This window comes from Pelophylax lessonae (assembly GCF_965119305.1).
Source record: "Pelophylax lessonae genome assembly, chromosome: 4".
NCBI classification, from domain to species: Eukaryota; Metazoa; Chordata; class Amphibia; order Anura; family Ranidae; genus Pelophylax; species Pelophylax lessonae.
Genome location: NC_138771.1, coordinates 337,310,414 through 337,382,502, shown reverse-complemented (window position 1 = coordinate 337,382,502; position 72,089 = coordinate 337,310,414).

Here is a 72,089-nt window from a genome sequence, read left to right as displayed (position 1 = left end):
AAAAAGGAACGGCTGCACTCCAGATGAGGTCAAAATCCAGGTTTATTGACTGGACATCCCAATTTGACAAATAGTGGCAAGGTAGATGCGTTTTACACACTACAATGTGTGCTTAATCATTACATCATGTTAGACCTCTGTATGTGGTCAGGCTGTGGAAAAGTCCCACACATGTGGTATCGCCATACTCAGGAGGAGTAGAAGAATGTATTTTGGGGTGTTGTTGCAAGTATGCCTATACAGTGTGTGGGAAATATCTTTGTAATAGGATCATTTTGTGGAAATAAATAAATAAATAAAAATCTTCATTTTGCAATTAATTATGGAAAAAAAATACAGCTTCAAAAAACTCACCATGCCTCTTACTAAATACTTTGGAATGTCTACTTTCCAAAAATGGGTCATTTGGGGGGTATTTGTACTTTATTGGCTTTTTAGGGTCTCAAGAAATGAGAGTACACCAGGTGTGATCAATTTTCAATGATTGGCGCCATAGCTTGAAGACTCTATAACCTTCACAAAGACCAAATAATATATACTTATTTGGGTTATTTTTACCAAAGATATGTAGCAGTATAAATTTTGGCCAAAATTTATGAAGAAAAATTACTACTAAGTTTGCAAAATGTTAAAACCGAAACAAAGAAAAATGTATTTTTTACAAAAGGTTTGGTCTTTTTACATCTATAGCGCAAAAAATAAAAAACCCATTGATGATTAAATACCACCAAAATAAAGCTCTGTTGGTGTTAAAAAAAAAGGATGAAAATTTCATATGGGTACAATGTTTCATGTCTGAGTAATTATCATTCAAAATGTGAGAGCACTGAAAACTGAAAATTGGTCTGGTTAGGAAGGGGGTTTAAGTGCCAAGTGGGTAAGTGGTTAAATGATATATTGCTCACACATGCCATGGGTACACATGAAATGACACCCAAAAATACATTCTGCTGCTTCTCCTGAGTATGGGGATACGACATGTGTAAGACTTTTTGGCAGTCTAGCCGCGTGCAGGACCCTGAAAACCAATCACTGCCTTCAGGCTTTCTAAGGACGTAAATTGTTGCTTTTTCTTCTCACTACCTATCACAGTTTTGGAGACCATGAAATGCCAAGATTGCACGAACACCTCCCCTAAATGACCCCTTTTCGGAAAGCACACCCTAAGCTATTTGCTGAGAGTCATTTTTAGTATTTTGCGGATCTCGCTTTTTGTCACAAAGTTTTGAAATTTGAAAAAAGACAAAAAAAAAAAAATTCCTTTTCTTTCTTCATTTTCCAAAACAAATGAGAGCTGCAGAATACTTTGCATTTCCACTCCACTTCCATTCCACATTGCATTTCCATTGAAGAGGAGCGGACCAACATTCCACAGGCCACAATCAACAACCTGATCAACTCTATGTGAAGGAGTTGTGTTGCACTGCATGAGGCAAATGGTGGTCACAACAGATACTGACTGGTTTTCGGACCCCTCCCCCCAATATAGTAAAGCTGCACATTTTAGAGTGGCCTTTTATTTTGGCCAGCCTAAGGCACACCTGTACAATATTCATGCTGTCTAATCAGCATCTTGATATGCCACACCTGTAAGGTGGATGGATAATCTCGGCAAAGGAGAAGTGCTTCTTAACACAGATTTACACAGATTTGTGAACAATATTTGAGAGAAATAGGCCTTTTGTGTACATAGAAAAAGTCTTAGATCTTTGAGTTCAGCTCATGAAAAATGGGGCAAAAACAAAAGTGTTGCGTTTATAATTTCGTTTAGTGTAGATAAGTGATGAAACCAATCAGAAACACAGGTAAAGACTGAGGTCTGGTAATAGAGGATAATGTCTGGAGCATTAACTCCCCCTTTGACTTTAGTTTAGATAGGGACAAGATTCTGCAATTCAGCGTGGCATGGTTCCAGTCCAAAATTAAATTTGAAAATTTCCTTTGTACTTTCCCACAGATTCCAACATCCAGGCACTGCAGACCTTAATGGTGTAAGCTTGTGTAACCAAAGAAAGGACCAATCCCAGCTTCTCAGAAAAAATACATTTGGAGTAGTGAATTGATAGATGTATACTTGAAACTACCAAGAGTGCTTAGGGTGATAAGCCACAAGATGGTGCTGGTACAAACCAACTGTCCTGGTGTATCTAAATAAAGCTTTACATGGAAATAATACACTCAGAAATCCTACGGATAACACAGGATTTATTTGAATTTCATGATTAAAATCGTAGCAATAGAAAACTATAACATGTATGATCACCAAGCTAAACAGGATAGTGGTGGCAATGTGTAGAGAATATATAATACCAGCCAAATTGTGGTGGAAATCCTGCTAGTGACACCCTGTAGTGTGAGCTCTAATAATTGTTATGGGGAGCTGGTACCATTTGACCCGTGCACCAAAAATGACAACCCTGCATACCAGAAGTGACATCAAGGAAGGTCCAGGAAGGCTAGAGGAGGGCCATTGACACTTTAGAAGAATGAGACTTGATCCGCAAAGGTGTTGGTTACTACGACAAGTCTGGAGTGAGGAAGCCACCTCACTCTTGCAGGACTGCTTTTAAAACACAGACAGGGACAAGTCTGAACAAGGTCCAGATTTAGAGGAATAGACCTCACCTACCTACCACTACTCACGACCTGCCTGTGTACATTTCTGTACTGAAACTGTGGATAAGCATAGGTTATGCTCAGAGAACAAGAAGATGTCTTTCAGAGCCGGTTCACATTTATGCGGCTGCGGCGTTCGCATGTAACGTCGGAGCGCACTGCTCCTTCATTACATGCGATCGGCTGTGCGGTGCGAGTTTAGCCATACACTTTGTATGGCTAAATTCACACCGCACCCGCAGCAAACACGCACAGGACCCTTTTTTGCAGCCGCATCAGGATCGGATCGCACAGCGGTTCACACTTGTGCGATCCGATCCTGTGCGAACTGCAAGATCGCACTGCGATATGCGATCAAACTGGGGGTGTCGTTAAGATTACATTGACACCCCCAGCATATTGCATATGGCAGTGTGAACTGCCGGGGGTGCGTTTGCGATGCGGGAACAGACTGCGAATTCGCAGCCTTCCCGCATCGCATAAGTGTGAACCGGGGCTCAATCAGATGACTTGTTGACCTACTAGAAGGGTCAGAAAGAACTAAAGAGAAATATTACAGAAGCTAAGCATGAATATAAAGAGTGTATTAAACGCCATCTTGAGAACAATAGTCCCCTTAGCATGTTGAAAAGAATTAAAATAATGAAATACTTTAAAACAAATTCTCTACATATTCGTGACACTGTACACCGTGATACCCTAAAAAAAATATTTTGCCCGTTTCCGTGATCAAAAATTCAGAGATGAAAACTTTAATTAAAGAACCAGTTGAGGAGCAGACACTTGTATTAAAGTCATTTGAGGTAAGATCTAGGGACCAGATGGGGTGTCAGGTTGTGGACTAAGAGTATGTGCTGATCAGTTAGCAGAGGGTATTGCCATCCTTTTTAATCTGTCATTGTGACAAGCTGGTGTCCTTACCTGTTTTAAATTTACTATTATTGTACTCAATGAATCAGCAGTGAAATGTCTGAATGATTAATACCCAGTTGCTTTCATTTTTATGATTATTCGATTATGAATTGCTTCATGTAGTTTGTGCTATCACACATCAAGGCCAGCATCCCCACCGATCTGGATAAACACCCGCTCACTTACCAAGTGAACAGACTGACTGACGATTCTGTTACTAGCATTGCATAATTCTGGACCCATCTCTAGAATCTCTAGAACCCAAATACTTATTTTAGAATGTAATTTATTGATTTTTTTTTTGTGCCCTCAGTACAGTGACTCCCCACAAACTGGTGCACAGGCTTAACAAACTGGGTCTAGGCTTCTCACTTTGTTTATGGTTTATGGGTTTCTTAAATAACAGACCACAAATTGTGAGAATAAAGAGTCAGCTATCTTTCACTCTCATTTTGAATACAAGAATACCACAGAGCAGTGTGCTTAGTCTAGCCCTGTTTACACATGATTGCGTCCCTATTAATTGCTCTAGTACTATAGTGAAGTTTGCAGATGATATAACTCTAATCGCATGTATATATGACAATTATGAGCCAGCCTATAGAAGAGCAAGTTCAACACCTGGTTAGGTGGTGCACAGGCAACAACCTGATACTAAATATTTAAAATCTAAGAGGATAATACTGGAGTTCCAGGAAGACCACCTATTTCCCTCTGCATATAAATGGAGAAGAAGAAGAGGCGGCAAATAAAATCAAGTTCCAGGGAGTTCAAATAACAGAGGAGTGAGCATGGGCCATCAAAACCAGCTATCTTGTAAAGAAGGCACAACAAAGTCTGCTTTTGATTTGAAGACTTCAATGAACTGGACTGCCTATAAAGCTCCTAGTGAATTTCTATTGAGGTACCATAGACTGTTTTCTGTCACGTACCTGGTAGAAGATACGATGAGGAAGGCCTCTCTTAAACCTCTGAATCGGGCCCCTGATAGAATAGACAGGTGGCACAGGAGTGCAGAGTGGCACAAGTGCCTAATGGTCTTGCTAGCCACAAGGCTGGACAGGATCCCCTGGTCAACAGTGGATAGGCATCAGTGAATCATAGCAGGCAGAAATGCCAGGTAGCAGCTAGTGAGCAATAGGAAGGAGCAGGCTGGCACTGGCGACAGCAGACAGGTAACCATATGCAGGTAGCAGGCAGATGGAGAGCAGGCACTGGTGGATAACAAACAGATGCTAGCTGCTTGGAAATGCAATAGGGACTTGAACATAGACAGGGTCAGACAAGCCGGGACATACACAGGCAGACAGATCAGGTACACATGCATAAGCAGGAGCGAAGTTACTGTACAGGTCAGCTCAGTAACGAATCAGCAAGGTAGCAGTAATGGGCACAGGAAGAAGCAAAGGTCAGTGTTAATTTAGTTGATGAAATATTTTCATTATAATTTTCATCAGCAGCATGTTTCCAGTGACAAAAACGAAATGAAAATTACCCCACATTTTGATCAATTGACGAAAACCATAACGAAAATCAATTCATATTTTTTGTCAAAAATGTGAGGGAGGGATGTTTACCCACACGAGCTTTCAGTTTCCTTGGAGCTTCGCCTCTAAAGCCTGTGAATGTTTTTCCTCCAAGCAAGCAAGGTAGCAAATGTAGTATGTAGTATGTAGTATGCTTAGTGGTGTGATTAGCACTGTGCATCATTACAGGCCTCCTCAGATGACCCTCCAGAGCAGTGTGTGCATTAGCCTAATCAGACCACCGTGTAGAGTACTGTGCAGCACTAACAGGCCTCCTGACCATCCAGAGCACTGTGTGCATTACAGGCCACTGTCCAGAGCACTCACTGTGCGTTACAAGCCTCCTCAGACCATCCAGAGCATGTAGTTTGGTAAAACCTTAATACCATAACCAATAACATGATGTTAGATTTTTTTTACTCCAGGAGTATTTACAATGAGTTTGAAAATTCTAGAGACATGCTTAAATAATGCATTACAATTTAACTAAACTCATTAGATTTTAGTCAACTAAAATGTACTGCAGATTTTAGTTGACTAAAAATGACTAAAACAAAAATAATTGCAGATGACTAAAATGCAACTAAAACTAAAATGCCATTTTAGTCAAAAGACTATGACTAAAACTAAAGTGAAATTTGACTCCAAAATTAAAATTGATGACAAGCCAAGAGTTATTGCAGGTGGAGATCAGGAGTAGTCAAGGCAAGCGGGGTCAATAACTGGAGACAGATGCAGAACAACAGGTAGAAGATTAGCACAGGAATGCTGTAGAAAAGACATCACTGATCCTGAGCATTTACCGAATTTAAATAGTCCATTTGGGGCCAGCATCTGCCATGGGGTGCACGCATATCTATGTGCATTCCTATGCATGCCAGTGTGCATAGGTGCGCATGAATGCCTGCGCACGTGGGCATGAGCATGTGCACATCTCCTATGTGTGCGTGAAGAGCCATGAACAGGAATTTGCCCAAGGGAGCCATCTTGTCTGCTGGCATGTCCTTCCTGACAGCTTTCTTCTCCACTATGCTACAGCTACAAGGCAGAATAAGAATAAGAATAAGAAAAAGGTAGAGAATAAGAAAAAATTATCCTATTTAGTATAAACAGCACAACAGATAACAGGTACTGATACAGCAAACCTGGACACTGTCTTTGTTGCCAACTAAAGAAAAAGGCTAGCAGCATCAGCAAAGACCCAATTCACCCATGCTATAGTGTGTCTATTCCACTTCCAACGGGAAAAAGATACAGAGCAATCAAGACTCGCACAAACAGATTGAAGTGCAGCTTCTTTTCTAGAGCAACGCTATCCATTACTACATTATATACAAGCTCCCAAGAATGTTGTTATTTTACCTTTTTCTTTCAGTTTCAATGTTTTTTATTCAGATTTTTGAAAGAAAGAATGTACACATAGTAAAGTACATCATATACCTTGGGTACAATTGCCAGTTCATTTCCACAAATACATTGTAAATATACAACAGGATGACTGTAGGTTAAAATAACATTTGCATGGGAGCCTTCAAATGTAATAACGGATTTAGTGAGAACATAGAATCAAGGAACCTGTCAGTATTTTATCTCTATTATGCAAATATTGAATTTAGAATCTTATTTTCTTACTTTTATATTATTTGCATTACTTGGAATACATTTGTATAATTTACAGGGCTTACATTGTATTAATATGTAATGTATGTACTGTATGTATGTATGTATATATGTATGTTTAATAATGCATATACAGTATACTGAATGTATGTGTAGATAAATATAGGCATGTATTTATTGCTGGTTTCGAAGAGTTACCATGCAGTATTTAGTTGAATTGAATACAATGATAGGAAAGTATCTAATCCATTGGGTATTGTGTTTGCACCCTTTTCATTTTAAGGGTCTTGAATATAATCCCATTGAAAAACAACTTTAAAAGTGTCAAAAAGATGCAGACAGGGGCTACTAACACTGTATTTCTGTCTGTATATATAAAAAAAGCCTCATCTTTTACTTATGCATTATTAAAATAATAAGAACGTCTTTGAGCATCTTAGCTTGTAGAATGAATCAAGGGCACAAGCTTGTTTGATAAGTTTTTTATTCAAAGCAACTCCTTGGCAACTTCATGTATTGCTCCCAACCGCATAACAATTTGACCTCTGTGGGCATAATTTTAGTGGAATCTGTTTCAGATCATTTATTTAACCACAGCCAAGGAAGCTATATGGCTTAGTTCCCTTGGCTGTAGTGCATCTCATGGGCTGTGATCAGCTGTTAACTTTTCAAAGAGGCTCAAGCCAAAGAACTCACATGCAGTTAGAGTCAGCCAAAGGAGAACTGCTAAAAGCTAAATACTGCCAGTTCTAGTAACAGTTAAATAGGATTTCTTTCACACAGAATGCTGCAATTATGTTAATTATCCCTGATACTAATGATTTAACTATAATGATGATATTTTTAAAACCTCAAATAACTTTGGATTTAAAATCTATCTATCTACGTATCTATCTATCTATCTGTCCGTCCGTCCGTCCGTCCGTCCGTCCGTCCGTCCGTCTGTCTATCTATCACAAACAAATAACTACACACTCCCATTAAACCACTTGCCACCCAGGCCATTTCTGACACTTCTCTCCTACATGTAAAATCCTAATTATATTGCACATTATATGTTAACATTATATGTTATTTAGCAGAGACTCTAGGGCAGGGGTGGGGAACCTTTTTTCTACCAAGGGCCATTTGGATTTTTGTAACATCATTCGGGGGCCGCACAAAATGTAAGCATAAATGTAATAGGCATTGCTTTGCAGCAAAAAACGCTGTAAAAAATTGCGTGACTTTGAGGTCACAAAAGTGTGAAAGGGGCCTTCAGTAATCAAGGTATAGTGTGCCCTCTTTCAATGCAGACTGACCACAGCATGCCCCCTTTCAATGCAGAGTGACCACAGCGTGCCCCCCTTTCAATGCAGACTGACCACAGCATGCCCCCTTTCAATGCAGACTGACCACAGCATGCCCCCTTTCAATGCAGACTGACCACAGCATGCCCCCTTTCAATGCAGACTGACCACAGCGTGCCCCCTTTAAATGCGGAGTGACCACAGTGTGCCCCCTTTCAATGCAGAGTGACCACAGCGTGCCCCCTTTCAATGCAGACTGACCACAGCATGCCCCCTTTCAATGCAGACTGACCACAGCATGCCCCCTTTCAATGCAGACTGACCACAGCTTGCCCTCCTTTCAATGCAGACTGACCACAGCATGCCCCCTTTCAATGCAGACTGACCACAGCGTGCCCCCCTTTCAATGCAGACTAACCACAGCGTGCCCCCCTTTCAATGCGGAGTGACCACAGCGTGCCCCCTTTCAATGCGGAGTGACCTCAGCGTGCCCCCTTTCAATGCGGAGTGACCGCAGCGTGCCCCCTTTCAATGCGGAGTGACCACAGCGTGCCCCCTTTCAATGCGGAGTGACCACAGCGTGCCCCCTTTCAATGCAGAGTGCCACTTTCAATGCGGAGTGCCCAGAGCGTGCCCCCTTTCAATGTGGAGTGCCCAGAGCGCGCCCCCTTTCAATGCGGAGTGACCACAGCGTGCCCCCTTTCAATGCGGAGTGACCACAGTGTGCCCCCTTTCAATGCAGACTGACCACAGCGTACCCCCTTTCAATGCGGAGTGACCACAGCGTGCCCCCTTTCAATGCGGAGTGACCACAGCGTGCCCCCTTTCAATGCGGAGTGACCACAGCGTGCCCCCTTTCAATGCGGAGTGACCACTGTGTGCCCCCTTTCAATGCGGAGTGCCCACAGCGTGCCCCCTTTCAATGCGGAGTGCCCACAGCGTACCCCCTTTCAATGCGGAGTGCCCACAGCGTACCCCCTTTCAATGCGGAGTGACCACAGCGTGCCCCCTTTCAATGCGGAGTGACCACAGCGTGCCCCCTTTCAATGCGGAGTGACCACAGCATGCCCCCTTTCAATGCGGAGTGACCACAGCATGCCCCCTTTCAATGCGGAGTGCCCAGAGCGTGCCCCCTTCCAATGCGGAGTGACCACAGCATGCCCCCTTTCAATGCGGAGTGACCACAGCGTACCCCCTTTCAATGCGGACTGACCACAGCATGCCCCCTTTCAATGCAGACTGACCACAGCATGCCCCCTTTCAATGCAGACTGACCACAGCGTGCCCCCTTTAAATGCGGAGTGACCACAGTGTGCCCCCTTTCAATGCAGAGTGACCACAGCGTGCCCCCTTTCAATGCAGACTGACCACAGCATGCCCCCTTTCAATGCAGACTGACCACAGCATGCCCCCTTTCAATGCAGACTGACCACAGCTTGCCCTCCTTTCAATGCAGACTGACCACAGCATGCCCCCTTTCAATGCAGACTGACCACAGCGTGCCCCCCTTTCAATGCAGACTAACCACAGCGTGCCCCCCTTTCAATGCGGAGTGACCACAGCGTGCCCCCTTTCAATGCGGAGTGACCTCACCGTGCCCCCTTTCAATGCGGAGTGACCGCAGCGTGCCCCCTTTCAATGCGGAGTGACCACAGCGTGCCCCCTTTCAATGCGGAGTGACCACAGCGTGCCCCCTTTCAAGGCAGAGTGCCACTTTCAATGTGGAGTGCCCAGAGCGTGCCCCCTTTCAATGTGGAGTGCCCAGAGCGCGCCCCCTTTCAATGCGGAGTGACCACAGCGTGCCCCCTTTCAATGCGGAGTGACCACAGTGTGCCCCCTTTCAATGCAGACTGACCACAGCGTACCCCCTTTCAATGCGGAGTGACCACAGCGTGCCCCCTTTCAATGCGGAGTGACCACAGCGTGCCCCCTTTCAATGCGGAGTGACCACAGCGTGCCCCCTTTCAATGCGGAGTGACCACTGTGTGCCCCCTTTCAATGCGGAGTGCCCACAGCGTGCCCCCTTTCAATGCGGAGTGCCCACAGCGTACCCCCTTTCAATGCGGAGTGCCCAGAGCGTGCCCCCTTCCAATGCGGAGTGACCACAGCATGCCCCCTTTCAATGCGGAGTGACCACAGCGTACCCCCTTTCAATGCGGACTGACCACAGCATGCCCCCTTTCAATGCAGACTGACCACAGCATGCCCCCTTTCAATGCAGACTGACCACAGCGTGCCCCCTTTAAATGCGGAGTGACCACAGTGTGCCCCCTTTCAATGCAGAGTGACCACAGCGTGCCCCCTTTCAATGCAGACTGACCACAGCATGCCCCCTTTCAATGCAGACTGACCACAGCATGCCCCCTTTCAATGCAGACTGACCACAGCTTGCCCTCCTTTCAATGCAGACTGACCACAGCATGCCCCCTTTCAATGCAGACTGACCACAGCGTGCCCCCCTTTCAATGCAGACTAACCACAGCGTGCCCCCCTTTCAATGCGGAGTGACCACAGCGTGCCCCCTTTCAATGCGGAGTGACCTCACCGTGCCCCCTTTCAATGCGGAGTGACCGCAGCGTGCCCCCTTTCAATGCGGAGTGACCACAGCGTGCCCCCTTTCAATGCGGAGTGACCACAGCGTGCCCCCTTTCAAGGCAGAGTGCCACTTTCAATGTGGAGTGCCCAGAGCGTGCCCCCTTTCAATGTGGAGTGCCCAGAGCGCGCCCCCTTTCAATGCGGAGTGACCACAGCGTGCCCCCTTTCAATGCGGAGTGACCACAGTGTGCCCCCTTTCAATGCAGACTGACCACAGCGTACCCCCTTTCAATGCGGAGTGACCACAGCGTGCCCCCTTTCAATGCGGAGTGACCACAGCGTGCCCCCTTTCAATGCGGAGTGACCACAGCGTGCCCCCTTTCAATGCGGAGTGACCACTGTGTGCCCCCTTTCAATGCGGAGTGCCCACAGCGTGCCCCCTTTCAATGCGGAGTGCCCACAGCGTACCCCCTTTCAATGCGGAGTGCCCACAGCGTACCCCCTTTCAATGCGGAGTGACCACAGCGTGCCCCCTTTCAATGCGGAGTGACCACAGCGTGCCCCCTTTCAATGCGGAGTGCCCACAGCATACCCCCTTTCAATGCGGAGTGACCACAGCGTGCCCCCTTTCAATGCGGAGTGACCACAGCGTGCCCCCTTTCAATGCGGAGTGACCACAGCATGCCCCCTTTCAATGCGGAGTGACCACAGCATGCCCCCTTTCAATGCGGAGTGCCCAGAGCGTGCCCCCTTCCAATGCAGAGTGCCACTTTCAATGCGGAGTGCCCAATGCGTGCCCCCTTTCAATGCGGAGTGCCCAGAGCGTGCCCCCTTTCAATGCGGAGTGCCCACAGCGTACCCCCTTTCAATGCGGAGTGCCCACAGCGTACCCCCTTTTAATGCGGAGTGACCACAGCGTGCCCCCTTTCAATGCGGAGTGACCACAGCGTGCCCCCTTTCAATGCGGAGTGCCCACAGCGTACCCCCTTTCAATGCGGAGTGACCACAGCGTGCCCCCTTTCAATGCGGAGTGACCACAGCGTGCCCCCTTTCAATGCGGAGTGACCACAGCATGCCCCCTTTCAATGCGGAGTGACCACAGCATGCCCCCTTTCAATGCGGAGTGCCCAGAGCGTGCCCCCTTCCAATGCAGAGTGCCACTTTCAATGCGGAGTGCCCAATGCGTGCCCCCTTTCAATGCGGAGTGCCCAGAGCGTGCCCCCTTTCAATGCGGAGTGCCCAGAGCGTGCCCCCTTTCAATGCGGAGTGCCCCCTTTCAATGCGGAGTGCCCAGAGCGTGCCCCCTTTCAATGCGCAGTGCCCCCTTTCAATGGGGAGTGCCCAGAGCGTGCCCCCTTTTAATGCGTAGTGCCCCCTTTCAATGCGGAGTGCCCAGAGCGTGCCCCCTTTCAATGCGGAGTGCCCCCTTTCAATGCGAGTGCCCAGAGCGTGCCCCCTTTCAATGCGGAGTGCCCCCTTTCAATGCGAGTGCCCAGAGCGTGCCCCCTTTCAATGCGTAGTGCCCCCTTTCAATTCGAGTGCCCAGAGCGTGCCCCCTTTCAATGCGTAGTGCCCCCTTTCAATGCAAGTGCCCAGAGTGTGCCCCCTTTCAATGCGTAGTGCCCAGAGCGTGCCCCCTTTCAATGCGGAGTGCCCCCTTTCAATGCGGAGTGCCCCCTTTCAATGCGGAGTGCGCAGAGCATGCCCCTTTCAATGCGGAGTGCCCAGAGCATGCCCCCTTTCAATGCGGAGTGCCCCCTTTCAATGCGAGTGCCCAGAGCGTGCCCCCTTTCAATGCGGAGTGACCACAACGTGCCCCCTTTCAATGACCACAATGCAGAGTGAACAGCGTGCCAAGCCCCAGTGCACTTAACTTACCTGTTGTAGCGGCGGGCGGCTTCCTCTCTTCGTCTCTTCGAGTCCTCCCGCGTCCCGCCTCCCTCCTCCTCCTCGGCCAATGACATTGGCCGAGGAGGAGGCGGATCTGTGAGACAGTAGCGAATTTTCATTCGCTATTGTCACACAAATGGGCGGGCTCGAGGTGCACTGCTCTGCTGCGCCTCGGGTCCACCCACAGTGTCAGAACGGAGCCATCGGCTCCTTCTGACACAGCAGCACAGGGCGGGCGGATCGCAACGATTGTGCGGGCCGGACAGAAGAATCGTGCGGGCCGCATGCGGCCCGCGGGCCGGAGGTTCCCCACCCCTGCTCTAGGGAATAAAATGGTGGTCGTTGCAATTTTTTATGTCTCACGGTATTTGAAAAAAAAAAAAACACTAAAGTTAGCCAGAAGTTTTTGCAGTGTGTACTGGGAGTAGACTTCCGCCTGCTTAGTGAGGGATCTGTCTGCTGATCCCTGCTGAGCAGGCGGATGACAGGTCAGTTTCTGCTCCGCTATGCAGAGGGGACACAGACACGGCCCACTCTTCGTTATGGGGCAGTCAGATGGAAACTGATCTTTTCTTTTTTCTAGGTTGTCCCTCTTTTGCTGTTTCTAATGTTAGAAGGTATACAAATTATCAGTCATAAAACAGTGAATTGGGGAGATCAAATATATTCTTTTTTTTTATTACAGTGAATGTACCCTTTAAATAAAACTTCTAATAAAATTCTACAGTTTATCATCATTATGTTAAAATGAGTCAGGGGAATGAAACACATTGGAGCTGACTTTATAGGATGTGATCCTATAATTTTACCTGAATGGTTTTATGTCATTGGGGATACGGTGTTTTGAAATGCTTTTTCCAAAAAAAAAAAGCCAAGCTGAGGAATCAAGCAACTGTAGATAATAATGAAGAACAGCTTCCAAATGCTCAGACTGAAAACAATAATAGTTTTTTTTTTTAAATAAAATGCTACAATAGGAATTATATTTTCTCACATCAGTCAGTCAATTTCAAATCTTTCTCCATCTGTCATTTTCCAGGGGAGCTCAGGTAACTGTTGGGGGCTGAGGGGGGCTGCTGCACAAAGAAGGCTTTTCATCTTAATGCATAGAATGCATTAAGATAAAAAACCTTCTGACTTTACAACCATTTTAAGTAAACCCAGTGTCTGCTGGCACCTAGATTGTGGTCACAAGAGCTGGAAATTTTTTGTGCGAGACAAAGAGTATTATCATCATATATTTGTGACAGCACAGTGCGAGTCTACTCCATGTTTGTCATGTGTTTGGGCAGCAGAGTGAGATCTGACCTGCTATTGTCACAAGATGTAGTATCCTTACTCATTGATAAAAAAGTGAAAAGTAAGTAAACACACACACACAGTTTTTGACAAGTCGTTTAATAAATAAAGCCCTTGATGTAAATCCATAATCAACACATTGTCCAGTGATGCAGATCCACTACAATCATGATGAACAATGCCCACCAACCCGTCTAGGGAAAAAAAAAAAAACTCCTTTCCTCTGACCCTGTTGAAAGTCAAGTAAAGTAAGCAAAGGGCAGGGTCTCCCAAATGATGCAATTGTCTTTGTTTACATAGGTGGGAATCCCCAGCCTTTAAATAAATGGGACTGGGTAACATCACTGATTGCTAATGACAGAGTGGGTGTGTGCACTCAACATATCCTTAGCATCATTGACAGCAGGGAACCTGTCATGTACAGCAGTGGTATTTTTACCACTAATAACGAATAAAGTGCAGCGCAACTTGAAATGAAATATGTGCAATCAACAATACATAAACATATTTCTGCTATGAGAAATAAACTTCTCCATAAAAGATAATAGATAACAAAAGTCCAATGTCCCAATGTGACTGCAGACACCAGTGCAAGAAATGTGATCTCTCCTAAATCTTCCATACATCAGTAATTCCACAGTGACACCAGTGCTCTCCATCATGTGGTAATGCAATCTGCTCACCTCCATGTATGACTTCTTACCCTAAAATGAGGCCAAATAGCACTTTTTGGCCCTAACTTCAGGGCTGATGCATGGATATGGAGTTGATCCCTTATACAATAACATATGTAGCGCAAACGTGCATCACCAGTACCGCCACCAATCTTTGCTCTCTTCAAAAGTGGCGGTGCCTAGAGAATCCTTTTCAACCAATAAACTTCCCAAAGTGTTGAACTCCTGGTCCTTCTGCTGGCCCTTACACCACTTGTTCAATAGCTTTCTCTAACACTACACCAGAACTTTCAACTTCCATAACTAAGAGGAACATAATTCTCCTGAGACCCAAACATGAAGTTCCAAAGGTCCATTATTTACATGGTAACCAGTTCCCACTGATTTATTTTGCAGATGTGCACAAGTCCTTTTGAGTGGGAGCTAAATGAGACTCAAGGTGTTATGATCTAAATAATGCTGGACTTTAGGACATAGTCTACCTTTAATAGTTGAGCAGAGGTGTGTACAGACACATGAGGAGTGTGTGTCCGTGTAATGACCAGGAATACAGTCAGCGAGTTGATGCCTGTGCTTAAACAGACAGAGGGTTTCAGTGGACCAAAATAGCCAGGGTGCCGTATTTTGTTCCTTGTTATGTTAGATGCTAAACCCCCTGCATGGGACACCTACTGTTAAGAAACAATAGTATTCAAAATAAACATGAGTGGAAAGACATTAAAGGAAGTTGGCAAAGGGACTCAATTATTAAAAGCTCTACTTTCGAGCAAAACTCCTAGATATGGTGGTAACTGTGGCTAATCCTCACTGAAACATGAGTTCTTGTAATGAACTGTGTATGCTATGGGCCAGAAGTATCTGTGAAAGAGACAATGCAATGTGTGGGTGGGTGTTATATACACACAAGAGTTGAAGCAGTGTTTAAATTAGCAGGGCACAATTTTGCTGGAACTGTGAAAGTTTCTTGGGACTTTGTAAGCAGTGTGAGTGCATGTAAGAAATATGGGGTGTTCAGACAGGACATATCTAAAATGACAGAGAGAAATATGTGGCTGGAGGGGGTTTTATCACTTGGGCAAGCCCACATGTACCCAAACAGAATGTGAAGCCTTGGGAGTTTGGCATGAATGAATGTAGAAGGCATTTGACCATGGTGTGCCCAACTACAAAGTGGATATCTAGTTCTTAGTGCAGGGAAAAATCTGACTGGAAGCATGAGGTAAGAGCTGTTGCTTGTAACAATACAGGTGAAATAAAACCAGTGGACTTCATGCAACCAATGTAGCCTACTGAGGATGTCAATGTTTTTTTAACTACCTTTGACCAAAATAGCCAGGAGGCTTGTTTTGTTTCTTGGTCTGTGTGTTGCTGAAATCCCTTTGAGGGAAACCTAATATTAAGAAATATTTTTCTTTCAATATACATTTGCAGAAAGCCCTTAATTAGGGCCTGGTTCACACTTGTGGGGGTGGTTCCGGCTACGGGTCCATACCCATTCCTGCAGCAGCAAACGTCCACACAGAAAACTCAGGAGATGCATGCAGGTGCAATGTCAGAATCCTGCCGACAAGCCCTGCAACTTTTAGCACATACCTATGATACGAGCTGACTGTTAAGAAGCTGCAGGGCTTGTAAATGAACTATGAGAGCGCTCAACTGCACCCTCGCAATCCATTGAGAACTGCAAGCCATCAGCAGGAATGCTTGACAGTACTTGTATTTTTCTCATTCACAAATGGCTGTGACTGAATAATGAGGCCGTATGGACAGAGCTCCGCACTGCTGCCCTATTCTTAAAATGTGACAACAGGTCCGGGAGAAGAAAAAGGTTTGCCTTTATTTATACTTTAAGGTAAGCTGAAACACTAGTTTTCCTTCAGGTCTGCTCTCTTCTTGTGATTGATACCAGGCTCTCATTGATATCAGTGGGGTTTGGATTGAAATGTAAACTTACGCAAAGTTCACTGATTGTACCTAGAACCCAGTCCAGGCACAGTCAGAACTATTTACTAATTTATTATCATGTCATTATCATTATCATGTCATGTCAGGAATGTCATTTTTGGTAAGATACTCCCAATAGGAAATCACATCTAAAGGCATGAAGACCCTGCCATTTTCCTCATTAGAGCCCTGACCCTGCGGCAGCTGGTTAATAATTATGAAACCACTCCCGTTAGACTTACTTAGCACAGGGGGCACAGGGGCACAGAGGAACAAACAATGATTTCTCCAGAATGATGTAGCACCCTCTTAGTTAGGTAGGTGCTAGGTAAATGCATCTATGTGCTCCTTCTGTTTATCAGGGGAGCCTAATCTATTAGGTTGCCTGTCACATGTTTCCAGGTTTGATTCACTGGGTCTGAGGGAGTGTCCCCACTGTATCCAATGAAGGAGCTTGTTGGACAGTGAGTAAACCCACCCAGTGACATCATGTTTAATGGCAGTCCCAGTGGAAGGGCATTTCTGCAATGCTTCCTGGGATTCACCTTAAATATGGAGGGGGCATGTGACAGGGTGTGTTTGGCGGGAAGCAGAGTCCCAGGAGGAGGCAGACGGCTCTCTCTCCTCCTGCAGTCTGAGGAAGGTGGTCTTAGGTGGTCGGCCTAGTGAACCAGGTGTGGAGCTGAGCTGCAGAGGATCCAGTGTAGCTGACGGTGGAGTTACTGGCAGAGTCTCTCAGGAAAAACATGTAAGTTTTGGTGAGATACCCCCAAAGGGAAATTATGTCTAAAGGGATACAGACCCTGCAACTTTCCTCATTAGAGCCCTGCAGGTGCAGCAGCTGATTGACAATTATAAACCACCCCCATACAGATTCATTTTGCACATGGACACAGACCAAAAATTTCCTTAGAAAAACAAAAAATAGGAAACTGTAGCACAGTTTGTTAAAATCACTTGATGTAAATAGATCCCCCAGAGGGGAATATTTTTTCTCAACAAAAGTGGAGTTACTCTTTAAGCATTCTTAAATAATCACTGCTCCCTCCATACATAATTGTATTTTTTTTTTTTTGCATTATTACGTGTTCATCAGGACAGTGCCCAACCCCATGCCATCTGTTTCACAATTCCTTCCTTATTAGCCTAGAATAACTATTACTTATTTATGGCTCCCATTGACCTCAATAGGGTTCAGATTTGGCACAAACTTCAGTAAAGTTTGGCAAACCCATCCCAAACTTATCCCAGTATTAATACAATGCTAATATTATAAAGTGAAAGCATACACCATGACTTTAGATATCCTTTACCTCTTCTTAAAAAAGTCCACTAAATTTCAACATTCTTAGCGTTACCCCGTGCTTCTCCATACATGACAAACACATTAAACTCATCTTAAAGAACTGTTTTAGTCCACTTAACTTTAGCATCCCTAAAGTTACCCCGTACTTTTCCAAACATGGCAAAGACTGACCTTTAGCGGCAGTGAGCTCAATTAGGAGACATGAAAGCCTCTTTATGTGGTTCCAGGCTGATACTTCTGCTTTAAGAGAGACAGAGAGAATGAAGGAACACAGCACAAGTAGTTATCCTGGAGAGATAAGCCTGCACTGCTATAACAATGTTAAGTGGATGCATTACTAGGCTTTTTTTTTTTTTACTAAATGCTTCCACAATATAGGAGCAGGCTTTTCATGTTGCACTGAATGTTGTTGTCCAACTCATATGTTCAACATTCCAGTGCCAGGTCTTTCCCTTTGTGTATAATTGTCAGCTTCCAGCCAATTACAGATGGGGTGCTCTCTTAAAGGGCTAGCATGCAGGTTACTAAGTGTTCGAGCAACGCATCTACACACTCTGCGTCCCCAAGCATACCTTTGCCAATGCCTTACTCTCCAGAAATTCCATGGCAATGAATTTGAATGAGATATTGATCCACCTACAAGAACAACTCCTGCAAGCAACCACTAAGCAAAAAAGATTTAGGATTGGGATCTGCAAAAGGCTCCTAGATTGCAACCTAGTGATAAGGTTTAGCTAGCGAAGTAGAATATTCACCTTAAGGTGCTATCTATGAAGTTTGTTCCCTGTTACATCAGCCTTTATATTGTCACTGCAAGAATCAATCCTGTTTGTTATAAACTTTGTTTACCATGGCATCTGAAGATTTCAAGCTCCAAACATGTTTCTCTGCCTAAACCATTAGTCCTGAACAAATTTACTCATGCTTTATTCTTGGCTACCCCTCCTGCCAACCCATCCTAAGAGTAGAAAGTCCACCAGATCCTGTATTCTCTTATGGGTAACTCCATTACCTAATAAACTGAAAGGGTTTTGGCCCTAAAGAATGTCTCTTGAATCCCAACTTCTGATGTCTAGTGATAATAATTGCAAAGTGGACCTGCCATAATTTCTGTGTGTGTGGATTTTTTCCACAATTTGATAGAGGGTTTAGGGGTTATGATCGCCATCAAGTTTTTTAGTGACATTCACTCAATCTAATTATCCTGATCACCAGTGTCGAATGAAATGAAAGTGAGAGTAAATCCACAATTTTGAGCTGGCGCCAGAACAGGAATAGAGGGAACATGTGTCAATAGGGACACTTACTGTTGTACTGCTGCAACAAAACCAAATTTGGTTGAGCACTTCTCAGCCATTCAGAGGAAACATTGCATTTTTATTAATAAGGTGGAGATCATGATATCATGATATCATCCAGCCTTATCTTGGCCAATCAGAGGAAACCTTGTATTGTATTCATTGATATATTAATACTAGACATTGTGTAAATAACTTGGTTAGGCTACACTAGAAGATAAAAAAAAGTGGCAGATTTTTTATAGTGTAATATTTGAGAGATATTAGTGACAAATATTGTACAGTGACTGGACAGTGTAGCACCAGCCAAATGTGCAGAATGTGCAGAAATGTGCAGAAAATAAAACTTTTCGTTTTCATTCATTAAAATTATGTCCACATTTTTTTTTGCACACACCTGAAATAGTGTCTCCTTATTTAACCAGCACGTATATACACATACTGTATCTATACTTGTATCTACAGGAAAAAATGTATCTTTGACTCTCCATATACCCTCTTTGCCTTATAAAAATTTTAATCTCTCTCCTATGCCCCAGAGTCTACCTTATTAACCTTATTTTCCCAAATTATTCTGCCTCACTCTTTTATATATAACATTTTCTATCCTGATCTCTTTCTCTGTATTCTTCAAGATCTATATATGACCGTATTCAGAGAATAGTGATCAATGATTTGTACTCTGAATGGTCTATGATTATTATTGGTTTACCTCAAGGTTCAGTGTTGGGACCCTTACTTTTTAATATCTTTATAAATGATACAGGGTCTGGGATTAAAAGTACCACTTGAGTATTTTCAGAGAACACCAAGCTACTGTATATAATGGATTAACATCATTACAAATATCTCCAATTTACAAGCCAATTTTGATGCACTATTTATTTGGGCAACCACAGTATGTGGTAAATGAGGTAATGATGATAAATGTAAAATTATGCACTTGAGGGCTAAAAACATGCATACTAGGAAGTGAGCAACTTGGGGAGTCAATGATCAAGAAGGATTGATGGATCATAGACTTAATAATAGCATGCAATGCCAATACCTTATTGAATTAAAAGAGGTATAGACCCCAGGGAGAGAGTGACATAATGTTTACCATGTACAAATCATTACCAGGACCTTATCTTAAACATGCAGTTAAGTTTTGGATGCCAGTTCACAAAAAGAATATCAGAGAACTGGATAAAGTGCAGAGATGGAAGTATTGCTGAGCGGAATTCATTCTTTTTAAAGAAGTAGCAATTGGGGGGGGGGGGTAGGATCCCCATGTATAATTACTGTTATGGAGGTGGTCCACATAGTGAACTTGGTGTAGAGTTATTCACTTTCATATGATTACAGAGAAGAAGATGGCATATTTTAGGAGAAGAGATTCAACCTCTTCATACTGAGATAAGAGATGAATAAATGTGGAATAGATTCCTTTGAGGAACTAATTCTGGCTAAGTAAGTAACTTGTTTGAAAATAGAGATGAATACAATGCTAAATGCACACAATATAACTGGATATTAACATTTTTAGGTAATTACACCAGGAATAGTTGATCCAGGAAATATCCAATTGCCTCTTGGGGGATCAGGAAGGGATTTTCCCCTGCTGGAGCAATATTGGACCATGCTTTATTGTTTTTTTTTTTTTTTGCCTTTCTCTGGATTAATTATGGGTATAGGATTGTGTATATGGAGGTTTTCTATTGCTTTATTTTTATGTTGGTTGAACTAGATGGACTTAAATCTTGCTTACCTTTTTTTGCTAGTAAATTAGCACTGAAGAAGGAATATACAATTAAATAAAATCTATCGTCTATGACATCACAAAAAGGGATTGAATGCTAGAGGATATCAGAATCACTGCAAAGTGAGAGCACTTTAAGACCCTCTGAGGTTAGGGGACATTTTACTAATTTACACTTGAGAAGTGACTTCACACCGCCATACCCCAGAGAGAGAATGTTCAATCATTTGTTAAGCTTATTGAAAAAGAACTAAGGTTATTGTTTGTATAAAGAAAGATATAATTCAACTTATAGAGAAGGAAAAGTGTTAGAGGATGTACGAAAAAAGCAAAGAACTGGTGCTTAGACCAGATGACAAAGGTAGAAATATTGTTTTATTGGACAGACGCCAGAAGCTGATGATGTGTTTGAATATATTCAATAATACAAAAGGTTATGAAATATTAATCAAAGATCCAACTAACACATATTTACATGACCTTAGGGAAATTCTAAATAGAGCAATAGTACAAAAATTGGCATTGGAAGAGGAATTTAGCTAATATACAGAATAAGAATTTAGCTCATATCCGGGATACTTAAATGCTGTCTAAATACAAGAAACGTGTATTCTTGAATCTTGGTGTGCTTTTGTGTATTTTTTTCTACATCTGTGGAGTAATCCAATGTGAAACTTTGCCTCTGTGCAGCAGCTTCCTGTAATAAAGACCGGCCACTGCTACTTTCTCCTTGAGCAGGATGACTAGTCTTGTATCCATCCCCTCTTGAAGTTTCCCTCAGGCAGGTTGTAGTAGGTGGACATGCTGGCACAGTTTTGCTCAGGCTATCTACAGCACAGTGATAATGTAACTCCAAATTTTACAAGGTAATATCCAGCTTTGCAAAGGCATTTGATACACACAAATGGATTTATGCCCTTTGTTGATATTGACCAATATATTTAAATACATGTTTTTGTGTCTGAGGTGCAGCTTTAATGATATAATAAACAACAGTCTGGCTATAGCCACCTATTAATCACTGCTACAAATACACAAACATCAGAAAAAGCTCCCCTGATCACCCAACAGCTTTGGGTAGGTAAAACCTGACAGACAGAGCTAGAAAATATGTATACACAATATTAGGAACATTTGTACAAACCCTTTCTTCATATATTCAAAATACACAGGGTTTTAATAGATTTGAGGATGTCAAAGAACATATTACTTGCTAACCTGGTAGAAACATTGTAGGAGCATTATATAGTAATTGTAGGCATGCACTGGGGAAAAACACTTGTAGACATTTTTTTTAAAAAAGGAAAGGAGCTGAATTCAAAGGACTTACACAGTTTATGTTAGAGTATCTAAGATTTGTGCTTCAGCAAAATTGTTTCTTGTTTAATCAAAGCACTAATTAGCAATTGGTTGGGCACGTTGTGTGCTACCACATATGCCAAAACCTTTCTTGAATGTTGGGTGGGCACGACAGTGTTTAATAAAGAAATACAGAAATATGCTATACATCTAAGGTTCTACTTAGAACGACGGTAGGTATATAGATGATGTTTTTATCTTATGGATGACAACAAAATTGAATTTTAGGATTTTGTGATGATGATGAATCAGAATTCAATAATATTTCATGAGGGAGACCATTTTGTTCAAATCTGTTTATCAGGAAGAATGAGTCTGGTAAAATACATATCACCATTTACAGAAAACCAACTTCCATGAATAGTCTTTTACATTGATTGAGTCATTAAATCTTGTTAAAAGGAGAATACCTACAGGGTATTCTTATGCAAGCAAGTTGCAATTGCTCATCACAGAAAGGCTTTGTGAATTAAAGTAAAATATTTTACAAAATATTTTCACAGTGTACGTATCCAGGAAAGGACTTTTTCAGATACTTCAAGAAAGTTAAAGAATAAGGGAATCCTTGATTTCATCACAAAAGAAAGAAAGAGAGAGAAGACACTGTGCAGTTAATGGGGACACAGAATGTAAAATAATCTAAAGTGAAGAAACTTTTTTTGAGACAAATGGACTTTCTTGGTACCATCAAAGACATTACAACGTATGAAAAGTAAAAAACAAAGCATTTCTTTTTACAAATTTTGTCATTAAATTTCCTAAAAGACTAACAAAAACCTTGTTAATTTAAGTTGGTTCTAGAAAAATATCTCAATGTATTGTAAACATACTTTAATGTATTGCTGTTCTTTCTAATATATGCATTGTTATTTGCTTTAGATAAGATAATACTGTGTATATCATTTTGAAGCATGTTTGCTGGATCCTGATGAACGCGTTGATCCATCAGTGAACCTTCATATACACCTCCTATTCTGAGATATGTATTGGAATATGTACAACTATTATGATTAACCCCATTTTTAGAATCACATGTTATAATTAGGGTTGAGCGAACACGGACTGTATTATTCGTGTTCGTACCGAATAATTGGATTTTTGTTACCCGAACACGGACCCGAAAACTTTACTGTATATTTGGGTAAAAATCCGTGTTTGGTCGTTTTATTTCTGGGTTTTGCATGCATTGGCGCGCTTTTCATGGCGGGCTTTCAACAGCCAATCAACAAGCGTTTAACTGGTGTGCCTAAGCCATCCCAGCCATGCCTACAAATGTATTAGTAGCTGTGATTGGTGGTCTGAAGCATGTGACCAAGTCTTTATAAGTCAGTCATTCTGCTGTTTAGTTCAGGGACAGAGCACACATCAACGTGCTGGTTGCTGATTAGGGACAGACAGGAAAAAAAAAACATTAGTGTCCGGATAGAATTGAGGGACAGGTCGGAGTGTGTTAGGCAGGGCGAGTTGTAGGCATTTTAGGGCGAGGCTGCTGCTGATTTTTAGGGTCAGTGTGTTCTACAAACTACAATCGATATTGCTGTGTGGGGTGGGGTTTGCAGTCACCCGATCTACGATCATCATCTTATCAATCCTTTTAGGGAGAGAGTCTGCTGATTTTTAGGGTCAGTGTGTTCTACAAACTACAATCGATATTGCTGTGTGGGGTGGGGTTTGCAGTCACCCGATCTACGATCATCATCTTATCAATCCTTTTAGGGAGAGAGTCTGCTGATTTTTAGGGTCAGTGTGTTCTACAAACTACAATCGATATTGCTGTGTGGGGTGGGGTTTGCAGTCACCCGATCTACGATCATCATCTTATCAATCCTTTTAGGGAGAGAGTCTGCTGATTTTTAGGGTCAGTGTGTTCTACAAACTACAATCGATATTGCTGTGTGGGGTGGGGTTTGCAGTCACCCGATCTACAATCATCATCTTATCAATCCTTTTAGGGAGAGAGTCTGCTGATTTTTAGGGTCAGACAGTGTGTTCTACAAACTACAATCGATATTGCTGTGTGGGGTGTGATAGGAGATAGGCAGGTGTCAGTGGTCCACATCCATTTTGCTGTGTGTGGGCTGCTGTGAACACAATCTTTTTGGGGTGCAGTGAACACAAACTTTTTGGGGTGCAGTGAACACAATCTTTTTTGCCCACTGAGGAGGAGGGAGAAAAGTATTTTTCTATCAGTCACTGTGTGCAGCATTTTTCCTTCAGCTGTGCTGTGCTGACTGATCATACACTGCTGTGTTCAGTTCACGTGCTATTATTGAGTGGTTTCAAAAATCATACACTTTTTTTCTATTCCACTATTCAATATACAGCCTTGGGTTAAAAAAAACTTAAATTGTGGCCTGCAGCAGAGCTGAATGATATTTGGGGTTTTGGGGGTTAATCTCATACTTCTGAAGATTTAAGGGTGCTGCCTGTTCCAAACTCCTCCTACTCCTCATCCAGCCTTTTAGGGGTACAAACAATAGTAATTGGGGCCTAGTGTGCTTCTGTACGTGTGAGATACATACACTTTTTTTGATCATATTTTCTATTCCGCTATTCAATAAAAACCTTTGGGGATCAGTTAAATTGCGGGATAGTCTGTGTTGGTACGTGTGAGATCCACCTTTCCAAGTTTTTGGGGTTCATCTCATACTTCTGAAGATTTGAGGGTGCTGCCAGTTCCATACTCCTCCTACTCCTCATCCAGCCTTTTAGGGGTACAAACAATAGTAATTGGGGCCTAGTGTGGTTTTGTACGTGTGAGATACATACACTTTTTTTGATCATATTTTCTATTCCGCTATTCAATAAAAACCTTTGGGGATCAGTTAAATTGTGGGATAGTCTGTGTTGGTACGTGTGAGATACACCTTTCCAAGTTTTTGGGGTTCATCTCATACTTCTGAAGATTTGAGGGTGCTGCCTGTTCCAAACTCCTCCTACTCCTCATCCTGCCTTTAGGGGTACAAACAATAGCAATTGGGGCCTAGTGTGCTTCTGTACGTGTGAGATACATACACTTTTTTTGATCATATTTCCTATTCCGCTATTCAATAAAAACCTTTGGGGATCAATTAAATTGCGGGATAGTCTGTGTTGGTACGTGTGAGATACACCTTTTCAAGTTTTTGGGGTTCATCTCATACTTCTGAAGATTTGAGGGGGCTGCCTGTTCCATACTCCTCCTACTCCTCATCCAGCCTTTTAGGGGTACAAACAATAGTAATTGGGGCCTAGTGTGGTTTTGTACGTGTGAGATACATACACTTTTTTTGATCATATTTTCTATTCCGCTATTCAATAAAAACCTTTGGGGATCAGTTAAATTGCGGGATAGTCTGTGTTGGTACGTGTGAGATACACCTTTCCAAGTTTTTGGGGTTCATCTCATACTTCTGAAGATTTGAGGGTGCTGCCTGTTCCAAACTCCTCCTACTCCTCATCCTGCCTTTAGGGGTACAAACAATAGTAATTGGGGCCTAGTGTGGTTTTGTACATGTGAGATACATACACTTTTTTTGATCATATTTCCTATTCTGCTATTCAATAAAAACCTTTGGGGATCAATTAAATTGGCGGGATAGTCTGTGTTGGTACGTGTGAGATACACCTTTCCAAGTTTTTGGGGTTCATCTCATACTTCTGAAGATTTGAGGGTGCTGCCTGTTCCAAACTCCTCCTACTCCTCATCCTGCCTTTAGGGGTACAAACAATAGTAATTGGGGCCTAGTGTGGTTTTGTACGTGTGAGATACATACACTTTTTTTGATCATATTTCCTATTCTGCTATTCAATAAAAACCTTTGGGGATCAGTTAAATTGCGGGATAGTCTGTGTTGGTACTTGTGAGATACACCTTTCCAAGTTTTTGGGGTTCATCTCATACTTCTGAAGATTTGAGGGTGCTGCCTGTTCCAAACTCCTCCTACTCCTCATCCTGCCTTTAGGGGTACAAACAATAGTAATTGGGGCCTAGTGTGCTTCTGTACGTGTGAGATACATACACTTTTTTTGATCATATTTCCTATTCTGCTATTCAATAAAAACCTTTGGGGATCTATTAAATTGTGGGATAGTCTGTGTTGGTACGTGTGAGATACACCTTTCCAAGTTTTTGGGGTTCATCTCATACTTCTGAAGATTTGAGGGTGCTGCCTGTTCCAAACTCCTCCTACTCCTCATCCTGCCTTTAGGGGTACAAACAATAGTAATTGTGGCCTAGTGTGCTTCTGTACGTGTGAGATACATACCCTTTTTTTGATCATATTTTCTATTCCGCTATTCAATAAAAACCTTTGGGGATCAGTTAAATTGTGGGATAGTCTGTGTTGGTACATGTAAGATACACCTTTCCAAGTTTTTGGGGTTCATCTCATACTTCTGAAGATTTGAGGGTGCTGCCTGTTCCTAACTCCTCCTACACTGCTTCCTCATCCTCTACCGCCTCCTCATCCGGACAGCGTAACACCTTCACCACCAACTTCAGCACGGCCAGGGGTAAACGACAGCAGGCAGTTTTAAAACTTGCCTGTTTGGGGGACAAACCACACACCGCACAGGAGTTGTGGAGGAGCATGGAACAGCAGACAAATGAGTGGTTGCTGCCAGCGAGCCTCAAGCCCGGCCTGGTGGTGTGCGATAACGGGCGAAATCTCATAGCAGCTCTGGGCCTAGCCGGTTTGACGCACATCCCTTGCCTGGCGCATGTGCTGAATTTGGTGGTGCAGAGGTTCCTTAGAAACGACCCCGATATGTCAGAGCTGCTGCAGAAAGTGCGGGCCGTCTGTGCGCACTTTCGGCGTTCTCACCCTGCGGCTGTTCGCCTGTCAGCGCTGCAGCGTAACTTCGGCCTTCCCGCTCACCGCCTCATATGTGACGTGCCCACAAGGTGGAACTCCACCTTGCACATGCTGCGAAGACTGTGCGAGCAGCAGCAGGCCATAGTGGAGTTTCAGCTGCAGCACGCACGCGTGAGTCGCTCTGCGGAACAGCACCACTTCACCACCAATAACTGGGCCTCCATGCGAGACCTGTGTGCCTTGTTGCGCTGTTTTGAGTACTCCACCAACATGGCCAGTGCCGATGACGCCGTTCTCAGCTTAACTATCCCACTTCAATGCCTCCTTGAAAAAACAATTCGGGCGATGATGGAAGAGGATGTGGCACAGGATGAGGAGGAGGAGGAGGAGGATGAAGAGGTAACATTTCCAAGGCTTTCAGGGCAGTCATTCACAAGGGGCTCCGAGGGTGGGTTCCTGCACACACAAATGCCAGGGACACAATTGTCCAGCAGAGGCACAGTTCTGGAGGATGAGGAGGATGAGGAGGAGGAGACGGAGGAGGAGATGGAACCATGTTCACAGCAGGGTGGCACCCAGGCCAGCTCATGGCCATCACTGGTGCGTGGCTGGGGGGATACAGCGGACATGGACGATACACCTCCCACAGAGGACAGCCTTTCGTTGCCTCTGGGCAGCCTGGCACACATGAGCGATTACATGCTGCAGTGTCTCCACAACGACCGCCGAGTTGCCCACATTCTAACTTGTGCTGATTACTGGGTGGCCACGCTGCTGGATCCCCGTTACAAGGACAACGTACCGTCCTTAATTCACTCACTGGAGCGCGATCACAAGATGCGCGAGTACAAGCGCACGCTGGTAGACGCGATGCTGCTGGCCTTCCCACCTGACAGCGGGGCCACAGTTGAAGCACAAGGCAGAGGAGGAGGAGGAGGAAGAGTTCGCCAACGCAACCAGGGCACCGCCAGCACCTCAGAAGGCAGGGTTAGCATGGCCGAAATGTGGAAAAGCTTTGTCAGCACGCCACAACAAACAGCAGCACCAGCAGCTCATATGGAACGTCTTAGCAGGAGGCAGCATTTCACCAACATGGTGGAGCAGTATGTGTGCACACGCCTAGACGTACTGAATGAGGGGTCTGCCCCCTTCAACTTCTGGGTCTCCAAGTTGGGCACATGGCCTGAGCTTGCCCTTTACGCCTTGGAGGTGCTGGCGTGCCCTGCAGCCAGTGTATTATCTGAACGGGTATTTAGCACGGCTGGGGGCGTTATCACAGACAAGCGCAGCCGCCTGTCCAGAGACAATGTGGACAAGCTCACGTTCATTAAAATGAACCAGGCATGGATCCCACGGGACTTTTCCGTACCTTGTGCAGAATAGCGATGGATACCGACCTTACCCAGCCATTGTTCCATTTTTGCTCTTTCTCACTCTTTTGGGGTGTACCCTCATTTAAAATTTCTGAAAAGAAGCAGTGTTGGCTACCTCGTCCTCCTCAGGGCCAGATTAACGTAGGGGCTATTGGAGCTGCAGCTCCAGGCCCCTACCTTTATATAGGCCCCGGGTTGGCCATATTCACTGTTACCGCTCTTCTGTCACTTGTAAACACAGAAGTCTGGCTTCTATGCTCGCTTCCCCAGGCAGCTCCCTCAGAACCTCCCCACACAGCACGAAGGCCGGACAAGGAGGGACAGTTGCCGATGCATGGATGTGTTTATGGGCTTCAGAGACAGCATCCCATGTTGAATTAGGCATGCATGGCTGCACCCTTCCTCCTCTAGGTGCATGCCAAGGCACGGCCCTTAAGGCCCTTCAAAATCCTCAGCACCAAGCCCATGATGCTCTTAATCCGGCCCTGGTCCTCCTCCACCGCCGCTTCCACCTACACCGCCCATAGGTGTGCGCAGCCTATTGCATTAGGGTGTGCACCCCAAAGTTGAAATACACATGCATGTGTTTGCCTACATGTACATGGCCCCGATACATTACTCTCCCTGCTGGCAAAGAGTAATAGAGCAGAGCAGGTCCGAGGGAGATCTTTCCCATCTCCTCACTGGCAAACAGAGCGATAATGCTATGTGCCCTAGGTGATTAGGGTGTGCCCAGGCACATCCGGCACACCCTGTGCGCACGCCTATGAGACCGCTACATCCACCACCACCTCAACCTCCCTCCTACTCCATATGGGCCTCGTCCTTCAGAGATGAAGAACATTGTTTTATTTTTCTGTTTTTTTTTGTTTTTTAAGTTATTTCCCTATCCACATTTGTTTGCAGAGCACTTGCCATGCTCTTAACAACGTTTTGCTGCCATTTGCAGCACTCTAGCCCTTTCCATTGGTGTTTTAGAGCCATTTTAGTGCCTGAAAGTTCGGGTCCCCATTGACTTCAATGGGGTTCGGTGTCCGGGAAAAGTTCGGCAAAAGCCTGGGACACGGACCCGGACTTTTTTTTAAAGTTCGGCTGAACCCGCCGAACACGGACATCCAGGTGTCCGCTCAACTCTAGTTATAATGTATGTGTCTGAATAAAATGTTGATATTTTTATATATTATATTTTTTGTTTCATTTAGTGTTTATATGGCGCAATTAAATCCCCCTTTTTCCAGATATGCTTGATCATTCCCCTTTTCTCTCCACATTCCCTTTTCCTTTGCCTCACTTGCATATCTGGATTTGCTGCTATTTTCAAATTTGACTGGGGACGGTGCCCGTTTATCAAACCAGCTGTTCCTTCTCCATACAATTTCTACTAACAAAAACCGCCCCAAACACTCCCTCAAGGCTGGACTATTGATCCCAGAATAATGTATTTTAGCAACAGATAGACTTTACATGATAGGAACAGATACATAGCCAGCCAGTCTCTACATGTTTCGCGGATAACCCACTCTGTTACATAGATGACATCCATCTCCTATGGAAGGGTGACTCCGCCTCATTGATCGAATTTTTGCAATGGCAGAGGGAATATTCTCAATTATGAGATGAGCCAAAAATAAATTCATTTTATGTATCTGGAAATTAGGGTGTGGGGGCATACTTGTCACTTCCACCCACTTCAAGGCCACAGATCGAAATGCATATATTAGAAGATATAGTTGTCACCACCAATCATGGCTGAATGGAGTCTCCAAGGGCCAGTTCCTCCGAATTAGACAAAATTGCACCAACATTTAAGATTTTGATAAATAAGCCTCAGTTCTAACTCTACTAAACTAGGATTGTAGAGAAGGGATATGACCCTCTGTCTCTGGAGAAAGTTTTAGAAAGTGTTAAAAGTGTAGATAGAGACACGAAAGACCGAAAAAGGACATGAACAATGACACTATTGGGTTTTCATTATTTACATCTTATTCTTCACAACATCAGGTCATTAAAAACATAATGCAGAAACATCCAGGGGAGGGCCAGTAGCCTTAGGCCTGGGGGGCAAGTCCAGTCAAGTGGCCCATTGAACCCTCGAATCAGCTCACCATCCATGCTCACCTGGTTTTATTAAGGGATATTTATCGGATATTGATGTTATGAAGCAAGACAAACATGATGCAATGTGGTAACATAATTTAATGTTAATAGCAACAAAAGAGATTTAACAAAAATACATGACATCATGACAGGCAGGGCATAGGAAGCTCCTGTCAGGCAGAGATCACTCTACCTGACAGGGAAGTGACTGTGTTAATATTGTGCCGGCCGGGTGCAGGAGCGTACTCTGCACACTCATACCGCTCAGCTGCATCACTGCAAATATAACATTATGTAGTGGCGACTGGCAGCTGCATACAGTGTCTGGCCCCTACCTTAATCCAGCCCTGAGTGCGGCCTTTTTACCCAGCATCAGAGCAGCCCGGGGGGCGATTGCCACCCTGCCCCCCTTCCCAGTCCTCCCCTCGGCACATCCTACAAAACAACAGAGTTTTGGCCCCTCTACTTCTGCCTAAGCCTTCAGTTATTTATAGAGCTGTGACCTCTCTGAAGGATAGGGTTGTCCAAAATATTCTTGGCCCCCCTTCTAGACCCTCTTTCTTCCAAAATGTTGGCATTACACATGTGGAAAATGCCAGATATACCATCTGAACAAATGCAAAACTAGGTACGGAGAGTTTAGTAACTTTGAATTGAACATGTCCAAGACGGAAACCCTTAACATATCCTTACCAGCAGTCACCCTTGCTCAACTATGTTCTAACTTTTCTTCCCATATTTAGGTATCACAATTCCTTCTAATCTTTCAGACCTTTACACCTCAAATTGTGTTCACTTATTAGCCCACATTTGGAAGGATCTGGATGCCTTGAATTCATCCTCCTTACCCTGGTTGGGCCACATAAACACACTTAAATAGGAAAAACCAAAATAAAGTGAGCGCTAGATAAAACAATGTCTATGGCAGCTGGCACAAAAAAGAAGAATATACAATCCTCAGAAACAATATAAATAAAATGTGTGCAGCTCTAGTGAGTGATACGTTTAGTGCTCCAACAAATAAATGTCCAAACAAAGAAAATAAACCTTCAGATAGTGTATAAAAGTGTAACATAAGTCACTGTAAACCAAAATAAAGTCCAAATAGTGAGCCTAAATAAAAATTAACAGTCGGATGACAGGTAGGTTATCCACTGTATCTGAAAAATTCCTCCAATGGTGAACGTAGAGTGTCATAACGCTCACTGGGCAATAGCCAAGAAACAGCAAAGGGAACAAAAAGCAATACACCAACAAGTGTTGTCAGATGCTCCCTCAAAGTGATCTCCCTCCACCGATCTATGCACTTATGTTACACTTAAAATGGACACTCTCCCTAAACTGATCTATCTCTTTCAGACGGTCCCCATAATTGTACTTAAGCATTTCTTTGTTTCCATGTGATCTCTCTCTCTATATACGCTTCGTTTGGCACTGAGGCCTCTCCTGCTTACGTCACACCTACCCCAAACTCCAAGGGAGTGTCGGGCTACCAGATTTTGAACTTTACCACAAAGAACCTTTAATGCCATGGGTGTTGGATAGGTTTTCTCATCCCTTTACTTAAGCATCCAGCATGGTTGAGCAGGACCTTTCTCAGTTTTATTTACGGGCTCTCCTCTGGGGTCATAAGCAGGGTTTACAGAGACTCTCTTCATTGTCTCCCTTGGCCACTGCTGCAGTACATACGTGGCACAAAAGAGGATTGTGTTCTCTCCTATCCTCAGACCCATCCCCCTATTTTTCGATAACCCTGCAGTGCCTTAGGGCATGGGTTCTTCCATGGTGGGCTGGTTTACACGTTCCTAATTCCTAAGATTTTAAGGTTTAATCTTAAATTAGAATGTGTCATTTATGTTTAATAATTTTTAACATCTTTTTAACATTTTTTTGGGCTTTTGTTTGTTCAAATATATATTCCATCTGCTTCTAATGTTCTTGTGTGTTATTTTCATCTAAGCTCAGCTTTGGCCATTGATTTTGTAGCCAATGTATGTGAATAACCTAGATGTTTAGTCCTGTAAATTCTTTTTCCTGTTTTCTTTAATTGGGGACATCTAGCTTACCACTGGTTTGGGCGGTGCTATGTTAATCTTTTCCTATTAGGATTTACGCACATTAAAATGAGGATTGGGAACGAGGCATGGTTATCTATTGGACTGCAGGGTTTTTACCTTTTTCTCAATTTTTTCCTATTAGGATTTCAGCATATTAAAAAGAGGCTTGGGAACAAGGCATAGTTACCTATTGGAGTGCAGGGTTATAATAGCGAAAGCAAGGCTTGGTTGTCTGTATTTACCATTTAAGGCGATGACAAGATGTGGTGTCCATTACCTGAAAGAAGTCCTATTGCGACGAAATTGGTCGGGTGGTATATCACTTATCTGTCAAGGCACATTTTAACGCAATTTTGATCAGCACCATGTGTAGTGTATATTGCACTACTCATGCTTATCATTAGCCAGAATAATGTAAGTGCAATAATTTGTTCAATAAATTAGTTTTTAAGAGGTGTTACACTATTGGAGCTTCTTTCTGTGTATTGATATAGCTATAATCTCATATAATCTATATACTTATAATTAGAGTTGAGCGGACACCTGGATGTCCGTGTTTGGCGGGTTCGGCCGAACTTTAAAAAAAAGTCCAGGTCCGTGTCCCGGACTTTTGCCGAACTTTTCCCGGACACCGAACCCCATTGAAGTCATTGGGGACCCAAACTTTCAGACACTAAAATGGCTCTAAAACACCAAAGGAAAGGGCTAGAGTGCTGCAAATGGCAGCAAAACGTTGTTAAGAGCATGGCAAGTGCTCTGCAAACAAATGTGGATAGGGAAATAACTTAAAACAACAAAAAAAACAGAAAAATAAAACAATGTTCTTCATCTCTGAAGGACGAGGCCCATATGGAGTAGGAGGGAGGTTGAGGTGGTGGTGGATGTGGCGGTGTCATAGGCGTGCGCACAGGGTGTGCCGGGTGTATCTGAGCACACCCTAATCACCTAGGGCACATTAGCATTATCGCTCTGTTTGCCGGTGAGGAGATGGGAAAGATCTCCCTCGGACCTGCTCTGCTCTATTTCACTTTGCCAGCAGGGAGAGTAATGTATCGGGGCCATGTACATGTAGGCAAACACATGCATGTGTATTTAAACTTTGGGGTGCACACCCTAATGCAATAGGCTGCGCACACCTATGGGCGGTGTAGGTGGAAGCGGCGGTGGAGGAGGACCAGGGCCGGATTAACAGCATCATGGGCTTGGTGCTGAGGATTTTGAAGGGCCTTAAGGGCCGTGCCTTGCCATGCACCCAGAGGAGGAAGGGTGCAGCCATGCATGCCTAATTCAACATGGGATGCTGTCTCTGAAGCCCATAAACACATCCATGCATCGCCAACTGTCCCTCCTTGTCCGGCCTTCACGCTGTGTGGGGAGGTTCTGAGGGAGCTGGCTGGGGAAGCGAGCATAGAAGCCAGACTTCTGTGTTTACAAGTGACAGAAGAGCGGTAACAGTGAATATGGCCAACCCAGGGCCTATATAAAGGTAGGGGCCTGGAACTGCAGCTCCAATAGCTCCTACGTTAATCTGGCCCTGAGGAGGACGAGGTAGCCAACACTGCTTCTTTTCAGAAATTTTAAATGAGGGTACACCCCAAAAGAGTGAGAAAGAGCAAAAATAGAACAATGGCTGGGTAAGGTCGGTATCCATCGCTATTCTGCACAAGGTACAGAAAAGTCCCGTGGGATCCATGCCTGGTTCATTTTAATGAACGTGAGCTTGTCCACATTGTCTCTGGACAGGCGGCTGCGCTTGTCTGTGATAACGCCCCCAGCCGTGCTAAATACCCGTTCAGATAATACACTGGCTGCAGGGCACGCCAGCACCTCCAAGGCGTAAAGGGCAAGCTCAGGCCATGTGCCCAACTTGGAGACCCAGAAGTTGAAGGGGGCAGACCCCTCATTCAGTACGTCTAGGCGTGTGCACACATACTGCTCCACCATGTTGGTGAAATGCTGCCTCCTGCTAAGACGTTCCATATGAGCTGCTGGTGCTGCTGTTTGTTGTGGCGTGCTGACAAAGCTTTTCCACATTTCGGCCATGCTAACCCTGCCTTCTGAGGTGCTGGCGGTGCCCTGGTTGCGTTGGCGACCTCTTCCTCCTCCTCCTCCTCCTCCTCTGCCTTGTGCTTCCACTGTGGCCCCGCTGTCAGGTGGGAAGGCCAGCAGCATGGCGTCTACCAGCGTGCGCTTGTACTCGCGCATCTTGCGATCGCGCTCCAGTGAGTGAATTAAGGACGGTACGTTGTCCTTGTAACGGGGATCCAGCAGTGTGGCCACCCAGTAATCAGCACAAGTTAGAATGTGGGCAACTCGGCGGTCGTTGTGGAGACACTGCAGCATGTAATCGCTCATGTGTGCCAGGCTGCCCAGAGGCAACGAAAGGCTGTCCTCTGTGGGAGGTGTATCGTCCGTGTCCTCTGTATCCCCCCAGCCACGCACCAGTGATGGCCATGAGCTGTGAACATGGTTCCATCTCCTCCTCCAGCTCCTCCTCCTCATCCTCCTCATCCTCCAGAACTGTGCCCCTGCTGGACAATTGTGTCCCTGGCGTTTGTGTGTGCAGGAACCCACCCTCGGAGCCCCTTGCGAATGACTGCCCTGAAAGCCTTGGAAATGTTACCTCTTCATCCTCCTCCTCCTCCTCCTCATCCTGTGCCACATCCTCTTCCATCATCGCCCAAATTGTTTTTTCAAGGAGGCATAGAAGTGGGATAGTTAAGCTGAGAACGGCGTCATCGGCACTGGCCATGTTGGTGGAGTACTCAAAACAGCGCAACAAGGCACACAGGTCTCGCATGGAGGCCCAGTTATTGGTGGTGAAGTGGTGCTGTTCCGCAGAGCGACTCACGCGTGCGTGCTGCAGCTGAAACTCCACTATGGCCTGCTGCTGCTCGCACAGTCTTTCCAGCATGTGCAAGGTGGAGTTCCACCTTGTGGACACGTCACATATGAGGCGGTGAGCGGGAGGGCCGAAGTTACGCTGCAGCGCTGACAGGCGAGCAGCAGCAGGGTGAGAACGCCGAAAGTGCGCACAGATGGCCCGCACTTTCTGCAGCAGCTCTGACATATCGGGGTAGTTTTTAAGGAACCTCTGCACCACCAAATTCAGCACATGCGCCAGGCAAGGGATGTGCGTCAAACCGGCTAGGCCCAGAGCTGCTATGAGATTTCGCCCGTTATCGCACACCACCAGGCCGGGCTTGAGGCTCGCTGGCAGCAACCACTCATTTGTCTGCTGTTCCATGCTCCTCCACAACTCCTGCGCGGTGTGTGGTTTGTCCCCCAAACAGGCAAGTTTAAAAACTGCCTGCTGTCGTTTACCCCTGGCCGTGCTGAAGTTGGTGGTGAAGGTGTTACGCTGTCCGGATGAGGAGGCGGTAGAGGATGAGGAAGCGGAGTAGGAGGAGTTAGGAACAGGAGGCAAACTGAAGCGCCCTGCAATCCTCGGTGGTGGAAGGACATGCGCCAAATTGCTATCCGCCTCAGGCCCCCTATAACGCCCCTGACCGTGCTTACTGGTCCACGTATCGGTAGTTAGGTGGACCTTGCCACAGATGGCGTTGCGCAGTGCACACCTGATTTTTTCCCCCACTTGGTTGTGCAGGGAAGGGATTGCTTGCCTGGAAAAGTAGTGGCGGCTGGGCACGATGTACTGTGGGACAGCCACCGACATAAGGTTTTTAAAACTGTGCATCTCCACCAGACGGAATGACAGCATTTCAAAGGCCAAGAATTTTGAAATGCTGGCATTCAGGGCCAGGGATCGCGGGTGGGTAGGGGGGTACTTCCTCTTCCTCTCAAGTGTTTGGGAGATGGAAAGCTGAACGCTTCCATGGGACATTGTGGAGACGGTTGGTGACCCAGGTGGTGGTGTTGCTGACAGATCCTCTGTTTGCGGGGTGGCAGGTGCCGGTATCACTACAGATGTGGCTGGAGCGGCCGAGACTGCAGCAGAAGAGGAAGCAGGATGAGCCAGAAACGTTTCTTGGTTTTGAAGGTGTCTACTCCACTGCAGCTTGTGCTTTGCACTTAGATGCCTGATCATGTAGGTTGTGCTCAGGTTGAGAAGGTTTATGCCTCGCTTCAGGCTCTGATTGCACAGGGTGCAAACCACTCGTGTCCTGTCATCAGCACATTTTCTAAAGAACTTCCACGCTAGAGAACTCCTTTGAGCTGACTTTGGTGCGCTCGTTCCCTTGTTGCATTGGGCAGTAGCAGGCGTAGTGTCTAGGGCATGGCCGCTCCGCTTCTGCACCCTGCTCCCTCTTCTGCTGTGCTGGTGGCTCTGTGCGACCACCGCCTCTTCCTCCAAACTACTCAGGTCACCTGCATGACGTTCATTCCATGTGGAGTCGAGGACCTCATCGTCCTCCACATCATCTTCCACCCAGTCTTCACCCCTGCCCTCCTTGTCGGTCTCCACAATGCTGAACGCCGCAGCAGTTGGCACCTGCGTTTCGTCATCATTGGAGACGTGCTGCGATGGTCCTTGCATGTACTCATCTTGAGAAATAAGTGGTTGGGCATCGCTGCACTCAATCTCTTCCACTTCTGGGGCAGGGCTAGGTGGATGGCCCTGGGAAACCCTGCTGACAGAGTCCACAAAAAGAACAAGAGACTGCTGTATGGCTTGGGGCTCAGACTGCTTGCCTGATTTTAAAGGGGGTGAGGTGAAAGACGGTTGGACATCGGCTGCAGGTGCCAACTCTGACCTTTCTGCAGTAGACTGGGTGGGAGACAATGTGAAGGAACTGGAGGCACTGTCAGTAGCAAACCAATCTACTATCGCCTATGCTTGTTCTGGCCTTATCACTTCTAGAGGCGTATGATGCCCTACCAAATACTGATGCAGGTTCTGTCGCCTACTAACACTTGAGGAAGGTGTGTCACTTGTGCGTGTAGCTGGCACAGATCGACCACGTCCTCTCCTTGCAACAGGAGCTCTTCCAGCAGCTCCACGACCCAGGCCACGGCCCCTATTTGACGGTCTCCTCATATTTCTGTAATTTAAGATCTTGCCCTAGAAAGGTGTTTATTGAATAGCGGAACAAAACAACAACAGTATCGCACGGGTGTATCTCACAGTCAAATATGCAAAGTATGACGCAAATTAAATTTTTTTCACCCCAAAAGGGTGTATATTGAATAGCGGAATAGAAAAAAGGATATAAAACGGTGTATCTCACACGTACAAACACAGACTAGGCCCCAATTAAAACTTTTTGTACCCTAAAAGGAGGATGAGGAAGAGGAGTAGGAGGAGTTGGGAACAGGAGGCAAACTGAAGCGCCCTGCAATCCTTGGCGGGGGAAGGAGATGCGCCAAACAAATTTGAAAGGTGTATCTCACACGTACCGATACAGACTATGCCGTAATTTAATTTTCTACACTCCAAAAGGGTGTATATTCAATAGCGGAATAGGAAAAATTTTATAATACGGTGTATCTCACACGTACAAACACAGACTAGGCCCCGATTACAATTTTTTGTACCCTAAAGGCAGGATGAGGAAGAGGAGTAGGAGGAGTTGGGAACAGGAGGCAAACTGAAGCGCCCTGCAATCCTTGGCGGGGGAAGGAGATGCGCCAAACAAATTCAAAAGGTGTATCTCACACGTACCGATACAGACTATGCTGTAATTTAATTTTTTACACTCCAAAAGGGTGTATATTGAATAGCGGAATAGGAAAAATGTTATAATACGGTGTATCTCACACGACAAACACAGACTAGGCCCCGATTACAATTTTTTGTACCCTAAAGGCAGGATGAGGAAGAGGAGTAGGAGGAGTTGGGAACAGGAGGCAAACTGAAGCGCCCTGCAATCCTCGGCGGTAGAAGGAGATGCGCCAAACAAATTTAAAAAGGTGTATCTCACATGTACCGATACAGACAATCCCGCAATTTAATTTTTTTACACTCAAACAGGGTGTATATTGAATAGCGGAATAGGACAAATTTTACAAAACGGTGTATCTCACACGTACAAACACAAACTAGGCCCCGATTACAATTTTTTCTACCCTAAAGGCAGGATGAGGAAGAGGAGTAGGAGGAGTTGGGAACAGGAGGCAAACTGAAGCGCCCAGCAATCCTCGGCGGTAGAAGGAGATGCGCCAAACAAATTTAAAAAGGTGTTTCTCACATGTACCGATACAGACTATCCCGCAATTTAATTTTTTACACTCAAACAGGGTGTATATTGAATAGCGGAATAGGACAAATTTTACAAAACGGTGTATCTCACACGTACAAACTAGGCCCCGATTACAATTTTTTCTACCCTAAAGGCAGGATGAGGAGTGGGAAGAGTTCGGAACAGGCAGGAGGCAGACTGAAGCACCCTCAAATCCTCGGCAGTATGAGATGCGCCCAAAAAAATTGGAAAGGTGGATCTCACACGTACCGACACAGACTATCACGCAATTTAATTGTTTATACCCAAAGGTTTTGATTAAATAGCGGAATAGAAAATATGATCAAAAAAAGTGTATGTATCTCACACGTACAAAACCACACTAGGCCCCAATTACTATTGTTTGTACCCCTAAAAGGCTGGATGAGGAGTAGGAGGAGTATGGAACAGGCAGCACCCTCAAATCTTCAGAAGTATGAGATGAACCCCAAAAACTTGGAAAGGTGGATCTCACACGTACCAACACAGACTATCCCGCAATTTAACTGATCCCCAAAGGTTTTTATTGAATAGCGGAATAGAAAATATGATCAAAAAAAGAGTATGTATCTCACACATACAGAAGCACACTAAGCCCAAATTACTATTGTTTGTACCCCTAAAGGTAGGATGAGGAGTAGGAGGAGTTTGGAACAGGCAGCACCCTCAAATCTTCAGAAGTATGAGATGAACCCCAAAAACTTGGAAAGGGGGATCTCACAAGTACCAACACAGACTATCCCAGAATTTAACTGATCCCCAAAGGTTTTTATTGAATAGCAGAATAGAAAATATGATCAAAAAAAGGGTATGTATCTCACACGTACAGAACCACATTAGGCTTCAATTACTATTGTTTGTACCCCTAAAAGGCTGGATGAGGAGTAGGAGGAGTATGGAACAGGCAGCACCCTCAAATCTTCAGAAGTATGAGATGAACCCCAAAAACTTGGAAAGGTGGATCTCACACGTACCAACACAGACTATCCCGCAATTTAACTGATCCCCAAAGGTTTTTATTGAATAGCGGAATAGAAAATATGATCAAAAAAAGTGTATGCATCTCACACGTACAAAACCACATTAGGCTTCAATTACTATTGTTTGTACCCCTAAAAGGCTGGTTGAGGAGTAGGAGGAGTATTGAACAGGCAGCACCCTCAAATCTTCAGAAGAATGAGATGAACCCCAAAAACTTGGAAAGGTGGATCTCACACGTGCCAACACAGACTATCCCGCAATTTAACTGATCCCCAAAGGTTTTTATTGAATAGCGGAATAGAAAATATGATCAAAAAAAGTGTATGTATCTCACATGTACAAAACCACACTAGGCCCCAATTACTATTGTTTGTACCCCTAAAAGGCTGGATGAGGAGTAGGAGGAGTATGGAACCGGCAGCACCCTCAAATCTTCAGAAGTATGAGATGAACCCCAAAAACTTGGAAAGGTGGATCTCACACGTACCAACACAGACTATCCCGCAATTTAACTGATCCCCAAAGGTTTTTATTGAATAGCGGAATAGAAAATATGATCAAAAAAAGTGTATGTATCTCACACGTACAGAAGCACACTAGGCCCCAATTACTATTGTTTGTACCCCTAAAGGCAGGATGAGGAGTAGGAGGAGTTTGGAACAGGCAGCACCCTCAAATCTTCAGAAGTATGAGATGAACCCCAAAAACTTGGAAAGGTGGATCTCACACGTACCAACACAGACTATCCCGCAATTTAACTGTTCCCCAAAGGTTTTTATTGAATAGAGAGATAGAAAATATGATCAAAAAAAGTGTATGTATCTCACACGTACAAAACCACACTAGGCCCCAATTACTATTGTTTGTACCCCTAAAAGGCTGGATGAGGTGTAGGAGGAGTATGGAACAGGCAGCACCCTCAAATCATCAGAAGTATGAGATGAACCCCAAAAACTTGGAAAGGTGGATCTCACACGTACCAACACAGACTATCCCGCAATTTAACTGATCCCCAAAGGTTTTTATTGAATAGCGGAATAGAAAATATGATCAAAAAAAGAGTATGTATCTCACACATACAGAAGCACACTAAGCCCAAATTACTATTGTTTGTACCCCTAAAGGCAGGATGAGGAGTAGGAGGAGTTTGGAACAGGCAGCACCCTCAAATCTTCAGAAGTATGAGATGAACCCCAAAAACTTGGAAAGGTGGATCTCACACGTACCAACACAGACTATCCCGCAATTTAACTGTTCCCCAAAGGTTTTTATTGAATAGAGAGATAGAAAATATGATCAAAAAAAGTGTATGTATCTCACACGTACAAAACCACACTAGGCCCCAATTACTATTGTTTGTACCCCTAAAAGGCTGGATGAGGTGTAGGAGGAGTATGGAACAGGCAGCACCCTCAAATCATCAGAAGTATGAGATGAACCCCAAAAACTTGGAAAGGTGGATCTCACACGTACCAACACAGACTATCCCGCAATTTAACTGATCCCCAAAGGTTTTTATTGAATAGCGGAATAGAAAATATGATCAAAAAAAGAGTATGTATCTCACACATACAGAAGCACACTAAGCCCAAATTACTATTGTTTGTACCCCTAAAGGTAGGATGAGGAGTAGGAGGAGTTTGGAACAGGCAGCACCCTCAAATCTTCAGAAGTATGAGATGAACCCCAAAAACTTGGAAAGGTGGATCTCACACGTACCAACACAGACTATCCCGCAATTTAACTGTTCCCCAAAGGTTTTTATTGAATAGCGGAATAGAAAATATGATCAAAAAAAGTGTATGTATCTCACACGTACAAAACCACACTAGGCCCCAATTACTATTGTTTGTACCCCTAAAAGGCTGGATGAGGAGTAGGAGGAGTTTGGAACAGGCAGCACCCTCAAATCTTCAGAAGTATGAGATGAACCCCAAAAACTTGGAAAGGTGGATCTCACACGTACCAACACAGACTATCCCACAATTTAACTGATCCCCAAAGGTTTTTATTGAATAGCGGAATAGAAAATATGATCAAAAAAAGTGTATGCATCTCACACGTACAAAACCACATTAGGCCCCAATTAATATTGTTTGTACCCCTAAAAGGCTGGTTGAGGAGTAGGAGGAGTATTGAACAGGCAGCACCCTCAAATCTTCAGAAGAATGAGATGAACCCCAAAAACTTGGAAAGGTGGATCTCACACGTGCCAACACAGACTATCCCGCAATTTAACTGATCCCCAAAGGTTTTTATTGAATAGCGGAATAGAAAATATGATCAAAAAAAGTGTATGTATCTCACATGTACAAAACCACACTAGGCCCCAATTACTATTGTTTGTACCCCTAAAAGGCTGGATGAGGAGTAGGAGGAGTATGGAACCGGCAGCACCCTCAAATCTTCAGAAGTATGAGATGAACCCCAAAAACTTGGAAAGGTGGATCTCACACGTACCAACACAGACTATCCCGCAATTTAACTGATCCCCAAAGGTTTTTATTGAATAGCGGAATAGAAAATATGATCAAAAAAAGTGTATGTATCTCACACGTACAGAAGCACACTAGGCCCCAATTACTATTGTTTGTACCCCTAAAGGCAGGATGAGGAGTAGGAGGAGTTTGGAACAGGCAGCACCCTCAAATCTTCAGAAGTATGAGATGAACCCCAAAAACTTGGAAAGGTGGATCTCACACGTACCAACACAGACTATCCCGCAATTTAACTGTTCCCCAAAGGTTTTTATTGAATAGAGAGATAGAAAATATGATCAAAAAAAGTGTATGTATCTCACACGTACAAAACCACACTAGGCCCCAATTACTATTGTTTGTACCCCTAAAAGGCTGGATGAGGTGTAGGAGGAGTATGGAACAGGCAGCACCCTCAAATCATCAGAAGTATGAGATGAACCCCAAAAACTTGGAAAGGTGGATCTCACACGTACCAACACAGACTATCCCGCAATTTAACTGATCCCCAAAGGTTTAAAAAAGTCAAATGTATTAATGAAATGGAAGATCTGATGGCGACGGAGATCGGAACCAGAGAGAAATTTACGAAACGCTGGTTCTACTGGCAGGAGTTTACATTCTCGGCGGAATACCGTGATATGTTGCTTTAAATGCTCGAAATGTGGGTACTGGTGTGCCGAGCAGTCCACCACCCCCCCCCCTATCCCGCAATTTAACTGTTCCCCAAAGGTTTTTTATTGAATAGCGGAATAGAAAATATGATCAAAAAAAGTGTATGTATCTCACACGTACAAAACCACACTAGGCCCCAATTACTATTGTTTGTACCCCTAAAAGGTTGGATGAGGAGTAGGAGGAGTTTGGAACAGGCAGCACCCTCAAATCTTCAGAAGTATGAGATGAACCCCAAAAACTTTGAAAGGTGGATCTCACACGTACCAACACAGACTATCCCGCAATTTAACTGATCCCCAAAGGTTTTTATTGAATAGCGGAATAGAAAATATGATCAAAAAAAGTGTATGTATCTCACACGTACAGAAGCACACTAGGCCCCAATTACTATTGTTTGTACCCCTAAAGGCAGGATGAGGAGTAGGAGGAGTTTGGAACAGGCAGCACCCTCAAATCTTCAGAAGTATGAGATGAACCCCAAAAACTTGGAAAGGTGGATCTCACACGTACCAACACAGACTATCCCGCAATTTAACTGATCCCCAAAGGTTTAAAAAAGTCAAATGTATTAATGAAATGGAAGATCTGATGGCGACGGAGATCGGAACCAGAGAGAAATTTACGAAACGCTGGTTCTACTGGCACGAGTTTACATTCTCGGCGGAATACCGTGATATGTTGCTTTAAATGCTCGAAATGTGGGTACTGGTGTGCCGAGCAGTCCACCACCCCCCCCCTATCCCGCAATTTAACTGTTCCCCAAAGGTTTTTTATTGAATAGCGGAATAGAAAATATGATCAAAAAAAGTGTATGTATCTCACACGTACAAAACCACACTAGGCCCCAATTACTATTGTTTGTACCCCTAAAAGGTTGGATGAGGAGTAGGAGGAGTTTGGAACAGGCAGCACCCTCAAATCTTCAGAAGTATGAGATGAACCCCAAAAACTTTGAAAGGTGGATCTCACACGTACCAACACAGACTACCCCGCAATTTAACTTATCCCCAAAGGTTTTTATTGAATAGCGGAATAGAAAATATGATCAAAAAAAGTGTATGTATCTCACACGTACAGAAGCACACTAGGCCCCAATTACTATTGTTTGTACCCCTAAAGGCAGGATGAGGAGTAGGAGGAGTTTGGAACAGGCAGCACCCTCAAATCTTCAGAATTATGAGATGAACCCCAAAAACTTGGAAAGGTGGATCTCACACGTACCAACACAGACTATCCCGCAATTTAACTGATCCCCAAAGGTTTTTATTGAATAGCGAAATAGAAAATATGATCAAAAAAAGTGTATGTATCTCACACGTACAAAACCACACTAGGCCCCAATTACTATTGTTTGTACCCCTAAAAGGCTGGATGAGGAGTAGGAGGAGTATGGAACAGGCAGCACCCTCAAATCTTCAGAAGTATGAGATGAACCCCAAAAACTTGGAAAGGTGGATCTCACACGTACCAACACAGACTATCCCGCAATTTAACTGATCCCCAAAGGTTTTTATTGAATAGCAGAATAGAAAATATGATCAAAAAAAGTGTATGTATCTCACACGTACAGAAGCACACTAGGCCCCAATTACTATTGTTTGTACCCCTAAAGGCAGAATGAGGAGTAGGAGGAGTTTGGAACAGGCAGCACCCTCAAATCTTCAGAAGTATGAGATGAACCCCAAAAACTTGGAAAGGTGGATCTCACACGTACCAACACAGACTATCCCGCGATTTAACTGATCCCCAAAGGTTTTTATTGAATAGCGAAATAGAAAATATGATCAAAAAAAGTGTATGTATCTCACACGTACAGAACCACACTAGGTCCCAATTACTATTGTTTGTACCCCTAAAGGCTGGATGAGGAGTAGGAGGAGTTTGGAACAGGCAGCACCCTCAAATCTTCAGAAGTATGAGATGAACCCCAAAAACTTGGAAAGGTGGATCTCACACGTACCAACACAGACTATCCCGCAGTTTAACTGATCCCCAAAGGTTTTTATTGAATAGCGGAATAGAAAATATGATCAAAAAAAGTGTATGTATCTCACACGTACAAAACCACACTAGGCCCCAATTACTATTGTTTGTACCCCTAATAGGCTGGATGAGGAGTAGGAGAAGTATGGAACAGGCAGCACCCTCAAATCTTCAGAAGTATGAGATGAACCCCAAAAACTTGGAAAGGTGGATCTCACACGTACCAACACAGACTATCCCGCAATTTAACTGATCCCCAAAGGTTTTTATTGAATAGCGGAATAGAAAATATGATCAAAAAAAGTGTATTTATCTCACACGTACAGAAGCACACTAGGCCCCAAATACTATTGTTTGTACCCCTAAAGGCAGAATGAGGAGTAGGAGGAGTTTGGAACAGGCAGCACCCTCAAATCTTCAGAAGTATGAGATGAACCCCAAAAACTTGGAAAGGTGGATCTCACAGGTACCAACACAGACTATCCCGCAATTTAACTGATCCCCAAAGGTTTTTATTGAATAGAGAAATAGAAAATATGATCAAAAAAAGTGTATGTATCTCACACGTACAAAACCACACTAGGCCCCAATTACTATTGTTTGTACCCCTAAAAGGCTGGATGAGGAGTAGGAGGAGTATGGAACAGGCAGCACCCTCAAATCTTCAGAAGTATGAGATGAACCCCAAAAACTTGGAAAGGTGGATCTCACACGTACCAACACAGACTATCCCGCAATTTAACTGATCCCCAAAGGTTTTTATTGAATAGCAGAATAGAAAATATGATCAAAAAAAGTGTATGTATCTCACACGTACAGAAGCACACTAGGCCCCAATTACTATTGTTTGTACCCCTAAAGGCAGAATGAGGAGTAGGAGGAGTTTGGAACAGGCAGCACCCTCAAATCTTCAGAAGTATGAGATGAACCCCAAAAACTTGGAAAGGTGGATCTCACACGTACCAACACAGACTATCCCGCGATTTAACTGATCCCCAAAGGTTTTTATTGAATAGCGAAATAGAAAATATGATCAAAAAAAGTGTATGTATCTCACACGTACAGAACCACACTAGGTCCCAATTACTATTGTTTGTACCCCTAAAGGCTGGATGAGGAGTAGGAGGAGTTTGGAACAGGCAGCAGCCTCAAATCTTCAGAAGTATGAGATGAACCCCAAAAACTTGGAAAGGTGGATCTCACACGTACCAACACAGACTATCCCGCAGTTTAACTGATCCCCAAAGGTTTTTATTGAATAGCGGAATAGAAAATATGATCAAAAAAAGTGTATGTATCTCACACGTACAAAACCACACTAGGCCCCAATTACTATTGTTTGTACCCCTAATGGGCTGGATGAGGAGTAGGAGAAGTATGGAACAGGCAGCACCCTCAAATCTTCAGAAGTATGAGATGAACCCCAAAAACTTGGAAAGGTGGATCTCACACGTACCAACACAGACTATCCCGCAATTTAACTGATCCCCAAAGGTTTTTATTGAATAGCGGAATAGAAAATATGATCAAAAAAAGTGTATGTATCTCACACGTACAGAAGCACACTAGGCCCCAATTACTATTGTTTGTACCCCTAAAGGCAGGATGAGGAGTAGGAGGAGTTTGGAACAGGCAGCACCCTCAAATCTTCAGAAGTATGAGATGAACCCCAAAAACTTGGAAAGGTGGATCTCACACGTACCAACACAGACTATCCCACAATTTAACTGATCCCCAAAGGTTTTTATTGAATAGCGGAATAGAAAATATGATCAAAAAAAGTGTATGTATCTCACACGTACAGAAGCACACTAGGCCCCAATTACTATTGTTTGTACCCCTAAAGGCAGAATGAGGAGTAGGAGGAGTTTGGAACAGGCAGCACCCTCAAATTTTCAGAAGTATGAGATGAACCCCAAAAACTTGGAAAGGTGGATCTCACATGTACCAACACAGACTATCCCGCAATTTAACTGATCCCCAAAGGTTTTTATTGAATAGCGGAATAGGAAATATGATCAAAAAAAGTGTATGTATCTCACACGTACAAAACCACACTAGGCCCCAATTACTATTGTTTGTACCCCTAAAAGGCTGGATGAGGAGTAGGAGGAGTTTGGAACAGGCAGCACCCTCAAATCTTCAGAAGTATGAGATGAACCCCAAAAACTTGGAAAGGTGGATCTCACACGTACCAACACAGACTATCCCGCAATTTAACTGTTTCCCAAAGGTTTTTATTGAATAGCGGAATAGAAAATATGATCAAAAAAAGTGTATGTATCTCACACGTACAAAACCACACTAGGCCCCAATTACTATTGTTTGTACCCCTAAAAGGCTGGATGAGGAGTAGGAGGAGTTTGGAACAGGCAGCACCCTCAAATCTTCAGAAGTATGAAATGAACCCCAAAAACTTGGAAAGGTGGATCTCACACGTACCAACACAGACTATCCCGCAATTTAACTGATCCCCAAAGGTTTTTATTGAATAGCGGAATAGAAAATATGATCAAAAAAAGTGTATGTATCTCACACGTACAAAACCACACTAGGCCCCAATTACTATTGTTTGTACCCCTAAAAGGCTGGATGAGGAGTAGGAGGAGTATGGAACAGGCAGCACCCTCAAATCTTCAGAAGTATGAGATGAACCCCAAAAACTTGGAAAGGTGGATCTCACACGTACCAACACAGACTATCCCGCAATTTAACTGATCCCCAAAGGTTTTTATTGAATAGCGGAATAGAAAATATGATCAAAAAAAGTGTATGTATCTCACACGTACAGAAGCACACTAGGCCCCAATTACTATTGTTTGTACCCCTAAAGGCAGGATGAGGAGTAGGAGGAGTTTGGAACAGGCAGCACCCTCAAATCTTCAGAAGTATGAGATGAACCCCAAAAACTTGGAAAGGTGGATCTCACACGTACCAACACAGACTATCCCACAATTTAACTGATCCCCAAAGGTTTTTATTGAATAGCGGAATAGAAAATATGATCAAAAAAAGTGTATGTATCTCACACGTACAGAAGCACACTAGGCCCCAATTACTATTGTTTGTACCCCTAAAGGCAGAATGAGGAGTAGGAGGAGTTTGGAACAGGCAGCACCCTCAAATTTTCAGAAGTATGAGATGAACCCCAAAAACTTGGAAAGGTGGATCTCACACGTACCAACACAGACTATCCCGCAATTTAACTGATCCCCAAAGGTTTTTATTGAATAGCGGAATAGGAAATATGATCAAAAAAAGTGTATGTATCTCACACGTACAAAACCACACTAGGCCCCAATTACTATTGTTTGTACCCCTAAAAGGCTGGATGAGGAGTAGGAGGAGTTTGGAACAGGCAGCACCCTCAAATCTTCAGAAGTATGAGATGAACCCCAAAAACTTGGAAAGGTGGATCTCACACGTACCAACACAGACTATCCCGCAATTTAACTGTTTCCCAAAGGTTTTTATTGAATAGCGGAATAGAAAATATGATCAAAAAAAGTGTATGTATCTCACACGTACAAAACCACACTAGGCCCCAATTACTATTGTTTGTACCCCTAAAAGGCTGGATGAGGAGTAGGAGGAGTTTGGAACAGGCAGCACCCTCAAATCTTCAGAAGTATGAAATGAACCCCAAAAACTTGGAAAGGTGGATCTCACACGTACCAACACAGACTATCCCGCAATTTAACTGATCCCCAAAGGTTTTTATTGAATAGCGGAATAGAAAATATGATCAAAAAAAGTGTATGTATCTCACACGTACAAAACCACACTAGGCCCCAATTACTATTGTTTGTACCCCTAAAAGGCTGGATGAGGAGTAGGAGGAGTATGGAACAGGCAGCACCCTCAAATCTTCAGAAGTATGAGATGAACCCCAAAAACTTGGAAAGGTGGATCTCACACGTACCAACACAGACTATCCCGCAATTTAACTGATCCCCAAAGGTTTTTATTGAATAGCGGAATAGAAAATATGATCAAAAAAAGTGTATGTATCTCACACGTACAAAACCACACTAGGCCCCAATTACTATTGTTTGTACCCCTAAAAGATTGGATGAGGAGTAGGAGGAGTTTGGAACAGGCAGCACCCTCAAATCTTCAGAAGTATGAGATGAACCCCAAAAACTTGGAAAGGTGGATCTCTCACGTACCAACACAGACTATCCCGCAATTTAACTGATCCCCAAAGGTTTTTATTGAATTTGTGTTCACTGCACCCCAAAAAGATTGTGTTCACTGCACCCCACACACAGCAAAATGGATGTGGACCACTGACACCTGCCTATCTCCAGCCTCTCCCTAAAAGGATTGATAAGATCGTAGATCGGGTGACTGCAAACCCCCCCCCCCCCACACACACACAGCAATATTGATTGTAGTTTGTAGAACACACTGTCTGACCCTAAAAATCAGCAGACTCTCTCCCTAAAAGGATTGATAAGATCGTAGATCGGGTGACTGCAAACCCCACCCCACACAGCAATATCGATTGTAGTTTGTAGAACACACTGTCTGACCCTAAAAATCAGCAGACTCTCTCCCTAAAAGGATTGATAAGATCGTAGATCGGGTGACTGCAAACCCCACCCCACACAGCAATATCGATTGTAGTTTGTAGAACACACTGTCTGACCCTAAAAATCAGCAGACTCTCTCCCTAAAAGGATTGATAAGATCGTAGATCGGGTGACTGCAAACCCCACCCCACACAGCAATATCGATTGTAGTTTGTAGAACACACTGTCTGACCCTAAAAATCAGCAGACTCTCTCCCTAAAAGGAATGATAAGATCGTAGATCGGGTGACTGCAAACCCCACCCCACACAGCAATATCGATTGTAGTTTGTAGAACACACTGTCTGACCCTAAAAATCAGCAGCAGCCTCGCCCTAAAATGCCTACAACTCGCCCTGCCTAACACACTCCGACCTGTCCCTCAATTCTATGCGGACAAAAATGAGTTTTGCCTGCCTGTCTGTCCCTAATCAGCAGCCAGCACGTTGATGTGTGCTCTGTCCCTGAACTAAACAGCAGAATGACGCAGCAGCGGCGCTGCCTCGAACTTATAAAGACTTGGTCACATGCTTCAGATGGCCAATCACAGCTACTAATACATTTGTAGGCATGGCTGGGATGGCTTAGGCACACCAGTTAAACGCTTGTTGATTGGCTGTTGAAAGCCCGCCATGAAAAGTGCGCCAATGCATGCAAAACCCGGAAATAAAACGACCGAACACGGATTTTTACCCGAATATACAGTAAAGTTTTCGGGTCCGTGTTCGGGTAACAAAAATCCAATTATTCGGTACGAACACAAATAATACAGTCCGTGTTCGCTCAACCCTACTTATAATCTCAAATAAGCTTTAACAACTGGTGATACTGATATAAAGGTCTTTGTTTTGGCACTTCTGTTACGGGGTGACAATGCTCTGTCTCCCACAATCTTCTTCGTGTAAATCACCCAGTCACATGCTCTCCCAAATGAAATTATAAGCTTCTGTGCTGATACACATTCCCAGGCATATTTCAATATTGTAACCGAACCAAAATGCCTGTTGGGGAACAAATAAAGCCAGAAACAAATGCAAACCGTTATTACTGTGGTGCATGGTGACAGGTACAGGCTGTAAATAGGCTTCGAAAAAAACGACAGCCAGCAGCAATTAGGAAATATTCCCTGTGTAAAAACACATGCAGTCTGTTAATACTCTAGTACATGTGGACAGGGACATGCTGTAAAGAGGCTGAAGGACATCAGTAGCATTAAGATGTAACAACGTCCGGAAAAAAATAAAAAACATTCTCTCCCCTACCCCCAAATTTTCCAAGCTACACAACATTTTGCTAACTACAGGACATTCAGCAAGGATTCTCCTCTATGTTAAGAGACCAGCCAGTGCCTACAAGCCTATCTTTTCCTATGCACTTTATAATTATTAGCAAGGAACTGCACAAATGTTGCTGACTATAGCCTACAAGAAGCCTTCACCATGCTTCGCTGTTGCCTGCAGCACTCATACTTGTACAATTCTGCAGGGCTTAGGCAAACATTCTGCCTCCTACTACAGCCAAATATATTTGAAGTTTTGACTCATCAAACAAAAGCTGCTAATTCTGTGCACACCAGTTCTTTTGTGTTTATGTGCATTGGTGAGTTGCTTAGTCTTGTTTCCTCATGGGAGGTATTGTTTTTTTAGCCACAAGTATTTGACTGTAGATGGGTATACTGTACCAGGGTTCCATTGACTTCTGTTGCCACTGAACATCTTCTGATTGCAAATATATATAAATGTTTCTTGATGGTTCCTATATCGAATAGCCATTCTGTATGTAGGCTCTTTTTATGTGGTTATCCCTTTGGCCAGTAGTGGTCATTTACCACATCCAGTGGTGGTTATTCTATGTCTGCAGTTGTAATATATAAATGTCTCTTTCAATACCATATCAAATCTGATATATACATCTTGACAGAGCAATTCTCTCTCTGTAGGTGTTACAAAACCAGTGTCCCTCAATGATTGTTCCTAAAAGAGAGGCAGAAAAAGAATAAAGAGAATAGCACATATTTTATTATTTCTGCTCTGACAGGAGAGGTTTAACTGTAATTTTTTTTTTTTTAGAGAGAAAGAATGTTATTAGAGTCAAAGACTACAAAGAAAAATAATTACCTCATTTATCAAAGTGTCTAAAACAGGGACTTTCTCTGAACTTTCTCTGCTACAACAGTCAGGTATAAAACTATATGATCCAATAAAACTGCATCTTTATCATGTTTCTGTTCTGTACATTTTTTTGTTGTTTGTCTAATGTTCATGTTGCCGCTCTGAAATGTTACAGTCCACTCGCTTCTACCTTTAAAGCATCTGATGTTTAAAATTGACCTTTAGCTTTCATTTTCAGTTAAGCAGTGTCCTTTAAAGAAGATTCCGGGCAGTTGAGATGCTTCCAACCCCCTCCAACTAATCATAAGTTATTGTTTACTCACCCAAATCATTAGTCACAAGACATTCAGAGTCTTGACTCTTCTTGCTTCTGCCTTGATGATTTGGACCCTTCCCAGTGGCAGGGCACTCCTAGGCTTCGTTAGACTAAAGTTGGTTGATCATGTTAAGAACATGGGCAGAAACAAGACCAGCCTTTAAAGGGCCCGGACTTCACTCCTGGATCATAAGTTGTCACTTACACAAAAGGAGCTATGGAGGATCTGAAAATCATTGTTAAAGAATTTTTTTTTTAAATAAGTGAATGAGTGGACAGGAGGTGGTAGGAATGGTAGGGTGGATTATGTATATTTAGATATAGGTTTTTAAATTACAAGTCTGTAGACAATATACACACATAAGATTTTGCAAGGAGAGTTAATCAGGCATGAAAATAATTTACTATAGAGGCTTTCAGTGGTTGAGTTGGGAATCTCTGCCCTGTAAAATCACAGACTCCATATTAGATGTCCATAAAACACCAAAATATTGATGACTATGCAGTTGTACGCAACAAGGTCGCCTAGTGTACTCAAACAATGTTGAATAAAAGCCTTGGACATGCCGATTCTGTCTTTTGTATTTATTTCCATGCCAGTTGTTGGAGTCTTACTGGAGTTTGCTTTTTAATACTGATAATCTCTAGTTATGGGTGGATTTTGCTTCAAAGTAGACAACTTCTACCACACAAACAATAAATTCTAAAATAATATTGTAAGTAAAACAAACAAAATATGGTTGTTCCTTAGTGCTAGCACTTTGAAAGACTTATGCATATTTCTTTTTTTCTATTACAGCAAAAGCCTTATTTCTCTTATTTTGCCATTATTTTACCAATTATCACAAAATATATGTATTATGCTTTTGAATATAAACTTATAATACGTTTGTGCCAAAAGTTACAGCTGCAGACCACAATAAATTTCAAGCTTTCCATAGGGATTACTCGCTGGGGACACAAAATCTATATTTTTTATTGTAATTCACTCAGTGCCTGCATGATTTTGCATTCCAATCATGCTGCTAATTTAGTCTGCTCTTACCTCTGTATTAACAGCCGCAGCAATGGATAAGGAAGGAGGAATAATTGCATATATTTTATTTGTATTTGGCAGTAAATTTAGTGTTGGTTACTCAAGGGAATCATTGAAATCTCCAGCCCTCTGTACTTGTTTGCTCTTCATCAATTTGCTTGTTGTATTATATTTTGTTCCATGCTGTTTCTTATGCTTTCAGAAATAGCTTGCTGTAGAATTAATTAAAAACTAAAAACAATTCTTGCTCTGTTTAAAGGGACTTATTTACACAGAAACAAACTTAAGTCCTATGACCTTGTACTACCATAATACCTTATTTTTTAGGAAAAACAGGAACAGGATCTCTAGCTTATTTTATTATAGTGAAACAGCATGATGGCCTAGAGATTAGTGGCATAGCCTTTCAGTGAAGGAATCCTTATTATAGTGAAATCACAACCTCTTAATCGTGATCTACCAGGAGATGCCAGTTGGTATAGTCATGACACTAGGTTTGTGAGGTGTCGAAGCATAGCTTACAAGTATACCTCATTTAAGGGAAAATCCTTGTTTTTGGAACCAAATCCCTTTGTCCCACATTTCTTTTCAATTGCCCTTTTTTTATCTAATTTAAGTTAAGTGAATGTCTAGTCCAACCTCTAAATGACTGCATGTGTTTATTTTGAAAATCCAATCAAAAAGGAAAAGCACTTGTGGGTTTAGCCAATAATTTTTGCTTACTGATTTTTCATGCGTAACAGGGCCATGGCAGAGTTGAATCCTTTGCTTAGATACTTTCTGCTAAAGAAGTCCTTTTTTCTCATTTTTGGAGGTATGGTAGAATGAGCACTGGGCCCTCTGCTAACAGCAGAATGACAACCTGTTACACACTTTATACAAATGCAGAAATAAAAAGATATTTCAAGAATCAAGAGATCCCTGAAAGTGTAGTTATATAGTATAGTCACAGTACATGTTCAAAGTTTAGTAACAGTCCAGTTGGTTGATATCTAACCTAATAAATTGCACAGTACATAACAAGAAGAAAAAAAGGAAATCTGCAGTTTATCAATTCGCTAATTCTGTAGTTTACAAATTCACCAGTTTGCCTGGCTTTTGAACATTTTTTAATCACTAGTTTTGTTCTATACTGTGTTTTTTCTGACCTCTGCTAGCTTCCTTATAGATGCAGGGGCTGATATACTAAAGGCAAATAGGCTGTCCACTTTGAAGAGGGAATTTTTCCTTAGCTCAGTGAATAAGGTGGAACCAATAATTATTTCTTTGTTTTTTTTTTGTTTTGTTTTTTTACTTGCTTTTGATTGAATATTCTTTGCAAAGTGGATATTGACCACATTTACTAAGCTAAGAAAAAACTCCCTTTCAAAGTCTTAGGGTTATGCTTTTGCATAAACCATATCATGGGCATTTTACTATTATGTATATATATATATATATATATATATACCAGACCTTTAAAAAAATGAATAAATGTAAGTGTTCCCTACAGAAATGTGCAATTTAAGGGATACAATGGCAATACCTACTGGCAGTGTTTCATGTAACCAGTGAACTTACTTCCTTTGCTCAGTCTGAAACTATGTTGTATAATGGTTTTGTGTCCGTTTTATCCATTTACTTTTTATAAGGTTATTCATTTTTCTCTTTTCTATCTGCTTTCTCGATATGTCTGTAAAATCATGTTTTCTTAAGAGAAAACATAGCAGAAGTTGTTTCCTGCAGACTTCCTCTCTCTAATTAAAAACTCAGATCGAGATCTTATCAGGCAAACTGGAATGTGGCAGAGTCACTCCTTTTGGCTCACTCAGTTGTGTTTGTAAATTAAGCATGATCTATTGACTTCTTTAAAACGAATTGTAAAAGCATATATATTTTTTTTAATTAGCAAACATGTTATGCTTATCTGCTCTGTGCAATATGGCACAGAGCAGCCCCAAACCCCCTGTTCTGGAGTCATCCGCAGGCACTCTCAGCTCCTCTTCTTCTCATTGTTCCCTATAGGAATCTGCTTTATATGGTGGCGCAACTGCAGCTCACTCCTGGACCAGGCTGTGTGTGTCTCATGACACACACAGTGCGGCTAAGCCCCGCCCCCGATGCCTCCTCACAGCATTTATTTGACATCAGCAGATGGCTCCCACTGCTGTCTCTTAGCCTGCTAGAGGAAAAAGAGAGAACAATTTAAGTAAAATATGGTAGCTGGGGAGCTGCCTGTTCAGCAATATAGACTAACCAGCTTCTAAATTAGTATATCTATTACATGTATTTCTAGACTTTTTTTTTTATTAAAAAAAAGGAGAACACATGAAAATAAGTTACTCTTCCACACAGCACTTTGCAATGTTGTGTGTTTCACTTGCCTTTTCTTTAGTTATTAAGGGCATTGTATCAGCCATGAAGGGTAGAACAAAGGCACCTTTAATACCGCAGGCCTAATATGAAATATTAATATAATTAGACTGAATGCTCAGACAATAACATCTGCTAATGATGAAGCTTAGCCAACAATTACTTTTGGCATAAAGGCATATCAAAAAAGAAGATATCAAAAAGAAGAGGAAAAATGAAACTTGTATTACTGTTTCATAGCTTTTAATAAAATATTAATACTGCTCTGCATGCCCAAACTGCCCAGAGCATTGACAGGCCAGGAAATCATGAGTAATGTACAGTAAGTGGAAAAAGAAACCAGGTATGTTCAAACAGGGAAAAACTGAGCTCTTAAATTAGAAATAGCAACAATGCAATGCAAGACTCCAAAGGGATATAATGACAATTTGTAACTATACAAACATCAATGTCAAATGTCATTGAACGCCACAATTACATTATTTTTTTTGCCATTTTTTGTTGTTGTGTTCTTCTTGCTCAGCAGTATAATTGTTTTTTTCCAGCATCCTATTACACTTCCTAAATATGTGCATACTCTCCAGGAATGGCTGCATGACATTTCTTAAGATGGGTTTCCAGATGGTGACAACCATGCTTGTGTAATGTATGTTGGAATTGACCAATTGTAGTTTTTACAGGGAGACAGCACAGGAGCACAATTGGGAGCCAGGGACAAAAAGTTGTCATCCTATACTAGAAGGTTTCTTAAGAAGGATCTGCATGGCAGGATCTCTATTTATTATTTTAATAAAAATAAAAGTGAAAGATTTAAAAACATTAAAGATGACTTTTGAAATTACTTTACCATCTTAAAGTTTATATGCAATTTTATTTATTGGGTTTACATATATTTGACATTTACATCATAAAGCAAAGCATACATCATTTTTTCAGAAGATGGCTTTCTTTTGGCAATTTTTTTCTTGCATTTTTTTTTTTTTTGTTATCATTTTGCAATGCATTGGCTAACGAAATAAAAACGGAAAATTCCTATCAGATACTTACCGTAATTTTCCTTTCCTGATGGTCTCCATGGCAGCCTACGTGTGGGTTAACCCCGCCTCCTCTCCAATGGTATAGGACCCCCCTCTATAAATTTCAGCTTGCAGATCCAGCCAGTGTTCCATAGCTTAGCCAAATCCAAGACCAGAGGGTGGGAACTCCGGCTGCCATGGAGACCATCAGGAAATGAAAATTACGGTAAGTATCTGATAGGAATTTTCTATTTTCCTGACAGTCTCCATGGCAGCCTACATGTGGGAAATAACTAGCCCAAACCACACGGGTGGGAATGCTTCAAACGAGGAAATTTTAATTCAAATTATTAGCAGACAAAACAGTCAAGCCAAAATTAACTGAAGATAAGGAGGCTGGCTCCACACAATAATGTGTCATAAACGTATTAACAGAAGACCAAGAAGTTGCTCTGCAGACTACTTCTGGAGCCACGTGTAGTGAAGCCACCTAGGACGTCGAGATGCTTCGCGTTGAGTGGGCTGTCACCGCCTCTGGAGGAGCTAAACCCTCTACACTGTAAGCCTGTTGAATAGCAGACACAATCTAGGCTGCGATAGACCTTGACGGGGCCCGCTTCCCTCTGTTCCTGCCTGAGAAGAGGACAAAGAGTTTGTCTGATTGCCTGAAGGGAGCTGTTGCCTGAAAGTAGTCCCTTAGAGTTTTCCCTACATCCAAGGGATGAGGTTCAGTATCATCAGAGGACCGAAAGGTAGGAAGAACAATCTCTTGGTTCTCATGAAAAATTGATGTCACTTTTGGATTGGAATTGAGCATCGGAATGAGGACCACACGATCCGGAAAGAAAGTGAGGAATGGTTCTTTATGACCAAGGGAACTGATCTCAGAGACCCTCTTGGCTGAAGTGATTGCCACCAAAAAATCTGTCTTAATGGTAAGATCTCTGATAGAGATGGAATCTGTCGGACTAGTTCTTGAGAAGATGTTGAGAACAAGAGGAAGGAATTTTGGAAATCTTGGTTTACTTTGAGGTCTGAGTCTGACCGCAACTTTAAAGAATTGTTGGACAAGTGCATGCTTGTCCCAAGGAAACCCTGAAAACACAGACAAGGCTGACATTTTAACCCTGAGAGTGCCAACTGAGACTTATCCAGACCTGCTTGGAGGAACTTCAGTACTTCTTGTACTCCAAACTCCGAGGATGAATTTCCCTCCGGATATGTGAATTCTAAGAATCTAACCCAGACTCTGCAGTAAACTTTGTTCGTGCTTGGTCTTCTAGAATTTATCAAGGTAGGGATTGCCCCAGGAGGGCACCCGAGAGATTCCAACCTCTCCCTCTCAAGACCCAGACCATCAGCCGGAGCAGAGCAGGGCAGGGGTGTAATGTTGTTCCCTGCGAGAGGAGGTCTGGTCTGAGAGGAAGGGAAATCGGGCTCCGATAACTGAGTTGCAGGAGAAGTGAGAACCATGGCCTGTTCGGCCAGTGTGGGGCCACCATGACAATCTCCACATCTTCTGCTTGGAGTCTCTGCAGGAACTTGAGGATAATGGGAATCGGCATACACCTTGCTGAATTCCCATCTGTCGGTCAGAGCGTCTATTCCGCAGGCTTGGTGACACCTGCTGCGTGTGAAGTACCTCTCCAATTTGTGGTTGCAAGGAGACGCAAACAGGTCTACTTCGGGTAAGACCCCTAGAGACAGAATCCATTTGAAAGAGTGGATGTGGAGAGACCACTCGTTGTGATTCAACTGGACTCTGGAGAGAAAGTCTGCCTGGACATTCTGTGGCCCGGGAATGTAGACCGCCGAGATGTTGGACAGATGGGCTAGGCCCATGTCATGATTGGGTCTACTTCTTGAAGAAGGGAGAGACTTCTGATACCGCCCTGTCTCTTCACATAAGCCACTGCCATGGTCTTGTCCATTTAGAGAAGCACGGATTTGCCTTCTACCAGATGATGGAAAGCTTGAAGAGCTAAGAGGGCCGCACGAAGCTCCAGGATATTGGAGACCGAGGAATGGGTTTGTGGAAGCCACTTCCCCTGAGCCACTTCTGCCATACAATGGGCTCCCCAACCAGAGTTGCTGGCGTCCGTTGTAAAAACGGTCCAAGAGATGGGGACTAAGGAATGACAGTTGAGCAGGTTCTTGCGTTGTAGCCACTATAACACACTGTTTCTCATGTTGTGGGAGATAAAGATATGCTGCTCGTGTTCTTCCAGATTCAATTGAAGAAGGAAGCCTCTTTGAAAAGGTTGTGTGCGCCATAACGCCCACTTGACCATAGGGGCCGTTGAGACCATAGTGCCGATGATCTTGAGACACTGGGATGTCCTCAGAAAGGAGGAGGGGAGGGCTGGTAGGATCCTCTCTCGAACCACTGGAATTTTCTCTAGAGGTAAAGAAATTGTACCTTGAACGGTGTTGAATTGAGCCCCTAGATAGACCAGGTGTTGAGTAGGTTCAAGATGGCTCTTTTGTAGATTCAATAACCAGCCAAACTCCATGAGAGTTGCAACGACCTGATCTCTGTGGGACAGAAGTTGATCTTTGTCTTGGGACAACAGGAGGAGGTCGTCTAGGTAGTGATGTAGACATACACCTTTTGTCCTGATTAGAGCTACCACAGTCAGAAGGAGCTTGGAAAACACCCTTGGGGATGTGGACAGACTGAAAGGGAAGCAGGTGAATTGGAAGTGCCGATGCTCTATCACAAAGCGGGGGTATTTGTGGAAGTTCACTGCCACAGGCACATGAAAAATATGCGTCTTTGAGATCTATTGATGCTAGACAATCTCCTGGAAGTACTGCTTTCTGGATGGTAGATAAAGTTTACATCTTGAACTTTTCGTTCTTTATAAATTTGTTGAGATAGGTGAGGTCTATCATGGGTCTCCATGATCCATTCTTTTTCTGTACCAGAAAGAGGGGCGAATACATGCCCTGGAACCTTTCTTGCACGGGCACTGGAACTATTGCGCCCTGAGCCACCAAAGTGCTTACATTACAAGCAAAACATCTCTTTTCTCGTCTTGATAAGGCAAGTGGGTGGGGATGAATCTGGGAACGGGATCTGTCGAGAAAGTCCATGTGTGTCCTGTGGACACTGTCTTGATGGTCCAGAAGTCTGAGACTGAGGCTGACCCAGACACGCTGAAAGTGGAGCAGGCGCGCCCCCACCTGGCATGTCTGAACGGGCCCAATCTCAAAAAGACTTTGAGGTTTCTTGCTCAGAAGGCGCTGAACTTCTGACCGTTCTACGGGAAGATGCTTGACCACCTTTCCAAGTTCTCTTGTAATCTCGCCCAGGTCTGTATGAGCGGGCATCTCTTAAACGCTCTACAAATTGTTTTCTTGGTTGCAGTTTCTTAGGACCAAAGAGGCGTCTATCTTGAGGGAGAAAACCTGATTTTCCACCAGTAGCTCTTGTAATGGCACTATCCAATTTGTTCCTGAATAGGGAAGAACCTTCAAAAGGAATTTTGCACCACGCTTGCTTGGAGGCTGGATCTGCCAGCCAGGGGCGCAAACACAGGGCTCGTTTAGCTGTGACAGAGGAAAGCATTGCCCTGGACAGGAGACATAGAACATCAATAGAGGCTTCTCCAAGAAAAACTGAAGCTAGTTTAAGCTCTTGAATGGGAGTGTTTTCTACCGCATCTTCAGAAATGCTTCCCAGCTTCAGCTCCACATCAGAAACCCAGGTTTCCATGGCTTTGGACATGGCTGCCAGCGCTAACGCAGGTTTACAGGCCGCACCGGCTGTAATATAAATTTGTTTCAAATCTAGATCCATCTTCCTGTCTAGAGGATCTTTGAAAGAAACTGCGTCGTCCAGCGGTAGGGTAACATGCTTCGCCAGTCTAGTGACTGCGGCATCAACCAAGGGAGCCGACTCCAGATGGCTAACATCTTCTGATTTGAAGGGGTATAGTTTCGCCAATTTAGAGGATAGGGAGGCCTTGCCGTCCCCTTTCTCCATTCCTCCAATATGACATCCTTTAACTCTGAATGGAGTGGGAAGTTCAGACGCTCTTTCCCCAAGTGTTTGAAGAACTTTGTCTGCAGAGTGACAGGATCTTCCCATTTCAGAGTTCCTTTGACTGCTCTGATAAGAGGTGATACAAGGGCAAAATCAAAACCCCCAACTGCACCTTCTTCTTCTTCCGAGTCACTTTCTGAAGATCTACCGGAATCGAGGCTCGGTTGAGAGGGGCCTTGGTCCTCAAGGGCCTCATCAGGAGAGCTGGATGTAGCAGGACCAGGTGCGCGACTAGTACCCCTTTCTTTCAGGGATTGTTGAACAACCCACTTCACCAGGGACTCCAACCTCTGGTCTTTAGTCTCCCTCTCACCAGCTGCACGAGCAAAACAGGGCTCGCAAAGGGACTTGTCCTCTGGGACATGTGCCCCACAACCCCAACAGGCTCTCTGGGCCGTATGGCTACTGTGACGGTGTGTGCGGTGTCTGGAGGAGGAATTTGAGCATCTCCTCTGTAGCCTGCTCCCTGTTGGAGACTCATGGCGTCTGGACCTTTAAGATGATTCTCTTTGTGGCCTGACAGGGTCTCTTTCATGAACACCTGACCTGGAAGAGCTGGGAGAAAGAGAAATCCAGGGAGACACAGGATTTAGCCATGAATCATGAGCCAACATCCCCCCTTCACGCCTCCCAAAATGTACCAGTACCCACCTGTTGTGAGAGGGCTGGCCACACGAGGGCGGCGACACAGGATCCATGCTTCAGGCAAAACCACAGCTGACAAAGGAAACATAGAGGATCATGAAATAAAAAGGCACAGAGAACTATGAAGTGTCTTCCCCCATCCATCCATCCACCCCCCCCCTTTCTCCACACCGCCAGTAACATGCAGCATCCGGCAAACCAGTCCCCACATACCTGGATCACTCAAGGTAGAGGCACAAGGAAGCTGTCGCTATGCCCACAGTACTTCCTAATAGCACTGGGGCTAACAGCTGTTTAAATTTCACGCCAGAATGACGTCAGTGGTGACCGGGCCGCGATCGCGACTACACATGCGCGAACCAGGCCTCGATTCCGATCACGGCAAACTGCACATGCACGAGCTGGGGATGGAGCTACGTTCCCCTACTGCGCAGGCGCCCGCCAGACCGAGCGGAGGGGGGGGGCAGGAAGAGATGGCTGGAACACAGCGAGCATTCCAGCAGCCCTTAGACCACTAGGGATACACAGGAAAGGTAGACAAATAGTACAAATACGCTGCCATGGAGAAAATAAATGTCTTTGGACCCTGTCAGGATGTCCGCTGGCCGAATGAAGCACCGCACAGAGCCAGAGGGGATTTAAGTGTCACCCATCCGCCCGTGGCTGGGCCCTGGACATGGACCCCGCATTGAATCCTGAGGTAAGCCGGCCAAAATTTTCACAGGAATAATCCAAATAGGGTCCTTGGAGGAGGACAAAAAAGAATACTGCCTGTACATGCAAGCTGAAATTTATAGAGGGGGGTCCTATACCATTGGAGAGGAGGCGGGGTTAACCTACACGTAGGCTGCTATGGAGACTGTCAGGAAAAAGTGTTTTTCTTTGTTTGTTGACTAGTATTAGTTTTAAAACAAGCGGATAAAAGTATTATTTAATCTTTATTTTGTTTAATTTACAACAATACAAAAAAGACATTTCTTGTGCAGAGCATAGCAAAGTTATTTGCAAATGAAAAAGGCAACACTGAAACAACATGGATGAAAACGAAAAAAAAAATAATAATAATAATGGTAAACAACAGATGTAAAGAATTGGGCAAAATAAATAACTAGTAAAGGCAGAAGGGAGGAAGTTGTAAAAGCATACACAAAGGCAAAAATGAAAAAAAAAAAAAAAAAAACATTTCTGCAATATATATATGTTTCACCATGTTTTATATCTTTAACCATTTGCCTATCGGGCACTTTCTCTTCCTGCCCAGGCCAATTTTCAGCTTTAAGGGCTCTTGAATGACAATTGCGCGGTCATGCAACATTTTGCTAAATTTGTATCTTTTTTATGAGACAGATAGAGCTTTCTTTTGTTGGTATTAACATTTTGAAGATGTCTTGCTTAGTTTTTGTTATACAATTTTGCAAAAAAGTAATTTTCTTCTTCACTGTTGTGGGCTGCTGAGGCTGCACTGATGGGCACTGATAGGCTGCACTGATGGGTACTGTTTGGAACTAATGGGACTACACTGATAATCAGGACATAATATAGGCACTAATGAGTCAGCACTGGTGGGCACTGATGAGGCAGCATAGATGAGGAGGCACTGATGAGGCTGCACTGATAGGCAGCACTGATGGGCACTGATAGGTAGCACTGAAAGGCGGCACTGATGGGCACTAATAGGTGGCACTGATGGGAACTTATGAGGAGGCACTTATAGCAGAAAATAATGGCCACTGATAGGCAGCACTGATAGGCTGCACTGATGGGCACTAATAGGCTGCACTGATGGGTACTGTTTGGAACTAATTGGACTACACTGATAATCAGGACACTGATGATCAGTGCCCTGGTTATCAGTGTAAACAATTTGCTGACAGGCTTGCGGATTAACGGCTCTCCTTTCCTCCCACAGACACAGCATGGGAGGAAAGCACTGTCAGTAACCAGCATGTCTGTTTACATGTGATCAGCTGTAATTGCACACAGCTGATCACATGGTTAAGGGCCGCTGTGATTGGTATTTTACCTCAAGCTGTGTCTATAGATTATACTGTAGCTGTTACAGAGCGTGCCTGATGCACGCCACAGGGGTTGGGGTCCTGGAGGACTGCGCTGTACCCGTCTTTCAGGTATAGCGTGGTCAGCAGATGGTTAAACATGCTGGAAGTACATTACTGTTGATGCGCTAGAATTATAGAGTACTTATACCTTTATTTTTGACATAAAAACACAGCTCTGAATTCCTTAGAATGTTTTGTCAGTCCTGCATACTTAATTTCTGATATATAAAGAATACAGCCCTCACTTTATCTACATCCTCCTTCCTGATCTTCATAACCCCTCCATTGTGCACAGGCAGAGAGCACGGAAAGTTATCAGCTCACAACTTTTTTTTGTAAAATCAGGTATTCTTTGCACTTCTCAAACATTTGCTAGTATAAACAATGTAAGTCATACTCAAAAACGTAGCTCTTCTTTCTGTATTTAACAATTGTTAAAAGAAGACTGCATACACTGATGTCTCCACCCGAAACCAACCTTACTTGACATATTTCACTACTACTGGCTTGACAATTATCAAACACAGAAAAATGAGCTAAGTTTTGGAGTGTGGCTTACATTGTTTATAGTTTTGACTGAGAATGAAGAAGGTCTGTGATAGCCAGCACCCGGGTTATGCGTGTGAGTTGAAAGGAGAAAGTCTGCAGTAAAGCTATAGGTTTGGGTATGTTCTTGTAAAGCACATTATATTTTGCAGACCAAAAGGGAAGTAAATAAGTTCATTGTGAGAGTTTACACACTCATTAATTAGGAACGATTAGGATTAACAAATGGTTATTTTTATTAATGTTTTACCTGTTAGGTTGCTTTAAAGGAGTTGTAAAATCAGAAGGTTTTTGAGTGTAATGTATTTTATGCATTTATGCAACCGAGCATAGAAGCCAGACTTCTGTGTTTACAAGTGACAGAAGAGCGGTAACAGTGAATATGGCCAACCCGGGGCCTATATAAAGGTAGGGGCCTGGAGCTGCAGCTCCAATAGCCCCTACGTTAATCTGGCCCTGAGGAGGAGGACGAGGTAGCCAACACTGCTTCTTTTCACAAATTTTAAATGAGGGTACACCCCAAAAGAGTGAGAAAGAGCAAAAATGGAACAATGGCTGGGTAAGGTCGGTATCCATCGCTATTCTGCACAAGGTACGGAAAAGTCCCGTGGGATCCATGCCTGGTTCATTTTAATGAACGTGAGCTTGTCCACATTGTCTCTGGACAGGCGGCTGCGCTTGTCTGTGATAACGCCCCCAGCCGTGCTAAATACCCGTTCAGATAATACACTGGCTGCAGGGCACGCCAGCACCTCCAAGGTGTAAAGGGCAAGCTCAGGCCATGTGCCCAACTTGGAGACCCAGAAGTTGAAGGGGGCAGACCCCTCATTCAGTACGTCTAGGCGTGTGCACACATACTGCACACATACTGCTCCACCATGTTGGTGAAATGCTGCCTCCATGTTGGTGAAATGCTGCTGTTTGTTGTGGCGTGCTGACAAAGCTTTTCCACATTTCGGCCATGCTAACCCTGCCTTCTGAGGTGCTGGCGGTGCCCTGGTTGCGTTGGCGACCTCTTCCTCCTCCTCCTCCTCCTCCTCCTCTGCCTTGTGCTTCCACTGTGGCCCCGCTGTCAGGTGGGAATGCCAGCAGCATCGCGTCTACCAGCGTGCGCTTGTACTCGCGCATCTTGCGATCGCGCTCCAGTGAGTGAATTAAGGACGGTACGTTGTCCTTGTAACGGGGATCCAGCAGCGTGGCCACCCAGTAATCAGCACAAGTTAGAATGAGGGCAACTCGGTGGTCGTTGTGGAGACACTGCAGCATGTAATCGCTCATGTGTGCCAGGCTGCCCAGAGGCAATGAAAGGCTGTCCTCTGTGGGAGGTGTATCGTCCGTGTCCTCTGTATCCCCCCCAGCCATGCACCAGTGATGGCCAAGAATTTTGATATGCTGGCATTCAGGGCCAGGGATCTCGGGTGGGTAGGGGGGTACTTCCTCTTCCTCTCAAGTGTTTGGTAGATGGAAAGCTGAACGCTTCCACGGGACATTGTGGAGACGGTTGGTGACCCAGGTGGTGGTGTTGCTGACAGATCCTCTGTTTGCGGGGTGGCAGGTGCCGGTATCACTACAGATGTGGCTGGAGCGGCCGAGACTGCAGCAGAAGAGGAAGCAGGATGAGCCAGAGACGTTTCTTGGTTTTGAAGGTGTCTACTCGTGCTTTGCACTTAGATGCCTGATCATGCAGGTTGTGCTCAGGTTGAGAAGGTTTATGCCTCGCTTCAGGCTCTGATTGCACAGGGTGCAAACCACTCGTGTCCTGTCATCAGCACATTTTCTAAAGAACTTCCACGCTAGAGAACTCCTTTGAGCTGACTTTGGTGCGCTCGTTCCCTTGCTGCGTTGGGCAGTAGCGGGCATAGTGTCTAGGGCACGGCCACTCCGCTTCTGCACCCTGCTCCCTCTTCTGCTGTGCTGGTGGCTCTGTGCGACCACCGCCTCTTCCTCCAAACTACTCAGGTCACCTGCATGACGTTCATTCCATGTGGGGTCGAGGACCTCATCGTCCTCCACATCATCTTCCACCCAGTCTTCACCCCTGCCCTCCTTGTCGGTCTCCACAATTCTGAACGCCGCAGCAGCTGGCACCTGCGTTTCGTCATCATCTGAGACGTGCTGCGATGGTCCTTGCATGTACTCATCTTGAGAAATAAGTGGTTGGGCATCGCTGCACTCAATCTCTTCCACTTCTGGGGCAGGGCTAGGTGGATGGCCCTGGGAAACCCTGCTGACAGAGTCCTCAAAAAGAACAAGAGACTGCTGCATGGATTGGGGCTCAGACTGCTTGCCTGATTTCAAAGGGGGTGAGGTGAAAGACGGTTGGACATTGGCTGCAGGTGCCAACTCTGACCTTTCTGCAGTAGACTGGGTGGGAGACAATGTGAAGAAACTGGAGGCACTGTCAGCAACCAAATCTACTATCGCCTGTACTTCTTCAGGCCTCATCACGTCTAGAGGCGCATTATGCCCTACCAAATACTGCTGCAGGTTCTGTCGCCTACTCACACTTCTGGAAGGTGTTTCACTTCTGCGTGTAGCTGGCACAGATTGACCACGTCCTCTCCTTGCAACAGGAGCTCTACCAGCAGCACCACGACCCAGGCCACGGCCCCTATTTGACGGTCTCCTCATATTTCTGTAATTTATGATCTTGCCCTAGAAAGGTGTTTATTGAATAGCGGAACAAAACAACAACAGTATCGCACGGGTGTATCTGACAGTCAAATATGCAAACTATGCCGCAATTTAATGTTTTTTACCCCAAAAGGGTGTATATTGAATAGCGGAATAGGAAAAAGGATAAAAAACGGTGTATCTCACACGTACAAACACAGACTAGGCCCCGATTAAAATTTTTTGTACCCTAAAGGGAGGATGAGGAAGAGGAGTAGGAGGAGTTGGGAACAGGAGGCAAACTGAAGCGCCCTGCAATCCTCGGCGGTAGAAGGAGATGCGCCAAACAAATTTAAAAAGGTGTATCTCACATGTACCGGTACAGACTATCCCGCAATTTAATTTTTTACACTCAAACAGGGTGTATATTGAATAGCGGAATAGGACAAATTTTACAAAACGGTGTATCTCACACGTACAAACACAATCTAGGCCCCGATTACAATTTTTTGTACCCTAAAGGCAGGATGAGGAGTAGGAGGAGTTCGGAACAGGCAGGAGGCAGACTGAAGCACCCTCAAATCATCGGCAGTATGAGATGCGCCCCAAAAATTGGAAAGGTGTATCTCACACGTACCGACACAGACTATCCCGCAATTTAATTGTTTATACCCAAAGGTTTTGATTAAATAACGGAATAGAAAATATGATCAAAAAAAGTGTATGTATCTCACACGTACAGAAGCACACTAGGCCCCAATTACTATTGTTTGTACCCCTAAAGGCAGGGTGAGGAGTAGGAGGAGTTTGGAACAGGCAGCACCCTCAAATCTTCAGAAGTATGAGATGAACCCCAAAAACCCCAAATATCATTCAGCTCTGCTTCAGGCCACAATTTAATTTTTTTTAACCCAAGGCTGTATATTGAATAGTGGAATAGAAAAAAAGTGTATGATTTTTGAAACCACTCAATAATAGCACATGTGAACTGAACACAGCAGTGTATGATCAGTCAGCACAGCACAACTGAAGGAAAAATGCTGCACACAGTGACTGATAGAAAAATACTTTTCTCCCTCCTCCTCAGTGGGCAAAAAAGATTGTGTTCACTGCACCCTAAAAAGATTGTGTTCACTGCACCCCAAAAAGATTGTGTTCACTGCACCCCAAAAAGATTGTGTTCACAGCAGCCCACACACAGCAAAATGGATGTGGACCACTGACACCTGCCTCCTATCTCCTATCCCACCCCACACAGCAATATCGATTGTAGTTTGTAGAACACACTGTCTGACCCTAAAAATCAGCAGACTCTCTCCCTAAAAGGATTGATAAGATGATGATCGTAGATCGGGTGACTGCAAACCCCACACAGCAATATCGATTGTAGTTTGTAGAACACATTGACCCTAAAAATCAGCAGACTCTCTCCCTAAAAGGATTGATAAGATGATGATCGTAGATCGGGTGACTGCAAACCCCACCCCACACAGCAATATCGATTGTAGTTTGTAGAACACACTGACCCTAAAAATCAGCAGACTCTCTCCCTAAAAGGATTGATAAGATGATGATCGTAGATCGGGTGACTGCAAACCCCACCCCACACAGCAATATCGATTGTAGTTTGTAGAACACACTGACCCTAAAAATCAGCAGACTCTCTCCCTAAAAGGATTGATAAGATGATGATCGTAGATCGGGTGACTGCAAACCCCACCCCACACAGCAATATCGATTGTAGTTTGTAGAACACACTGACCCTAAAAATCAGCAGACTCTCTCCCTAAAAGGATTGATAAGATGATGATCGTAGATCGGGTGACTGCAAACCCCACCCCACACAGCAATATCGATTGTAGTTTGTAGAACACACTGACCCTAAAAATCAGCAGCAGCCTCGCCCTAAAATGCCTACAACTCGCCCTGCCTAACACACTCCGACCTGTCCCTCAATTCTATCCAGACACACACTGACCCTAAAAATCAGCAGCAGCCTCGCCCTAAAATGCCTACAACTCGCCCTGCCTAACACACTCCGACCTGTCCCTCAATTCTATGCGGACACAAATGAGTTTTGCCTGCCTGTCTGTCCCTAATCAGCAGCCAGCACGTATGTGTGCTCTGTCCCTGAAATAGTACACAGCAGAATGACGCCGCAGCGGCGCTGCCTCGAACTTATAAAGACTTGGTCACATGCTTCAGACGGCCAATCACAGCTACTAATACATTTGTAGGCATGGCTGGGATGGCTTAGGCACACCAGTTAAACGCTTGTTGATTGGCTGTTGAAAGCCCGCCATGAAAAGCGCGCCAATGCATGCAAAACCCGGAAATAAAATGACCGAACACGGATTTTTACCCGAACATACAGTAACGTTTTCGGGTCCGTGTTCGGGTAACAAAAATCCAATTATTCGGTACGAACACGAATAATACAGTCCGTGTTCGCTCAACCCTACTGATGTTATATGCAGATAAAAGATCACCAAATTGATCTACATTTGAATGAAATAGTAAGTACAATGTAACAGTTGATACATTTTATTTACCTAATGATACTTGAGTAAACAATTTACTTTTACAATTTTACATTATAGTTACTATTTCATTGGTAGTATATAAAAAAAAAAAAAAAAAAAAAAAACGCTCTTTTAACTACTTAAGCCCCAGCCCTATTTCAGACACTTTTTGTTTACAAGTTAAAATCAGTATTTTTTCCCTAGAAAACTACTTAGAACCCCCAAACATTATATATATATTTTTATCAAAGACTCTGGAGAATAAAATGTCAGTCATTGCAATATTTTTTGTCATGCGGTATTTGCGCAGCGGTCTTTAAAACGCCATTTTTTTGGAACAATTTTGAAAAATCACATTTCACTGCATTTGAAAAATACTAAGCAGTAAAGTTAGCCCATTTTTTTGTATATTGTGAAAGATGATGTCACGCCGAGTAAATAGATACCCAACATGTTACAGTTTAAAATTGCGCACACCGGTGGGATGGCGACAAACTACGGTCAATAGAGATCTCAATAGGCGACGCTTTAAATTTTTTTAACGGTTACCAGTTTAGAGTTGGAGTGTAGCTCTTTTTTTAAAATGATTGCTCACGCTCTCGACTTCCGTATACTTTTTTTTTCGTGCGCGAGCTAATGGTGACAGGGGCGGCTAAACTTTTTTAACTTTATTACAGGTTTTAAAAAAAAAAAAAATCTGATCACTTTTATTGCTAAAAGACCCTAGACCCCTCCACTACACTTCCATGTATGCAAAACGCCAAAAACGACGCTTTTGCATACAGCCGTTTTTTAAATTTGCCGCCTTTTGCAGCAGAGTAACCCGGAAGTGACGTCATGGAGAGCCCATTTCCGGCTTAGATCGGGACTCCATCCAGCCGGCGGACGTGCCAGCTGGCTCGGTGGGACGGGAGCCCCGAGCAAAGTCACAGAAGGCGGCGGGAGGGGGGACGTCCCCTTCCGCTCACTCGGGTAACGATTGAGCGGCTCCCGAGCCGCATCGGTCATTACCGACGGAAAGCCGACCGTCGGCTGTTAACCACGGTACCGGGATGGTGCCTCCCCGCAAAGTCTGCCAGCGTAGATCTACGTCAATTTGCGGTAAGTGGTTAATGCATAACTAAAAAAATAACAAACAGTATAAAATAAAATAAAATGCAAGTTTAAATAATATTGGAAAAAGTTAGAAATAAAACATATAAAAATAATAGCTAAAGGCAGCTAAAGGCAAGTCCTAGCTCTCATTTTGAATTACTGTAGTAATGGGGAAGCAGCAGCAGGGGGAGAGGAGCATACACCCTAGGAACTTTTTAGGAAGCTTTTCTGGATGGGAAAGGAAGCGCAGGCTTTGAGCTACCGGACGCCTTCCACGAGCTCCAACAGGAAATAAAGTTTTAGGCATGAAATTTGGTCCTGGCGATTATGGCCTCCAAAATTGGGTAAGCTGGCTACAAGATGCCGATGCCAAGGTTGCCAGCTGGAAGGATTGAAAACTCTCTTACAGGGTAAGGATTGACCTGATTTAAATGTACCTGATCTGGGTATTTCTGTATGTCAGCTTTGTCTGTGTTTTGCCAGTGTCTTTCTATGGGAGAGTCTACAGCTGTTTCTTCCAACTGTTAAGGGAGATCAGGCTGAACCTAATTAAGAGGTGGGGATGGGTAGCCTAGGTATGGTCAACTAGGTGGTATTCTTTTCTCGGATGTTTTTGAAACATAATTTTGGTAATATGCTGGCAGAGGAACCACCTGGGTGAGTTGGTATTTTCAGTCCTGGTTAAGGTCTTTTCTGCAGAGCTGGGAGAATAGTGGGCCAGTGAAAAGCCTGAGGGTCCAACATGGTGAGCTTCCGGCATAGTGAGCTCCCGGCTCCATGCCAGAAAATTCTTTGGCAGTGGCAAGTGATGGCAGAGAAAATAAGGTCTCTTCCTAGGAAGGCCCTAGAGAGGAGGGTTGATGAATCTGCCTTTCACAGGCCACTGGCCTTGAGGGATTGTCCAGGCCCTGTTATGTAAGGGAGGGTTTGCGTTTTATTAATCTAGAGAGAATCTCTTTAAAGTTTCAGGATTTGGCCTGGTGCTCGTTCCATGGCAGACTCTATGTGAAGGACAAGCTGAAGCATCGCTATGGAGAACTGTGGTTGTCCAAGTGTGGAGTGTGGTGGGGTGGAGGAAATCATGAACCATTGCTTGCTTCAGTGCCCCTTCAATAAAGAAGTCTATAAGCAGGTGGTTAGGGCTCTGGGTATTACTTTCCTTTCCTGCCTGAGTTACAGTAAGTCGTCGTACGGAGACTTTCAAACTCGTTTTGACTTTGAGACACTTTTTCTAGTTAGCTTAGTAGTCCGTTATGTCAAGTGGAATGCACAGTGTCAGGTTTCCACTTGCAAAAAAACCCTTCCTGTCGAGGTGGTGGTGCACAACATTCTGGGTGAGGTTGGGAAGATTCTTGAGAGGGACAGGTGGCAACTGGGGGCCTAGACAAAGACCTGGAGGAATGTTAGGTCCCCATAGCTGCTGTCTGTCAGTCTCTGGGTGTGCGGCTTTTGTTTCTGTCCTTTCATGTCCCCTAGTTTTTTTTTTTTTTAAGATCACATTTTTGGAAAAAGGATGCATGCATGGGTTCAATTTTCTTAGCCTGAGGGTGTGTTTAGGTTTAAGCAGGGTTGGTTTTAGTAGTTTACTAAAAAATAATAAAATAATAATAATAAAATGATGTTCTTTTGTATATAGTTCTATTTATGTTATTCTCAGGAAAAAAGATGTTTTCTTTTCTGTTATTTGCTGATGTAAGCTTGTTTGTTTTTGTTTATTTACGTATATATTCATTATTTTATTTATTTTTTTGTATGTATATATGTCAATATGTTTATAATAACAAGCTGTATGTTTGCAAGATTTTAAATAAATAAAAACTTTACATCCTAGGAACTTTTATACAGGACATGAAAGATTGTATTAATATGCCTTATGATTTTTCAGATATATATTTCAGTTTATGCCCATTCTGTGATGAAATGTGGGCCCTTGCATTTACATATTAACGAGCTAAGGCTGACAACCATTCATCCACCTTGGTCAGCAGACAGCTATGTTTGCATTTAGACGACATGTAAACACCTTTTCATTCATTCATTGGGACACTTGACAAAGTTAAGTCTGCGCATGGAAATTACAGACACCACCTAAACACATTTGACAATTGCTTACATTAACACATGACAAGCTGAACACAGACGGACCGATACTATAACAAGACACCCCATATTGACACAGATGTATAGGACACAAAATCCTTTTCATGTAACTGTTTCTATGAGTGATGTTGTACTGTTCAATTGACTTACGAATTGTAAACCAGTTTCTGCTGCCGAAATATCCTTTAAATGGGAGCACGAAACTTGAAATAAACAGTTGTGACTGCACTAAGTTTGAGTGCTGTGTGTCGTCATAACTCCCAGCTGGATGGAGGGTGAATCCATTATCTATTGGGGGAGGTTAGCAACTGAAGGGCTGTAATATCATCGTGATTGCCTCCTGACGAGAATTGAGCTAACAGGACACAAATCACTTAGAATTTCCAGGGATACCCTGCAATTACCCTTGTCAGAGAGGGGTATGGCTCC